The sequence below is a fragment of the Oratosquilla oratoria genome, chromosome 28 (genome assembly GCF_046742065.1).
Source record: "Oratosquilla oratoria isolate Oo_2021 chromosome 28, ASM4674206v1, whole genome shotgun sequence".
NCBI lineage: Eukaryota > Metazoa > Arthropoda > Malacostraca > Stomatopoda > Squillidae > Oratosquilla > Oratosquilla oratoria.
Window position 1 is genome coordinate 45975961 of NC_134804.1, and position 58189 is coordinate 46034149.

Genomic DNA, 58189 nt, shown 5'->3' on the forward strand with positions numbered 1-58189 from the left:
TACATGACCTCTGAGCTCTCATCCGGGAGGGTAATAGCTGTCAACCATAAGTCCAACACCATGGTGAATTACACACACACACGTACACACACACAGATACTCATCAATGTTGTTTCGTTCCTGCATAATACTTAAGTAACTATAATTATGTAAATACGCACACACACACACACACACACACACACACACACACACACACACACACATGTATACACGACTCGATGGCTCAGTTGGTAGAGTTCCTGACCGCCGCTACGGTGGTCCGGGTTCGAATCCCGCCCAGGGTTGAAATTATTTCAATATCGCTGAGCTGCGAGTCGTTACTCCAACTCTCGTGGGCAGAGAGTTGGGTGTGTGTGTGCGTGTAAGGTCACAGCGCAGCATTACCCATTGATCGGTCATATATGAGCTCTGAGCTCTCTTCCGGGAGAGTAATAACTGTCGACCACAAGTCCAACACGTGATCCAAGACCATGATGAATCACACACATACTCACACCGTCAACAAATAAGATGGACACCGTCCAGGACATCCCTCTGGCCAATTTAGTATTAAAAAAAATCACAGAACTTGCCGAAGAATCTAATCTGCCCACAAAAAGATAGACATTAACCGCAATTAAATCAAATATCCTGAATACGCAAATGAACTAAAAAAGAATTTAGGAAACTTTCATATAACCTCCACTGAATGACTCTCAAACTCTAAACTATAAATAAGAAATAAATACACTCTCAGCAATACATGAAGAAATACAGCCGAAATTTCACGCCCGAGATGACTTTCTTGATAAAAAGGAAAGAAGATTCTTCCTGGGTAAGTAAAAGGACATTTACAACTAAATAAAGACGTTACGAAACAATTACACAACGAAAGTGGTAAGTGTATCAAGTGTCTTTAAACAAATAAATAATGGAGTAAAAAAAAAAAAAAAATGTGAACCATCCAACCTGCCATAAATCATTCGGAGCTCAACTTAAAACAAACTACGATCGCCAAAAGAACAAAGCAATGTCATAAACAAAGACTTGTTTCAAACAATCTTCAAACTCGTTACTTTAGAATAACAAAATAATAACGAGAGTAATAATAAAACAGAATAGAAATAGATAGATGAATAATTAGATTAAAATAAGATAACAAAATAAGCAATTATTAATTAAATAACTAAATAAATACATGAGACAAAGAATAATGACAATAATGAAAGCCTTAATTAAGTTAGAGCTGAACAATAAAACTACAATTCTTTTTCTCGAACAAAGACCCATACACTTACATATATACATACATGTACATATACATACATACATACATATATATATATATAATATACATATGCACATATTTATACATATATGTATGTATGCATATATATATATATATATATATATATATATATATATATATATATATATATACATATGCACATCCTTATACATATGTGTATGTATGCATGCATATATATATATATGTATATATATATATATATATATATATATATATATATATATATATATATACATATGTGTTTAATTGTATATCCTTCATATGCACTCACGTCCATAATCTTGTTTGTGTGCAATTAGTAGAGGAGTATATTTCTGGGTGGGCCAGCCAGTTGTGTACATAAGGGCATAATCATTTTATTCATTAAAAGCACTCGAAAAAATGTCGGGTTATTGCAATAGTTGGTTCGTAATCCAAGCTGAATTTCCAATATATTTAAATGAAAAAGAGGATAAAAAAGGGGAATTCTAATCAACTTCTACCCAATAGGGACAGAGTAAATTAGTGTTGGAATCCCATAAACACGGTTACGCAAAGTATAGATATTTGGTTTTAGATATCGCGATGTGATTTTGTTTCTCTGAGTCGGAGATGGAATCAGAACAGAAAACGGTTTCGATCCTCCACGATCGTCTTAAGTAAATAGAATCAGTTCCCTCGGGACTATAGAGTACGAAACTGTACTGAAGAAATTAAAACATATGTATAAAAATGCCTCTGATGAAAAAAAAAATCACGTTTAACTACACTTTTACTCTTCGTTCTTTTGACCAGATGGAATGTAAAGGTTACATATGTGCACGAATTTTGCGATCAAAAACGGAACTCGCTTGATTAGGTATAATCAGATTATATGGGACACTCTCCTGAGACCCTTTTTTTTTTATCTCTTTTTCATCACACGCGATTGGTTGGTGTGTGTGGGAGGGGGTAGAGAAATGGGTTAGCTTTCACCCGAGTCTCCCCTTCCTTAACGCAATGGGTTAAGGTATGGCGTGGTCGGGAGTTCTCATGGTGCTCTCTCGTGCAACCCATACTTATGCGTTGCTGTTGGTTAACTCCATGAAGAGACCTCTCGTCAACATTGATTTATATGACTAAATGCGACTAGATACTCTTGCATGCCTAACCATACTATGCGTGTGCGTGTGTGTGTGTGCGCGTATGTATGTGTGTTTCTGTATGTTTGTGAATGAGTGACTGAGTGATTGAGTAAATAAATGAATGAATGTATGGCCCCAAGTGTGACCAATGTGTTGTGACTATATACCCACACAAGGCACACTGACAAACGAGGTCACCAAACTATGGTGTGTATTTTGTACTTTTATGTATTGGTAAATAAATATATTGTTTGTCTTTGTTTATTGCATATTTACTGCATTGTATTGAACAAAACGGTTATAAAACCCGAGCTTTTTATTCTCTTAGTTATCTGGCCAGCTGTGGGAAAAAGTTTGGTGACCCCTGGTCTGTAGGATAGGTATGTGAGATGTACTAGGTTAAGGATAAAGAACATCTAGGGTGTACTACGATGAGGATAAAGAAGATCTAGGCTAGACCACCCGCTCTCAAGGGATAGTGTTTTTGCGGGAGAGGAAGAAAAGTCTGTAAGAAAAGGATGTGATGAGATGTACTAAGATAATGATAAAGAAGATCTAGGCCAGACCACCCGCTCTCAAGGGATAGTGTTTTTACGAAAGAGGAAGAAAAGTCTGTAAGAAAAGGATTTGATGAGATGTACTAAGATAATGATAAAGAAGATCTAGGCCAGACCACCCGCTCTCGAGGGATAGTGTTTTTGCGGGAGAGGAAGAAAAGTCAGAAAGAAAAAAATGAAAAGATAGTCGTGTATGAAAGGGGCAAATGAGTACGTTTAAAGGATCTCATTAAAGAGAGAGAGAGAGAGAGAGAGAGAGAGAGAGAGAGAGAGAGAGAGAGAGAATAACTTTGACATATGCGCGCAAAGAAAACTAGGTTTTTTCGAAGTTATAATGTCAGCTTTAAAAGAATGATAATTGAATCATGTTTTTCTCAGGCCCATGTGTAAATGTGAGTTATGGACATTCCAAATTTGACAAACTGCTAACTCAATTAGTAATAAAAAAAATTGTTCACCAAATTAACCTAATTGAGGTCTGATCAAGTGAGACTAGGTAAGTAGGGTCAGCGCACTTCCCATCATACTTTTCCTGGCTTTAATAACACCCCTATGGCCCACAGTCTCGTAGTATTCTTTTATGCTCAGAAATTTATATCCACAGTTGAATAAATCGTTTGGAGGTAGACAGATTAGAATATATGAAGAAGATTTCTCATCGTAGCGAAAAAAAAAAGAAAATCAGAAAAATAAAATTAATAGAGAAAGATGAAAATATAACTGAGAAATAATGAATAAGATAAACAAAAAATAATTAAAGGAAATAATTAAATTAATTAATCAAATTAATCAGTTGATAAACTTAACGCCTTGACCGCTTTCTCTTGACACCATAGCTGTCGCCAGACGAATTTTATTCACGTCTGGCACCCTTCCTTACAGGGTGATACTTTTACCTTCATATTTCTTGGCGTCAAGTGATTATTTATTTCTTTGAGAAAAAAAATCACAATTGTCAACCTATCATCCGCTTGCCCTTTGTAATTTACAATGAAGATTATCTCTCTACCTTTCAGAATACACCTTCGGCTTTACCTAGTCTTGGCCTATATTGTAGTATCTGTGTATTCGCCTACTCAATTACAGTCTTGTGCAATGGCCTGAGCGTACCTCACCGGGATGGGACCTAAGCCCAGACAAACGACCAAGATGGCTGGGATCTTAGATATATTTGCAAATTAAATTCCTCAGTTTATCTCCCCCTCCCCCTCACTCATTAGAGAGAGAGAGAGAGAGAGAGAGAGAAAGAGAGGCCTATTATTCTTGTTAAGATTCTTTAGGCCCTGTTCACACTAGCGATTTCAACCGCCGCATTTTGAACCGCGGCGGTTCATTTACTATGTAAATTAGTGGAGGTGTTCACACACAACCGCGCAGTTGTTCCTAAAGTATGCGGTACCGCAGCGGTTTCCACGCGGTTCAAACCGCTAGTGTGAACAGGGCCTTAGCGTGCAGTCTACTTGCACCATTTAGGCAATTTCATTCATCTAGTAAATTTATACACTCTGCACTAAAAAGGTTTTTATTGTATTATGTTCAGTTGCATTGTACTGTCTTGTTTTGTTTGTAACTTTTGTTTTGTATTGTACTTTTTCATATTATATTGTACTGTAATGTTTTGTATTGTATTGTACCGTATTGCATTATATTGTATTAAGTTGAATTGTATTGTCTTGTATTGTATCTTTTGTTCTGTATTGTATTATTTTGTCCTGTGGTGCTGTATTATGTTGTATTGTACTTTTTCATATGTTCTTGTACTGTAATGTTGTGTATTGTATTGTACCGTATTGTATTATTTTGTCCTGTGTTGCTGTATTATGCTGTATTGTACTTTTTCATATGTTCTTGTACTGTAATGTTTTGTATTGTATTGTACCGTATTGCATTGTATTGTATTAAGTTGAATTGTGTTGTTTTGTATTGTAATTTCAGTTCTCTATTGTATTATTTTGTCCTGTGTTGCTGTATTATGTTGTATTGTACTTTTTCATATTTTCTTGCACTGTAATGTTTTGTATTGTATTATACCATAATGCATTGTATTATGTTAATTTGCATTGTATTGTTTTGTAAAGTAACTTTAGTTTTGTAGTGTATTATTTCCTGCTGTGTTGCTGTATTATGTTTTGTATTGTGCTTTTTCATATTTTCTTGTAATGTTTTGTGTTGTATTAAGTTGAATTGCATCGTCTTGTAACTTCAGTTCTGTATTGTATTATTTTCTCCTGTGTTGTATTGTATTATGTTGTATTACAATCTATCATACTGTTTCATATTGTCTTCTATTGCAATGTTTTGTATTGCATTGTACCGTATGACATTGTATTTCATTGTATTACATGGCACTGTATTTCATACATTCTATTGTATCATAATGTACTAAATTGCATTGTAGTACACTGTATTTTATTGTATTTTGGTGGACGAAATTTGTACAAGTAAAGTTGAGAAAGAACGAAAGAAGAGAAAAAAACAAATGTAGAAGATGAGATGGAGGAGGGTAAGGTGGAGGGAGGAGGGGAAGGATGGAGGAATGTGGAGGTTGGAGGTGTCTGCATTGGAGAAGGAGGGAGGAGAAGATAGGAGGGAGGTTGGAGAAAGGAAGAGGGAGGAAAGTGGATGGAGGAAGAAAGAGGAGGAGGAGGAGGAGGTAATAGAAGATAGGAGGGAGGTTGGAAAAAAGAAGAGAGAGGAAAGAGAATGGTGGGGGACGGAGGAGGAAAGAGGAGAGGAAGGAGGGAGGAGGAGGAGAAAAGGGAGGAAGAAGGAAGATTGAACAGAATGGAGGAGGTAGGAGGTAAGACGAGGGGGAGGAGGAGGAGAAGGTAGGAGTTAAGACGAAGAGGAAGAGGAGGAGGTAAGAGGTGGGGAAAGGGTAGAAGGGGGAGGTAAGAGGAGTGGGAGGAGGAAAGGAGGACGGAGGAAAGGGAGGAGGAAGAGGAAGGAGGAGGAGTAAGAGAAGGAAGACGGAGGAGGGGCTAGAAGTTAAGAGGAGGAGGAGGAGGGGGAAGAGGTAAGAGGAGAAGGAGGAGGAGGAGGAGGGTCACATAACTATGCTTGCAATGTGGGCGTCAGTTACGACCTCCCACTTTACGAGATCGTAAGAGCCAGCGATCGAGCGAACCCGCCACGTGCCATCGCGCGCTCCACAAATCTGCTCTTTGAGTATTTAGACTCCGAGTGTGTGTGTTTGTGTGTGTTTGTGTGTGTGAGGGATTGTGTGTGTGTGTGTGTGTGTGTGTGTGTGTGTGTGTGTGTGTGTGTGTGTGTGTGTGTGTGTGTGTGTGTGTGTGTGTGTGTGTATGTGTGTGTAAGGGATTGTGTGTAAGTGTGTGTGTATAGGGAGGGGGTTTTAAGTGGGTTGCGTGTGAGTGCGGGGGGGAGGTTTGTGTGTATGCGTGTGCGGGTGTCTGTATTTACGTGCGCGTGTTTGTGTGTGTGTGTGTGTGTGTGTGTGTGTGTGTCTGTATGTGCGTGCGTGTGTTTGTGTGTGTGTGTGTATTTGTATGAGAGTGCGCGTGTGGGTGTGATTGTTTGTCTGTTTGTGTGTGCGTGTCTATATGTGTGTGTGCGGGCGGGCGGGTATGTGTCTATATATATATATATATATATATATATATATATATATATATATATATGTGTGTGTGTGTGTGTGTGTGTGTGTGTGTGTGTGTGTGTGTGTGTGTGTGTGTGTGTATGTGTACGTACATGTGCATTTATCAGTTTGTCTAGTTATTTCTTTATTTCGTTATTTCTATTTAGTTATTCATTTATCTATATAATTTGATCTTAGGATAGTAAAAACAAATTATTAATGGTTGACAGACTGCAGGGAACGATCCATGAGAAGGGACGTCCGATGGAATCGTCTCCCCATCAACCTCCTATAAAGCCCATCAACACCCTCACTCCTTACTTCTCTTCCTCCCTCATCCTCTTCCCTCTTCCTTTTCTTTCCATTCCTCTTCCACTTTCTCCTCCTTTTCCTCTTCTGCATTCTTCCCTCCCTTTCTCCTCCTCCTCCTCTTCCTCCTTCCTTTTCTCCTATTCCTCCTCTGCCTCCCCCTCCCTTTCTCCCCCTCCCCCTCCTCCTCTATCTCCTTCCCTCCCTTTCTCCTCCTCCTCCTCTTCCTCCTTCCTTTTCTCCTATTCCTCCTCCTTCTCTTCCTTTACTGCCTTCCCTCCTCCCTTTCTCTTTCTCCTTCTCCTCCTCCTCCTCCTCTATCTCCTTCCCTCCCTCCCTTTCTCTTTCTCCTCCTCCTTCTCCTCTTCTTCTTCCTTCCTTTTCTCCTGTTCCTCCTCCTCTTCCTCTTCTGCCTTCTTTCCTCCTGCTCCTCCTCTTCCTCCCTCCTTTTCTCCTATTCCTCCCTCTCATTCTCTTCCTCTACTGCCTTCCTCCCTCCCTCTCTCTTTCTCCTCCTCTTCCTCTTCTCCCGCCTTCCCTCCTACCTTTCTTCTCCTCCTCCTCTTCCTCCTTCCTTTTCTCCTATTCCTCCTCCCTCCCTCCCATTCTCTTTCTCCTACTTTGCCTCCTCCACTCCTTCTATCTTTCCTCCTATCCTTCTTCCTCTTCCTTCTCCCAGTATCCTGTCACGAATAAACAGCTTCACGCACTCTCCCAGACAGTCGCCCAGTGTCTCTTCCCGTACAGATCCAAGGGAAGGATCTGTGGAGCGTGGGCGGCTACCAAGAGGTGGCGGGTTTTCGTTCATAGAAAACGGAGGCAACATTCGATCAGAATGTCGAAATATTTCTGAATATATCAGCTGAATGGAAGTGCGCAACAAGTCCGTAATATTATTTTATATCATATATATATATATATATATATATATATATATATATATATATATATATATATATATATATATATATATATATATATATATATATTATCACCCTTTGTGGTAAAATGAGAAACTTTTAATGGCGACTAAAAGGTATGAAAAATACACCAAACGACGTCACCTTTAACCTGCGTGTTACACATGCTGGGAAAAGGAACAGTCACTGCTGGAAATTGAAGACAAGTGCAGGACTCGAACCCGCAACACGGAGGAGGAGGAGGGACCAGCACATCACGTGTGTGTGTGTGTGTGTGTGTGTGTGTGTGTGTGTGTGTGTGTGTGTGTGTGTGTATATATATATGTACCACACACACACACACACACACACACATATATATATATATACATACATATATATACATACATATATATATATATATATATATATATATATACAGTATATATATATATACACAATATATATTATATATATATACAATATATATTATATATATACATATATATATATACATATAATGTATATATATATATATATATATATATATATATATATATATATATATATATATTGATTCTAATGTAACCTACTGCACGACGTAGGATCTTTTAGCATATAACTATGCAAACAAACAAATAAAAAAAAATTCAAAATATAAATAAACAAGTGGATGAATAAATAAACGAGTAAATGAATAAGTAAAAGTAAAAGAGGTGAGTTATTTTCACCACAAACACCCTCCCTCCTCCTCCTCCTCCTCCTCCTCTCTCTTCTTCACTCCTTGTATTTCTTTTATTCCCCTCTTCTTCTTCTTCTTCTTCTTCTTCTTCGAGTCCTAATTTATATCTTCATTTACTTTTTTTGCCTTCTTTATTTTCTTCTTCGTCTTCTTCTTTCTAATCTTTTTAACACTTTCCTAAACTCCCTCTTTAGACAATTCTCCTTTAGGACTTTGATGGCCACCCTACGGACCAGAGTCACGCAGAGTTCTTTTATGTGATGGAAGACCGAATAATGTTCACTATATACAGTATGTGTATATGTATATATATATATATATATATATATATATATATATATACACATATATATACATATATATATATATATGTATATATACATATATATATACACACACACACACATATATATATACATTTTTATCAACTACAATACAACTTAATTAAGCCATCAACATCAAGAGACTCGAGGAGGCCAACATGCAGATATTGAAACGTGGTGCAGCCAAAGACTCGAGCCTTTGCTAGTACGTGACAAGTGACCATTCAGTGTTGTACATACATACATACATACATATATATATATATATATATATATATATATATATATATATACATATATATATATACATAATTCTTTTCCCTATACTTTACCTCCTAAGGTATCTCCTTTACCATTTCTTTTATCCTACTTCGGCGCGCGATATTGTCCCCAAGGATATAAACTGTTTATTACTGATAAAATACCACATTATTTTCACGCCCAATTCTGTTCGGTCTTTTTATTTACAAATGTCGTCACGTAACCAGTGTCGTCGCACTTTCTCGCCATATATTTTATGACGTCACGGGAGAAGTTGCTAAATAATATTAAACAAATAAATCTATCGCACTTGGTGTCGAGCCATCATTCCTGAAGGTGGTCCAGATTTGTGTCTTTCAAATCACCTGTTGCCCTAAACTAAAATAATATGTATTAAACACTCCACTGTGTTATGAGTTTTAAATCGAGGAATATTAACCTCTCTCACCGTGTTTATCATTGTTACTGCTACCAACGCGCGCTGGAATTTATGCGCTCTGCAAATAAAACTTCCATCAAGAGGATATGCGACGACCGCACGTCAACACAGTCTAAGCAATACTGGTATCCTTCCGCGGTCTCCACCGAGGTCTTTCGGTCGAGATTAGAACCCAGCCCTGTAAGGTACGCGCGCCAACTCCTGCGAGATAAATCCCAACCCAACGGAGGACGGGTATCTTTTTGACATTTGTTTAAGCAAGTTTGTTTGAATGTAGTTAGTTCCCAGCCTGGCAAAGTATGATGATCATAAGTGAGATACAGCCTTGGCTAGGAAAAAGTGAATCTCAATTCCCAACCCGTGGAGGTACGAACTCGCCCTCCCTTCTTTTTTCTGACATTCTTGTCTTAATAACACTCAAGTAGGATTTGTCTGCGTGTTCCTGAACCTGCAGTGTTTTTTATCATGAAAAAGAAATATCAGTGTCCCCAGCACATTCGCCCAATAGGTATGAGCTGCCAGTTACCATTATCAAATTGGCTTCCCAAAGACTTTAAGCAACTGTGTTGGTCAAAGTTACATTTTCCAATTTCCTGCTCGCCTAAATTCAACCTATTTAGAGCAAATGGGGATCACCCTGGACTGAATAAAATCGGCTGACGACAGCCAGAATAAATACGAAAGGCAACGTCAAATGAGGCAAGCGTATTAATGGAGATGGGGTTGAAATATGTCTCATTATGCAAATAAAAGTTCCTTCGCTTAACATGTAATATATCTCTCTATAATTAGTCGTCTTCTAATAATAGGTTTTACTTTTTTTTCAAACGGAATTCCTATAATGGAACAGAATCTGCAATTTACATTAACGTAATTACATCCAAAGCTATGACAGTCTTTTTTTTCTACATTGCCATTTTCTAATTCGTTGTTTTCTTAATTTCCAAACACTACGATGAAATTTTTATAATGGACTTTTTTTAAGATATGAAAACTAAATGTCAAAGAAATAATATATTGTTTACAGATCATCAAGGATATTCTGCAAGAAATGTAGATTTGCTGAGGGAGTTATCAAATGCAGTCTGTCTACATATGTGACATGTCGTCACATCCCAAGTCACGTGACCTTGTGACCGTAAGAGGCTAATACTGTGTAGGATCTATTGTCTTTGAAAGCCGCTGAGGCCACTGTTACTGTATCATGCAGAATGATATTTCTGGTCTGAATGAGAAATGTAAACCTGTGAAAATATTCATCTACAAAGGTTTACAAAAATGCCCTTGATATTAACTAACTGTTCCCTTGACTCCAAGTAGAAAACACGCAGCTTCATAGTGGCTGACTAAGGTCCTTGGAACCTTCCTTAGATCTCTGTTATCTATGTTGTATCAGTGTGCCTTCAGGACCACCACACGTCATTGATCCTTCATCTTCAAAGATATTTGTTGACCGTTATGCTCCATGACAAGGGCGTGTCAACACTTCTTCAAATCCTCATGTTACGTCGAAGATCCGATCCAACGGACCGACGTAAGGCGATTTTCGACGCAAGTCGGAATTACCATAACCTAAATCACTTACCTAACCAAAAAACCCTAAAGTCATACGTATATATGAAGAAACAGAACTAGGACATATGAAAATGAAAGGGAGAACATAACTATGGTACAGAAAAACGACACAATCTTCGCCACCGTCGCCCTGGCGTGGGAGATCTCCGCGAGATCCGGACATCCCTTCTGGTCAAATCCAGACTTGGGAAGACTGCCACATCTCTCTTGAACTCTCGGAACGACAACAGTGTGACCCTCGGGAGCTTCTACGGCAGAATGCCGAAGTGTTCTCTGAAATGCCTGGACGCACGCCCACCAATGAACATCATGTGGAGCTACTCAACCCTGAAGAGTTCAAACTCCACCACACTTATCCCCTTCCTTTAGCCCTCGAGACACGGACTACACTTCAAGCCTTCGAAGTGTGAGTTCGGCTGCCAAGAACTCCAATACCCAGATCATATGGTAGGGAAAGGTTGGTTCCACCCACTATCGAACCGGGTTGATGCTCTTACGTGGAGTGATATGCCCAAGGACAAGACGCAAGTCCGCTATTTTATGGGCTCAATAAATTGTTATGCTCGCTTCAACCCTGCTTTTTCAGACTAGGTCCATAGCCTCCACAGTCTCCTGAAAAATAACTCCCCAGAGGTCATCCCTTGGACGGACGCCACTATAGCTGCGTTCCACCAGCTAAAGGATTCTCTGCAACTCACCCCTGGTCTCCAACTCCCTGACTCATCCATTTCCTTTGTTCTCAGAAGCTATGCTAGCAGCTTCAGACAAGGAGCTGTTCTGCAGCCTAACCTCCTGGACCCCAGATATTTCACCCCGGTCGCCTATGCATGCCGGACCCTGCGAGGAGCAGAGAGCGACTACTCTATGGTGGAATGAGATGCTCTGGCAGTCTACTGGGATCTTCAGAAGTTCGAGGTCTTCCTGTGCAAAGGGGAGTTCGAGCTACAGACGGACCACCGCCCGCTCCTGTACCTGCAATCTGCTGACAGGCTCAACACCAACCTTAAGAGGTGGGCCCTCCACATCGGCACTTTCAGGCTTCAGCCCTGTCACATCTGGGGCCAGGACAACTACCAGGCCGATTTCTTGTCAAGGCTCCTCATGATCTCACCTCCAACCACGACTTCCGTAGAGGCGTGTTAGGCAGTTGTCCTCGCTTGCAAACGCACTACAGCTCACGGCGGCTCAGAATACCAAGGCCCAGTCGGTGCGCCAACGCGAGCTCCTCTGGGATGATCTAGGAAACGGGGTACAACTCAGAGCGCACCGACGGCGGCTAGAACACGAGCGATCTTGTGTTCCGAAAGATAGCCCATCTTACAGGGACCAATCAGCGCACAGGTTGTGACTTAATGCAGCGGATATAAGGTCGACGGAAACCACCGCAGTCACTGACTACCTCACATATACTGAAGCAAACCTCTAATTCAAAGTCTCCTATCCATGCCTCCTGACCCAAGAGGGAAACTCGAATAAATGTCCCTAAAAAGCGCTGTGGCAATAGCCCCCTTTTATACACAACTATCTTTTCATTTTCCTACAGACTTCTCTTCCACTCTCACAAACACCGATCCCGCGTGAGCTGGTCCTTTCTAGGTAGTCCATAGTCCCCTACCCACCTTGGAACCCAAAGGACGAGCATCACCACCTCTCTCAGTAGCAGTCTCCTTCAAGCTGAATCATCGCCTGATCTCTGTACACCTCCCCCTGCTGCCGACGCGTGGATCCAGCCCAGCAGTCTCCAACGCTACCGAAGCTACTAGCCTCTCTCCATCCACGGACTCTTCTAAGTGCCCGTGGGCCACGTTTTTATAAAAGAGGTTCCCTTCACTTGTATGAATGAATATTTTCTTCCCCTCCAGTGTTTGTTTTCCAGCTAGGCCCTGACCCACTCGTCACCTTCCTGACAGTGTCCCTATGGCGAAACACCCCAGACCAAGGACCACATCCTCCATGGGTTCCCACAGGGTCCATATGCTCAGACCGAGGCATGAAGGAAGTAAACAACACTGCTGTTCTATGGATACAGCCATGCCATAATAAGATATGATAATGATTACATAGCGAACCTCACTCCTAGCCCACTCACAAGTAATAAGAGATGACAAAAAGAAATTCCTTCAGGCTGCATTGATTTATCATCCATTCACAACTATTCTCCACTCACACCTATCTCCTTGCCTCTCCCTTCCTTGCTCAACAGACATTCCCCTTTTACCAAAGGCCCTCTCTACCCCATCTATTTCATTCTTGGTCTTTCCCTCAAGTTCACTCCATCCACCCTTACCTTCCCCATTCGTTTTGATAGTATTTCCTCATTCTCATACAATTCATCTTTAAAACATTTAAATTTGTCCTTTCTGGTACATCCCTTACATTCAAACCTCTGCCCCATAGTGTTGTAGGCACAACCACACATTTATACGGTCTTCTCTTTGTGCTCATCCTCAGATACTTATTTCACGTGACAGTTTTCATTCCCCTAAAGACATTTACTTGGTTCCCTTACTCGAATTTACCTCCACCTTCACTCCTCCATCCCCTGCTACATGTCCCCTTAAATACAAAATATCCACTTCCTTCCTTTAAGATTTATCTCCAACTCACTACCACTTTCACCCCTTGTACATTTCAGTAACCTGTGGATGAAGGCTCCACACTGTTTGTGTAAGGGACAATGCAATAATACTCTGCAATATGGTTATAATCAAACAACAAAAGTAACAATATTTCTTTCTTTTAATAACAATTTGAGATATTTTGTGGTTTTGTAAGTACAACACAGGCTTGCATGCTGTCAAATCTGATACGACGGAACTTCTCTTTAAAGGCCACAACGCGAGGCTTTGCCTATGTAAAACAAAAATGTACACATTCATGACAAAGATTAAGCAAAGAATCTAATATACTTATTTATTGGCACATATTTTCTATGAACTACATGTCAATTTACCTCCAATAATAACTTAAATCTAACTTATGAAGTAACTTTGGTAAATATTACACATAATAATTACCTCTCCTGAAAAAAATATATATAACTGCTTTATTTAAGTTCTTATGTTTTATCAAATGTGTTGTTATTTTTAAATGTGCTTTACAATTCTTGTCATGATATAACTATCATATAAAACTGATTAAATGCTATATTATTATCCTATTTCTACAAAACTGAAAACACAAATATCCACATCACACATTCTGATAAAACTACTATTTTGTGTTTAGTTATCTTTAAAAGAGGGAAGAAGGTATTGTGGCCATATATAATATTACTAAAGTAAAATGTAATGTGATGAGGCCATCAATCATACATAACACATACGGCTTTTTCCCCGTACAAGGGAGGTAACCAAAGTCAAAAGGCATAATTCCACTCCCATGTTTCCACCATCAATCATACTTCTGATTAAATCAGCAAAATATACTGTCAGGCACCAATTTCTCTCCAAATCTCTTTGCTACCTGAAACTTTTCATGAAATTTCTGAGCAAATCCCTATACAATCACAACCAAATTATGCAAATGGGGAAGCAGCTTACCCTTTTCTTGCTGTTTGTGATTTCTGGTACGATTTGGGACACCAAAACTCATTACCGAAAATGCCGATTACAAACTGGATTACACACATTCACCCAATCTGCACGTTCCTTGAGATCAACTAGAGAACATCAACGCTATTGATGGCCAGTACCATCAACGTGTACTTTGAACCCAAGGTAAAGCAAGAGCTGATGTTATAATGTACAATAAATCCGACACACCAAAGCAATGTATTTTTTTATTTTCTTTTTTTTGAATACAACAAAACTTTCACAATATAACTTTCCAAAGATGATTATCATGAATATTTTTGTTCATATACTGCATATTTATATGAAACAAATCATACAGTATAAGGATATAGAGAATATAAGTGATTGAAAAAATATATATGACAAACTTAATAAAGGGCAGAAATTCACAACATCTAAGTTTTACTGGCATGATGGAGAGTATCCAGATTGAGGGTAGGCTGCCTTAGGTCTTTCCGTGACTTCGTGACGGATTTCTTATTGCTGCCACGAGGTTTCTCGCTCCGAAGTAGATAGGCATCATCACTCCCACGTTTTCTATTCACCTGAACATATGTATATTAGGGTTAGTTAGAAAAGGTTTTTACATTTTTCTTGAGCTTCATTCTAATCTAGATAAAACTCTACATATATTTACACATACATACATATATATATACTGTATATATACATATATATATATATATATATATATGTATGTATATATATATACATACATACATATATATATATATATATATACATATATATATTTATATATATATATATGTGTGTGTGTGTGTAATATTGAGAGAAATAATTGTAATTCATACAGGCTAAAATTACTGCAATAATTTTCATGTATGAACACTTCGACACTTACAAGGATGCTCGTAAGTGTGCACATACACATACATAAACACACACATGTATAAAATTTTATAGTAGGAAACAGGACCCAAAGAGTGGTGCTCTTTTTCCTATATACTACAAGCAGGTAAATATATACACATATATGCTTGGAATACCTTAGAAGGTGATATAACCCAAACTGGAGCAGTAAACAAGTTCAAATCTAAATATGATAATCGGAAATTAAGAATATAAAAAAATCTAAATATGATAATCGGAAATTAAGGATATAACCAAGTTGGAACCGTACATGAATCTGAGGCTAGGTATGATAAATTGGCGGGTAGGAGAAAGGACCCCATGATTATTGGTTCTTTCCTGTATACTACAATTAGGTATATATAATCAGGTAAATACACACATAAACACACACACACACATACACAAATGCTTTCAGTGAATTACTCAATGGGAAATGAATCAATTACAAAAGCAGTGGACAGTGGACAAGGTGCAGGGATGACCTGTCATCCACGAGGTGCTAAGATGGGAGGGAGGGTAGAGGGGAGTGGAGTGTATTTAGTGATGGAATGGGTGGGAGTGATTTTGTGCCTTTTCTTTTTGGCTACCTCCCTTGTAAGGGGGAAAAAGCCTTGGTATATGTATGTATGTATGTATGTACAAAAGCAAAAGAAGAAAAGGATCACAGTGTTGGTCACGTATCTTTTGTCACCAGAAACATCAGCAAACTTGTGGGAGAAACATACAAACTATTATTCAGCACAGAACTGGCTTTCCAATACAAAGATAAGACTACGAAATCAATTTGAGAATATCTGATCTGCTGTAGATTAGAATATGCAGTGGCAGTATGGTCTGCAAATGAAGAGAGATATCAACAAGTTCAAGAGAATGTGGAAAATAATTACCAAACTGCTCACCAGCCTTGTATATAAAATGTATGAAAAGCAATTAGAAGCACTAGAGCTGCCATCATTGAAAGAAAGAGGCAGAGGGAGTGACACGATCATAGTGTTCAGGTCACTAAAGAGAAAAGATAAAACTGGCAAAGAAACCTCCTGATTTGGAATGGAAAAATCATTAAGAGGTCATGGGAAACCAGTGAAGAGAGTTACATTCTATAGGATCTTGAGAAACAGTTTTCTGTACAGATGCATCAAATCCTGCAATAGCTATAACCCAAGACAATCCATAAATTAATCTAAAAATAGGTATGATGGAGAAAAAGGCAAGACCCCATGAGCACAGCTACTTTCCTCTATATTACAGTAAAGTAAAAACACACATTGTGTGTGTGTGTGTGAAAATCAAGGATATAGATCAAGTTGAAACTGTATACAAACATGAGGCTAGGTGTGATAAAACTAGAATGTAGGAGACAGGATTCAATGAGCACGGCTCCTTTCCTGTATACTACAATTAGGTAAATGTGCTTCCATGAAGACTCCCTGCCTAGACAAGCTGTTCTGTTTCTGTCTACCAATATGCTCCTACCCTTTATGATGGAAGTATGCCAACATTCCACCCATTCCTTAGAAAGACGACTGCTCTCAGTGCTATAACTATTGTTCCATAACTTTAATTTATATTTTCAAATCAATCCTTAAGATTATATAATCTCTGAGGTCACAATGTTCTCTCTGATCACAAGTATGACTTCCACATATGAGGCAGGGGCGCCCGCAGGCGGACGCACCGGACGCACCTGCGTCCAGTTTGGACATTACAAGCATACAAGGTCCCCTATTCAAACATTTTTCCCTTCTAAAACCCTCAACTTTCAATGAAAAATGTAGATGTTTTACATACATTAGAAACGTGGTAAAGCATCAGTGTTAAAATTATGTATGTACTAGAATATATGTGGATCTATGTAGTATATAAATTATAAACAGAAGAAAACGCAAATGAAAAATGTGACATTGTGTGACCTTATGCGTCCACCACAAGAAAGTCTGTGGGCGCCCCTGATATGAGGTTCACTTAGAGATCTGTGTCTGTCTGACTTGGTCATCTTTGGGAGATATTGTAGAAATCTTATGCTGCTGCATTAAACATGGCAAAAGTATTTGATAGAACCTGCACAAATCTTTTATTTCTAAGCTACCTTCATGCAGTAACTATCCCTCTATGATCACTTTTTTTTTTTTTTTTTTTTGCTCTGTTGTTCTATAGATGTAGCACACAGTTTCTGCTCTTCTCCCTTGTCTATGACCTCTGGTATCCAGCAGGGTTCTGTTCTATTACCTATTTTCCTCCAATTGAGAAATTGCATACTTGAATGCATATCTCCTATACACTCTTATATTGATAACACTACTCTATATTTTCCTTCATTACTGTTCTATAGGTTTGTATATCATAATCTGAAACATAGAGTTGGAATCTCTAGGTTATAAGTGGATGAGGAAACGCATCACAAAATTTAAAAAGGGGCTGACATAATGAACAAAGCTTCCAATTGGTATTCACCCAGGTTGGAGGTCTGAAGGCCACTCCTCAGGTCTTAGACTCAGGATGTGGCGATTGATATTCAATCTCATGCCTTCTGACATTACTGATTAGGCCTACAACCAATTATAGGCCATTTCTATTATTTTTCTTTATCTTATATATTTCTAAATTGTTATCCTTATTTCATTATCTTCTGATAGTTTTGGTTTAACCTTTTGAATATGATGACGCCTATACAGTCAAACCTCGGTTTTCGAACATAATCCGTTCTAGAAGGCTGTTCGAAAAGCGATTTGTTCGAAAACCGAAACAATTTTTCTCATTATAATCAATGTAAATAATTTTAATCCGTTCCAAGTCTAAAAAACAACTTTTTCTAATTTTTTTTTTACTATTTTACACCATAAACTGCACTGTATACTGTTTACCATAAATAAGTGTATCACAAATCTTTACTTAAACTTTTCAAACCACCCTCTGCTTGCTTATCAAACCCTTCCGGAATAATGCTAGGATCTTTTTTTATCAAATCTTCATACAATTGTCTTGCTTTGGCACAAATTGCATCTTCACTAAGAGTATCACCTGCTAACTGTTTCTCATTTACGAAAATCAGCAAAAGTTTTTCCACTTCCTCCAATACCTGTGGCCTTTGTTTGCTAAAAACACTTGATCTTTTAGCCACATCACTTGCTTTAACCTGGTCTTTATTTTTTAGGATGGTGCTTATCGTCGATTTCGCCATCCCAAACTCCTTAGCCAACGCAGACACACGAACGCCAGATTCATATTTCGCTATTAATTCTTTTTTAAATTCAATAGTTTTGCGCACTACTTTCCTCTTTTCTTCACCACTTGAACTTGCTTTCTTTGGACCCATGATTAGGGGCTAATACACGATGCAAAGATGAAAAAAAGTCAGATTTACGTAAATAAGAACGAACACGTCTGCTCGGAATGAACTTTGATCGCAAATGCGCTACGGAGGAAGCGTCCTTAGCGTTCGAGTTCTCTCGGCTCGCGAGTGAGCCGCGTTCGGGTACGCTCGGCTTCTTTCGGTTTGTTCGAGAGCCGAAATTTGGTCGAGTTCTGAGACGTAAGATTCTCGAAATTTTTGGTCGAAAACCGATTTGGTCGAGAACAGAAGCGTTCGATAACCGAGGTTTGACTGTATATGCATCATGAGCCAGAGATGATGTATATGAGAATGACGTCATCAGCTTCCTAATTATATTTATTTTGTTGTAGCCGAGTGACCCCCATATTACGTGAACAGGTTTAATCACAGTTTCTGTGACATTATATTTATTCAGGGTGAAAGAGAATGAATAAAACAGTAGCAACTTATATTTTGTAATGTACGTATTGTGATGAATCATCGTACATCAGGCAACCTGATGTGTGCATGAATATTTGACTTGTATTGAAGTGGTTAAATCTACCTGATATTTTTTGTGTTGTCACCTGAAGGTACCATTATGTCATCTCTTTTTTTTTCCACTTTTGTGATCTTTCAGTCTGTTTAGATCACTTGCTGCAATAATATATTTTGAGGTTTTGCTTCATGCATGCATTATCAAAGTACCATCAATTTTCTGTGCTTTAATTATTTGACTATAGATGACTTTGCAGTATCAGCACAGTAAGGCAGCTTCATGAATATTTGTAGCATATACAGTTGTGTAATGCAACAAAATACAAATAAATAAGTACTTGCTTGAGTATCATTTTACTACTTTCTACTCTTTAAGATGTACTCATTTTTGGTACTTCAACTTCTATATTAAATTTAGTATGGTTTTTTATTTATTTCACTTCAACACAATTGAAAAAAAGTATATTGTTATTGGTTACATTTCCGAACAATAAATTTTCATGATGTGGACAATCACAGCACATTGTTCTGTGATTTTCTGGCTTGTTTGGATCACTCACCAGCCTATATGGTGCAATAATACTTTGAGATCTTGCTGCATGCATGCATTACCATGCAGTGCTGTGTATTTTCTGTGATTAGAGCATGCAGTGTGATTGACATCTTCAAATATTTCACTGTAGTAGTGCTCAGTGTTAAAACCAATCTATCCAATAAATTCCATCACTGATTTTGCATAATCAGCGGAGTAAAACAGTTTCACGAGCATTTGTCTGCATCGTCCTTTCATCCATTCACTCTTATTCTTTGCACTCTCTCTTCCATTCCTGACAAGACATTCCTCATACATCCAAGGCCTTCCTCACATCTGCAATAAAAGGTTTTGTAAAGCAGAGTGAATGGAGTGAACTGAAGAGGAAGACTAAAAATGACAGTGTAATGGGGGGAGTGAAAGGAGGGAGATTAAGAACAGATGAAAGTATGACCACAGCCCATAGGGATGTTCCCATCTCTTTTGTAAATTATCTTAAGTGGATGGAGACAGGGTCTGGCATATGATGAAGTGGCAGGAATATACTAGCTCCAGCTGTCAGGACCTGCTGTGGAAATGCTGTGCCTTGTATCACTTTTGACTTAACCACTTCAGTACGAGTCAAATTCTTGCTCGCAGCATCAGTTGCCATATGCACGATTCATCACACTACTCGCATTATGAAATATAAAGTGTCACTGCTGTATTACTCGTTCTCTTTTACTCTGAGTTATAATAAACACAGAAAATGTGATCAAAACCAGTTCACAGAATCCAGGGGTAACTCATGTACAACTACAAAAAATATATATATAATCAAGATGCTAACGCTAGGCCGCTGGCATCCTTGTGTAGCCACTTGTGCCTCATGACGCCTATGTAGGCGTCATCGTACCGAAGCGGTTAAGCAGTGTACCTGGGAACAGACACTTCATCTCACACCAATCCCTGAGAGGAAGTGTCTGAGAGGTATGGCAGGGGTTATGAAGTTGGACTGAGTGAGAAATGAGGTGGAGGAGAGTGCCGATGGAAAGGGAGTTAGCAGATAGGGTTGATGAAGGATTATTGGGATAGTTTGGGCACATGGAAAGAATGAGCAAAGAAAAATTAACAAAAAGAATATGGAAAGCAAAGGTGGATGGAACGAACGTCAGGGGATGACCGAGGATGAGATGGATGAATGGGGTGAAAGGGGCTTTTAGTAAGAGTTGTGCTGGGAAAGAATAAGGCAAGGGATTGGAGTAAGTGGAGAATGGTTGTGTATGGATGATTATTTGATGCAGCTTGAAGGGACTTCTTGTCTTCTCTATTTTTCTCATGAGGGGACAAGGAGGGCTGGTTGCCGTGTAAATGAAGCAGCCCTGCTATGGATGTACGGTGTCTTGCTGCACTGCTTCTGATCTGGGCGAAGGGATGAAGACAAGGATGACCCTTCATCCATGAGGAGCTAAGATGAGAGGGAGGAAAGGGTGGTGGATGGGAGTGGAATGGGTGGGAGTAGGTGTGCCTTGATTGGCTACCTCCCTTATATGGTATAAAAATAGAATTATGAACCAAATTTATTTTTGAGAAACATTTCAAATAAATTGCAGATAACATGACAATTGAAGGGATAAAAACATAAATAAAAATAAATAAATAAATAAATCAACTAAATAAATAAAAATAAAATAAAATAAAATTAGCATCAACAGTTTCAGGTATTTATGGGTAACTTTGGTACTTCACCCCCATCGATAACTGGGTTGTAAAGTACTTAAGTAGCAGTACTTACTTGAGTACCATTTCACTAGTGTCTAGCTTTAAGAATGCACTAATCTTTTCCCCGCAATGCCTTTGACCTGTGCATTGTGGTAGGGGACATGGATAACAGGTGTTAAACTGGAACGGATAATGAATATTTTTTGGACAGGAGTGGGATGGGTGAAGGGTGAAGGATGTGTGTATGCTTTGACTTGGCCACTCTCTTATAAGGGGACCCCCCCCTTTTTTTTTTGTACTACTACCTTTACTTAAATATGGTTTTCTATTATTTTTACTTCACGAGAATAAGAAATTAATAAACTATTCTTCCATTTCTAAATACTGGACTCCCAAAAAGTAGACAATCACAATACATGAAAAAAGACAACACTGGATGCTAACCAATCACAGACATCTATTCATGTATAGACCAATCACATTCATCTTTTCATACCATCCGACAATACAGATTGGCAACACACAATACACATCATACTCTACTGTAATTGTCATTAGTGAAAAGTGAAATCAGCAATGATTCTAACCCATGTGGTGATACTTGGAAGGATGTTTTCAAGTATAAAAATACTGTAGGAAGATCGATGACCTTCCAATGTATGTTGTGTGCACCCAAAATCATGGAGATGTCTGCATACAGCAATCTCCATCATATCTGAGAAAACATGGAGGTTAATGTATCTAGGCAGGTTTGCAACCATGCCAACTATTGAAAATCCTGAAACTGCACTAAAAATAGGAGACATTTTGTGTTTTAGTATGAAATCTCTCCATCTCCACCTTTTACCTTTTCTTCTCTACTTGATTCACCTCCTCTTCCTCTCTTAATTTCTTTCCATAACATCTTTTTAATACTTTCAAAATTTTCTGTCACACTCTTACCCCATTTCACATCTGCTTTCCTCTTTGCCTCCTTTACCTTGTGCTTTACTTCTTTTCTCTTTTCTTTGTACCTCTCATATGACTCCCTTGTCTTATTTTGTAACAAATTTGTGAAAGCTCGCTTCTTCTCTTCTACAACCTTCTTTGTTTCCTCATCCCACCATTCACTACCCTTCCTTCTATTTCCTCCTGTCCTTCTCGTTCCACACAACATCTTTGTACACTTTGTGACTCCCTCGTTGAACCATCCCCATTCCTCCTCCACTCCTAGCTCTACTCTATCCTTCACTCCCTCCCACTCCTCTCTCATCTTCTTCTTGTACTCCTTCTCCTTTTCCTTTTCATTTAAAGAGTTCACTCTAAGCATATCCCTACCTTTTGTCCTTTTCCTCTTTCTCCATCTACCCTCCACTCTCAATTTACCTTCCACCAAAGAATTATCTGATATTCGCCCCCTCTCTCCCCATAGCACATGTACATCCTTAAATCTTCCTATTATATTATCTACCACTACATAGTCCATTAACGCTCTATCTACCACCCTTCCATCCACCACCCTCTCCCATGTGTACTTATGCTTGACTTTCTTCCGAAACACTGTATTTGCTATAATCAATTCTCTAGACACATCACCATCAACTCTCCACTACGATTCTTTCCTGGAACTCCAGATTTCCCAACACTCCGTCAATTGGTTCATTTCCTACCTTAGCATTAAGGTCTCCCAATACTACTACATTGATGTTCCTCCCTAATCCCTCTATGCACTCATTTAAATCTATCCAAAAAGCCTCCCTTTCTTCTACACTCTTCTCACTACCGGGCCCATATGCACTTACGAAAATCCACATCTTTCCCAGTTTCACCTCCATCCACATTATCCTCGAAGAAACCTCCTTCCACTCCACTACACGTTTACCTATCTCTTCACTTACTAGTATAGCCACCCCTTCTCTCCCTTGCCCTCTCTTCACACCTGCAAACCTCCCAACTACACTCCCAAACTCACACTTTACACTTAGTTTCACTCATAGCCAACACATCCATCTTTCTTCTCACAAACATACAATCTATCTCTTCCCTTTTACTCTCATCTGTACCACATCTACGCACATCAAAAGACCCAAACCTTAGGGTGCTGGTTGGAAAACTCCTAGACCCTCTTATGCCTTTACTTTTTTTTAGGAATGTCCCCTGTGGGGCTACAGGGAGAAGGATGCCTGGTCCCAATCCCCGTCCCATTTTTCTCGCCTCTTATGATCCAAGTGGGAATACTTGGTGGCAGCATTCTTTTACCCCCACCACAGGGTAGTATGAAATAAGAAATAATGTGATAAAACTTCATATTAATCATAAAATAGGACTAAATTTTAATCACAAATGCATTGCTTCTGACCCAGGCAATGGGTAGGAAATTATCTTTCATCCACAACGAGCTAAGATAAGATGGAAACAAAAGGTGGTTGATGGGAGTGGCATGGGTGGGAGTGGATACATGACTTTGACATAGCTACCTGCCTTAAAAGGGCGAAGAAGCCCTTGGTATATAGATGTTAAACATTACTGATATGATTTATAAAACACATACAATAAGGAAGACATTCAGCACATTTCACACAAAATCTCTTCACTCAATGCCTTATGGGCTGGATTGTTGGCTGCAGCCAGCTTCCTAGAAGCCACAGGCTTCCTGCAGAAGTGAACCTAAGGAATGGATTGATTGAACAACATTAGCAAATATTACTGGTTTCTAGAATAAACAAATGAACAACACTATAAACAAAGTGAACAACACTATATACTAAGCTTTGATATTTTTCTATATCAAGTAATTTTGAGTGATTAATTCCATTGTACTTATTTACTGCATTTGATGGCTCAAGACTCCTGGGTGTATAAGACCTTCCCCTCACTTCAGCAGAGAATCTATCTATATACCATGGGCCCCTTCTATGGCAGATAGCCAAGTCAAAAGCATGCAACCACTCTCACCTATTCCACTCCCATCCACCACACCTGTTTCCCTCTTATTTTAGCTCATTGTGGATGAAAGGGGAATACCGAGAAAATATTTTTTGTGCACTTAACCATTTTGTATCTATTGAAATATATAGCTACATTACAGCAGAAAACATGTACAAAATGTGTAACTCGGTCAGCAGAATTTTGTTTAATAATACAGTATAGCTTGTTCTCTTTCTTGTAATTGTAATGCTGTGTTTAGCATTTTTCTTTATATTCTGCCTCATTCTATGTTCCTCTTTTTTGGTGGGATATTATATGCCACTGAGAAGTCCCTTTTATCAATGCCTTCCATTAAATCCTCATATTCATTATATCTATTCCTTTTCTCATCACCACTTCTTCCACCTCTATGCTTTTAGCTATCATCACTCCTCTTCCTGTTTTTTTCATCTTCTATCCCTCAGCTGCATGTTATACTGTCCATCACCCACCTGAATATCCTCTGCCATATGTTCCACTGAGTTCCACCTCAACAAAACAAGTCATGTCTGATCTCATTCTTGGGACCCCTAAACGATTGCAAAATGTATCACACAGTTGATCATTTTGGGGTGAGGCATACATTCAGCACAGTTTCTAATCCAACCTAAAATTGATCACTATTGATCATGCTATTTAAGATAAGAAGGCTCTAAATGGTCAGAGAAAGATATAGAAAAAATGGACAAAGAGGATTGAAAATTTTAGTAAGTATAGCTTTCCACATAGAAGTGTAGACTTACAAAACAAGTTGGATGAAAATGTCTATATACCGAGAGCTTTTTCCCCCCTATAAGGGAGGTAGCCAAATCAAAGGCATACCTACTCCCACACTTTCCTCTCTGTCATCTCAGCTCTTCCTGGATGATGGGTTATTCCCGTATCCCGCCCAGAAGCAATGCAGCAAGACACAGCATTGCTTCCGACCCAGGGCAGTGGGCAGGATATGGGGATGAAAATGTAATCCAGACAAACAACAAAAATTATGGCAAAGTTGATAAATGGAGGCAAATAGACAGGACCTCATGAGCACAGTTCCAACCTCATATATTACAACTAGGTAAAGACTCACACGTACACACACGCACACACCAGAGCCTTGCTTGTATAGTAGTACCACCTTTGACTCCTAACTAAGTGGTCATGAACTCAGTCCCTGTCCAGGGCTTGAGAAAACATGACAAGTCATATATATATACATACATACATATACCAAGGCTTTTTCCCCCTTACAAGGGAGGTAGCCAAAAAGGAATGGATGATGGGTCATCCCTGCACCTTGTCCACTGCCCCGGGTCAGAAGCAGTGTCGCAAGTCACAGCACATCCACAGCAAGGCCGCTTCATTAAATCAGCGACCCCCCCTCTCCATCCCCCCATGCATAAAAGGAGAAGACGGGGAGAAATCCCTTCGGGCTGCATCAAAATTTGCTCACACATACTACCTCCCCCCCCCATCCCCCCACCCATTCCACCTCATTTTTGGGGGGGGGGGGGTCAGGTCACAGCATTACCCATAGATCAGGTTTTAGGAGCTATGGACCTCTCATCTGGTATGGTAATAGCTACCAATCATGAGACCAGTACATGATCTAAGACCATGGTGAATCACACACACCCAAACGTACTTCTATAACCATGCAGTGACCATTCTATTATATCCAAGGTTACTCTATACCAATTTACCACAATGCACACTTAACTGCAAAAAAATATAACTAAATATAAAATACTAAAAAAAATGTATTTTTCAACTAACTAAAATCTGAGGGTAAAATATGAAGAAGAGAAAGAAGAAAAGGAACAAGAAAAAGAGGAAGAAGATGAAGAAGAAAAAAAAATAAAAGTTTTCTAAAAAAATTTACCTGAACAAAACACTCTGATATTCTAGGAAAGAAAAAATAGAAGGTATAAAACAAATCTTGATTAGATAATGAACATATGAAACAATCTATAAAAGAAAATGTATCTTAAAATCCAGGAACATCCTGATTAATAATATTCATACAAACATCAACTGTAATTTGAATAAAAAACAACCAGTCCTTGTAATCATTCATTATTTGCTCACATCTTTTCAACTACCGTCACCCTTGCCTCTGCATTCCACCGTCTACTGCCTCTCCTGTTCCCTCCTATCCTCCTCATCCCATACATCATCTATGCACACTTTAGCACTTCCTCTTTGAAATATATTCAATCTTTCTGGAACTCCATTTCTCCTCTATCTTTCCTTATATCCCGTAACTCTCTGCTTTTCCAGGTATTCCTCCTCTTTCTCCTTCTCATTCAACTCATTCTCAGCATCTCCATTCTTTTAACTTTCACTCTCAACTTCCCTTCCACCAGATATCGATTTGACATTCTACTGACCTCTCCTCTGAAAACATTTATATCCAGAACCCATCCTGCTAAACACTGCAAAGGAAACATCTTTCCTTTGCCGTGTTTAAGCAACTTGTTCACATATTAATCTTCCCATCCTCTTAGGCATCGCTACATAACCCATCAATGCCCTCTAAACCATCCTCCTGGTCCAAAGCATACATATGTTTATCTTTCCTCTTAAACATGTGTTCACTATCCTCATTTCCCTTTCCATACACATTACCAACATCTTTCCATTACCATTCCTCACTGCCACACCATACCTCCATGATACTCCATCTGGTGGTTCATCTCCTATCTATATACCAAAAAACTTCTTCCTTCTTTTAAGGGAGATAGCCACCTCATCTGCTACTTCAGCATTAAAATCCTACATCACTACTACATTCATATCCCACCCAAAATTTCCCCATACTAGTTTAAATCATTCCAAAACACTTCCCTCCTCTCCTCACTTTTCTCACTACTAAGGTCATATGCACTCACCAATGACAAAAACTCTTATCCCAGTCTCGCCTTCACCTGCATCATCCTTGATGACACTCGCCTCTACTCCACTAAACACTCACTCACCTCATCACTTACCAACAATGCCATTCCTTCCTTTCCTCACCCCCTCACCATTCCTGACACCCTACTCATCGAAATCCTAAACTTTAACTTACCTTTCCCTTTCAGTTTTTTCTTACTCAATGCTAACATATTCATCTTTCTTCTCATAAACATAATTACCAATCTCTTCCCTTTTACTCCCACATATACCACAAGGGTGGTGGATAGGAGTGGGTGTGTGTCTTTGACTTGGCTACCTCAAGAAGCCCTTGGTATATAGATAGATGTACCACACCCATGCACATTCAGTAACACAATCACTAGGATTCTGGTTGGAGTCCTCTGACCACCTCATGTGCCTCAACTCTTTGCAATATAAAGATACACAGAGGGAGATCCCTTGTTTTCTCACTCCATTCCATCTTTACACCTTCCATGACACATATCAGAGCATGGTGGTGATAAATATGGTCCTCAGACTCTCACACAAAGCTCTGTGGAGAGAAATGTTGGGACTGTTTTCTATGTTATAGTTGTATGGTGCTGTTTCTATGTCACTGGATGAAAGTGGCATGAAAAGGGCAGCAGTCACTGGTTATTAGTTCTCCATGTACGAAAAGGTGTAGAAAAAAAAATACATTTGAAGTTGATAGATAGTGAGATCTTGGGTCCAGTCCAGAGACTCTGTTGGCCCCTCAAGGCTGTACTTCTTGACGGAGGTGAGGGGTTGACAGGCTTTGAAAATGGGCAGCTTTGCTGTCCGTCTTGCAGGTACCCGTCATTGGTCCCCATTCACATTCCATTGTAATTTTAAGGTTATTTTTTTGCTTGTTCTTGTGAAATTGTACACATATGACAATATGTCATGATTTATATCACTGCACTGCAAGCCAGCACTCCAACTCTTGTGGGGTGTGTGTGTATAAGGTCAGCATTTACCATAAATCAGACATATACGAGCTCTGAGCCTTCATCCAGGAAGGCAATAGCTGTCAATCATGAGTCCAATCTGGTGAATCACACACACACACACACAAACATATACACACATAGGCCATACTTCCCCTTATAACAGGTTAACTATATCAAAACATACTTTTTTTGTGTGCTGATTTTGCACGGGGGAAAGAATACAAAAGCATGGTAGTCCTTAATCCCTAATTTTGCACTATTTAGTCATTTTTTACAACATGGAAGATTACATAATAGCATTCCTATCCCCCATCACTGGGTGAAAATATTTCCTAAATAATTAAGGTAATGAACATAAATCATCTTTTGATCTATGTTCTTTACAACAATTATTTATGCATAAAAAAGCTTAACAATTTAAAACTGTTCTATTATCATGATAAAAGCCTTGCATACTTCTCAACACTCCTAAAAAATTATTCTGGAAAAATTCATATATCTTTTTACATTGCAATTACAAGGTATTTTTGAAAAAACAAAATAAAATTATAAAATATGTCAACACGGAGATTTTTTTCTGTGGCAAGGGAAGATAATGTGAAGGATTTGAAAACAAACTAGAACAAAAAATTTCTATGTTAAAAAAAATATATATCTAAAATAAATAATAATAATGATAATAATAATGATAATAATAATAATAAATAAATAAATGAATAAAATAGATTTATGGCTGGTGTGAAAGGGATTTGCATTCAAACACTGAACAAAATTAGTAATCTCTTCATTTACTGAAAACTTTCTTAATTGATATAAAATAAAAAAAATACTGGCGACCTTATTACTATTTTTTTCTGTTCCACTTAAATTTTGTTCTTCCACTTGCCTCTTTCTGTTGAGCAATCAGTTCTTTTTGAATTCTTTCTGCCAAAAGTCGATCCTCCTGTTCTTGCTTGAGTCTCTCTTCAATCAGCCTCTGTTCCTCCATCAAAGTCATCATCATTTCCTATTATGAAACAACATATCCCAGCTATCAGAATCTACTTGTTGTTTACTTATCAAAATAGTAAAATGAAGGGACTTGTATGGTGAGAATAGCCAGCAGAAGCATTGTCAGGAACAGTGCTATAAATACCTTCACCAAAAATAAATTATTACTTCCAACAACAAGCTGAACAGACAAGTAACACAACAGCAATATTGTTATTTCTGAGTGTCCAAATGAATGTTGTTGATGGCCTTTGTCTAAGTCATTTACGACACTTTCCAAATGTCTCTGCTGGTGTGGTCAGAAACTTGTTCAAACTCACCTAATTCCCTTCCACATGCAACTTATGCAATAAACTAATCTATCACATCAAATTGCACCATTCTTACTAATGCACGATGCAATACACACTTAACTATAATTCTCTTCAACAAGACAAAAAGGGGTTCAACAACAATACACATGCTTCCCTCCCACGTCAGTAAGCTTCACATACAACTCCCTCAAAACAAAGGCATACAGTACAAATTTAATTACAGCTAACACCAAATGGTTTTGTTTACTTTTATGAGTCCATCTTCACCTGCAAATGTTCTACTTTGAAATCCTTTCATTAATCTTCCCCTTAGCTTAATCAAATCACCTACCACTTATCATAACTGAGAAATATATGGCCTTCCTGCCCACTTATCTAAAAAGATATTTCAGAAAAATATGAACCACCTCTAATCTCCCCATGAGGGGACAAGGAAGTAGGGTCACCATGTAAGTAAAGCAGCCCTGCAATGGATGTGCTGTGTCTTACTGCATTACTTCTGACCCAGGGAGTGGGCAGGAGACAGAGATGACCCTTCATCCATGAGGAGCTAAGATGAGAGGGAAACAGAGTTGTGGATAGGAGTAGAATGGGTTGGGGGTGGATGTATGCCTTGACTGACTACCCCCCTTATAAGGGGGAAGAATCCCTTGGTATATACATAGAACATATCAATTATGCCAATCATGAGGAAATAAGGGAAGCCTGTACACTGGGATCTTCTGCGTAGAACAATAGAGAGAATCATCTTCTAAACACTCTTCTTCAAATCTAATCCATAACCCTCACCTCATCTAAAGATGCAGCCTCAAGATACCCTCAGTCCATGAACCAGACCTAATCTCTCTTTGTTTTGACTTTCTTTCCTCCACTTTTTTTACACAGAGCCAACAACTGAAGACTTCTTCCCCTCACCTCTTCCTCCCACTAGCCAGTGACACAGAAATAGATCCACTGATACAAAGCAGACAAGTGCGATGTTTCTTCTTGGAAATATAAAATCTTGGTCAATACAAAATTTCTTGTCCTAAAACCAATGATATACATTTGGCCAGCAAGTATGTATGTGTAATTCTCATGAACAAATCAAATCATGCAGAAATTAAGGATTATAGTAAGGGCAATTCCTTATACAATCTCCTCTCATTCAACTACAAGAAAGTAAATTTTGCTTACTTCCTTCATTGTCTTTACTTTAAAAATATAGTCTTTCGACCTTTCTATAACTTAAAAGTCCAGCACTAAATAAAAACTAATTTTTGTTTCCTATCACCCTGACCAGGATGCTCACTGGCTGAGCAATACTTGTGTCGAAGTCAAGGTGATGGCAGTTTGAATCCTGCCTCCAGCAAACTGGACCAAGGGAATGGTTCATTAAATTCCATGCTACAAAGTCCTCTGTAGGGGGCACCATCCTAGCCTCCTGATAGGGCGAATTCACGATGTTAAACCAAATCATCATCACCATGGCCAAGATGTGAGCAGCCTACCAATGACATGGCTCTCTAACATGGCTCCCTTTTGTCAGTATCACAAGACACCAACCACATCAATATGATAACACTGACCCACCAAGTTGTCAGACTCAATATATCAACCATTCTAACAACATCACAGGTATCTTAACAAATGTATGTGCAATCCCTGTCTACTCCAACTCCATAAACCAACATCTACTATAAAATTTCCACATGGACCAGTGAATTGATCAACTATCGTGAAGTCTTATGCTGTCAATCCCCATCTGAAGCCAAAGAGAGAGGGAGGAGGGCAAATGGGAGTGGATTATGTGGGGATGGAATGGCTGAGCGTGGATTTTATGCCTTTGTTTTTTGGCTACCTCCCTTGTAAGGAGGAAAAAGCCATTGGTATATGTATGTATGTAATTGCAGCCTAATAATACATTAGGAATGGAGATAGTTCAAGGATGCAGAGCAGCAGTAGAATTCATAGTATGGTCATGCTACATTAACTTCACAAGCTTCAAAAAGCCCTTCAGTGGGAAGTATCACTGCTTCAGCAATAACTTGGTGACTGAAAGGCACCAAATATATCACCCCATGACCCATGACAGTAAAATACCTGACCAGAACATTTACTTTCTAATCAGTGAGTGTCCCTTCTTTTTCACTCTTGTTTACCAACAGAGGAGTTTAAGAAGTTGATGAATAAATATGGTAAGGTTTGTTGGAAGAGAAAAATAGAATTGTATCAAAGAGCAAGGTAGTGATTGTATCTAAGCCTGAAGGGCATAAGACTGAAATATTGCTAATTGAGGAAAAATTTGAGCACCGAGACAATACCAACACAGAAAAGGCCTGGCCACAGACAGAAACTGCAACCATCACACAGAAGATGCAGAACACCTCACCATACATTGCCCCATCCTTGTCATACCTATACATCAACATACTATTTCTTCATTGAGCGACTTTGGGGCTAATCCAGTGGCTCTTGCCAGTTACCTGGGAGCTGTGGGTCTCCTACAAGAAAGATCTGGGGCAATGGATTGGCTGATTGTAGTGGAGGGGTCTTGGAGTGGAGGAGTCTACGAATGGAAAGATCTGGGAGTGGAGGGGTCTGGGAGTAGAGGGGTCTGGCAGTGGATGGGTCTAGGAGTGGATGGGTCTAGAAGTGGAGGGGTCCTAGACTCCTTCATTCCCAGACACCCTTCACTCCCAGACCCCTCTGCTTCCAGACCCTTCTACTCCTAGACTCCTCCATTTACAAACACTTCCACTCCTAGACTCCTCCACTCCCAGACCCTTCTACTCCTAGATTTCTCCATTTCCAGACTCCTGCACTCCCAGACCCTTCAACTCCTAGGCTCCTCCACTCCCAAGCATTTCCACTCCTAGACTTCTCTACTCCCAGACCAATCCATTCCCAGATTCCTCCACTCCCAGACCTCTCCATACCCAGACCACTCTACTCCCAGACCCTTTCACTCCTAGACTCCTCAACTCCCAGACACCTCTACTCCATGGCTAATCATCATGATAACATCCAAAATTAACTCTGGTGAGGCCTGATGAGCTACAGTGAAGCCTGGTGAGGTATTAAGGTATGCCCATAGAAAGTCCCACAGAAATACAACACCAACAACAACCCAAAATTTCTTCCCAAAGAGATCAATGGGTGGGCCCAAGGCCAATTGTTAGCAATTGTGGGCCAGGATATACAGTCAGTAAAACTCAAGGTAACAATTATCATTATCCTTTCATCTCAAAAGAATGCTAGTGGATACTGCTTCCACATCACATTCTAATATATTCTATCTTTCTATCTATCTATATACCGAAAGGCTTCTTCTCCCTTTTAAGAGAGGTAGCCAGCTAAGGCATGCACCCACCCTGTATCCATCCTACACCCATTGTTTTTTCCCTTTTATTAATACCATCACATTCACATGGACAACATTACATGCATGTTTCAAAACAGGAGTATTTATGACTGTTCCAAGAAAATTGTAGTTTATGTTGCAGGCTTTGTAGTATCTAAACTGAAAGAAGGGATAAATAATGGGTGTTTGCGATGGTCCTGTTAGATGGACCGCATTGAAATGTTTTCTTTGCTGCCCATTTTGAAAACCTGTTAAGAAACTCACCTCCATTTTGAGGTATGGGCCTGAGAGGATGACACTTCATCTACATATGAGTGTTTAAGTGTTGGAGCCTAAGTTTGGAGTGGTGATGTCATGCATGAAGAGGTTAAGCATTTATTTATTTATTTATTTATTTATTTTATTTATTTTGTTTTTTTTGAAGGAGTTAGTTCTGTGAAGCTGCATTTTCTTCCCACAAAGAAATGTTAAAGAACTTGTTTATTAATACCATAACTATTCTGTCTGGTAGTACTTCCATGGCAAAACCATTTAGTAATTGTTGTGTAGTGTTTGTGAGCAGTGAATTAGTGGTGTGGTCCTTTTAGAAGTACTGTTAATTGGGTGAGGATTACTTTCTCATCTCCAATGTAATCTTTTCTTTTCTCTTCTACACAAAACTACTTCTCAAGCAGCCCAGTGCTTCCTGTTCATCCTCAATCTACTCAAGACCATAAAGTGTATAGATATTTGTTCAGTTCACAAACACAACCTCGTGCAAAGTGGATTTTTAGTTGTCTACACAAGCAAAAATACCATTACATGCTCATGCCAAGACTCAGAACTACTAACCTCATCAGGTACTTCCTCTTGCAGGAGGGATGTAACTTCTTCTGTGCAAATTTGGAAGGTGTTCTCCGATACCGTCGAATCATTATTATTTTCATATTTTTGCTTTTTTCTTTCATTTTCCAAAACACCACTGTATCTTACATCCTCACTACTACTGTCACTTAGGGTAATGTTGCTTATTTTCCTTTTAAAAGAAGATGAAATGTCACTTTCATCCATGTCTGTATCGTCACTATCAGTGTCCAGGTTACCGTCAACTTTGCTTTTAGATTCCCTCCAGGTCTTAATTACGCTGCTAGATTTGCTCTTTAGTCGCTTTGATCTATACTCCAAGAGATTTGATCTGTTCTCTTTTTCATGGTCATTTGTACTGAGGGAAGTTCTCGGCCGAGTAGACTCAGTATCTTCCATGTCTGCAATGAGAAATTATAATCAACACTTTTGTTTTAATCAAAATCAAAATACATACATGTATTTTGATGCAACTTATGGGCTAAAATAATAATAATAATAATAATGATAATAATAATGTAACCATGTTTTGACTGACTTAAAATATTTCAGTTATTTCTTTGTCTACTGAACATGAAGTAAAATACTATAATGTAACACTGTATAGAGTTCAGAAAACCTATCATTCTGACAGATACAGTTTCCTGTAATATTGACAGTTTGCATAATATCATGTTCAACTTGAACCTTTTACTCAATAAACATTTTTGAGGCACAGGAAAGGACTCCACTATAATCAAAATTCAATGGAAGCATTTGAAAACAAACAGAATGATATTAAGGTACAGATATGATCACCAGTAAATTTGATAGTTCACATATGTTCTAATTCACCTTTTATTCAATAACTTTTTCTAAATTATAGGAAGGGACATCACTAGAATTATATATGAAAAGAGGCATTTGAATTGATCAATCTACCTTGCTTCAGGTCTCTCTTGCAAGAGACCCACAACTTACAGGTAACTGGCAACAAGCACTGGATTAGCCCATAAGTTACTTAAGGAAGAAATAGTGTTACTGTCTAGGGATGAAGTGTTCGTTGTCTTCTGTGTGATAGTTGTACATGGGACAGTGTTTCTGTGTTGGTACTGTCTTAATGCTGGATGGTGACCTATATGTGTGATTCTTCCTTCTCTCATGAGGGATTTTTCTGTGGAGCTAATGTCTGGAAGAGTTTAGTAGAGAAAGGTATTTGGTGGTCAGTCTTTGAGTGTTCACCAATGTAAGACTTGTTACAACCCTTACATGGAATTTTTTAGACAGCAGCCTTGATGTTCTTTTCATCTATTTTTCTCTATCACTTTTGTAAATTCTTTTACTATCTTGCTAATTTGGTATATTGCTTCTATGGTGTTAGCCTTGAGCACCAAAGCAAGAGTTGTGATGGTGGTGATAGTCAGTAATAAAATCTTTGTGGATGGTTCAACCCAATGATGATGGTTGTCCTTTATTTTTTCTGCCTTTCTCTTGCATGCATGATAACAAATTAAATTCTGGGAATGTCAGTTTAATTAACACTTCTTAGGTAGATTGGCATTCTTCGTCTAAATATTCTGCACTGCAAACCCAGATTACCCAGAGAAAGAATCCTACCAATATGATTCTCTTGATTTTTTTATCATGGTGGAAATATAAATGTGTAAAATCATCTTTATTGGTATATTTCTAATACACTTTGCATTCTAGCTGGTTGCCCTGTCTGATGAGAAAAGTATTTTGGAACATAAAAGAATCATCAATTTCTTTTTCCAGAGAATTGTGAAATTGTGAAATGTGAAATGTGAATTGACATTTCCACACTGCTCAGAGATTTCAGATTTGCTTGGATATGATTACAAGGATACTGTGAACAAAGTACAACCAAGTTATGGAATTCGGATATATATCCCTCTATAGCAGCATTTCTCAACCAGGGTTCCCCAGAACCCTAAGGTTCCGCAAAAGGTCCCTAAGGGTTCTGCAAGAACAAGTGAGATAAGCTAATGCACTTTTGATTTTTTATTTAATTTCATATACGTAATATAATTAAACACCCACAACATATTCTTGGTTATTGTAATAATGTAATATAGACATCACCCTATCTAACCTATTATTATGATGAAAATAAAATGAGAAAGATAAGGTGTATGTGGTTTTTTTTTTTTTGCGCTGGAGTTCCTCGAGACATGCAATTTATTTTGAAGGTTATGCAAGGATAAAAATGTTGAGAAATACCGCTCTATAGAAACATCTGCAAAAGATAAAGAATGCAAATACATACAAGAAGTGTTTAGAAACCTGAACTTCCTGGAGATTGTCATCAAACAATGCATGAAAGGGTAAGTAAAAGTAATGGATGTTGTCGTCAACACAGTGAACCAGCCTCTAGGATTATACTACCAACAAAGTGACACCACCTTGCGACAGTGTCAATCTTGCTCAGGTGAACGAGTATAAAGTGACACGGATTGTAAAGGCCATAAAAGCTGGTATAAGATTCCTTGCAAAGGATGTAACAAGTCTACATCAGTGAAATGCCACATGACCTTGAAACATGCATTTAACATTACAATACCATTATTAACACATGTGTAACACACCAGGACAGCACCAACAATCTAATGGATTGGAATAAGACTTGGACAACGGATTGATTGATTCTTTTGTTCTCTCTTCCTCAGTAACATCTCTCCTTATCCAAATATTCTTATAATTTTTGTCCGCTGGTTTCTCTTATTATCTTGTTTAGTGTAACTTGTGACCTTAACCTGACTTTCAGCAGATGTGTTTCACCCATTTTGTACTTACCAAACCTAAGCAGCTATTTCACTTTGCACATTCAAGTAATATCCCACAACTGCTTTACCAAAAGAATGACCAAGTAAGGGAATAGACTTAAAAACAATGTAGTGCACACTGAAACAAGTGGTTGTTTTAAAAGAAGATTGGATAACTTTATGGATGGGAATGACAAATGGTAAGGGACATGGAACTGCTTAGTGTTGACCTTATGTACTCTTGCAATCCCCTCCATTTTTATGTTCTTACATGATTTCTGCAGCAAAATATTTCAAAAGATTTGAACCTGAAACATCATTTCTTACCTTCATAAGCTTGATGACAAAAAATGTATGTGAAAATTATTAAGATGTTAAACTACTCCATTACCTAAAAACTAACTGGCATGAGAACACGTCCATGATGGATGGATGAAATGAAAGTATGATTAATAAAGACACTATACCATAACCATAAAATACACCAAAGACTACAATGAAATCTCACAAAGATTATTACTCTCGTATAACCTTTAAGCTCTTCACAAGCAATCTCCTTAGAGAGATAGCTCCACGAGGAGCTAAGATAAGAGGGAAACAGGATTGGTGGATGGGGGTAGAAGCCCTTGGGATATAGATAGATAGATAGACAAGCAATCTCCTAACTCTAGAACAAAAAACCAAAGCACTCACCTGTGTAGATGACCTGAATAATAACCCAACGATTAAGCAGCTAAGAATATTCAAGGTTACTCAAACAAGAACAACTGCTCGGAAATAATAGAATGGAAGCCTTACCCCAGATATTATCAGTCACATCATTCACTCCCAACATCCATAAAAAATAAATAAATAAATGATAGTATAAATACATACATACATACATACATACATATATATATATATACATACATATATACATACATACATATACCAAAGGCTTTTTCCCCCTTACATGGGGGGTAGCCAAAAAGAAAAAGGCACAGAATCCCTCCCACCCCATTTCGTTGAGAATGGTTGTATATGGATGATGTTGTGATGCATGAGGTGGAATGGGCGGGGGATGGGGGGTGAGGTAGTATGTGTGAGCAAATTTTGACACAGCCCGAAGGGATTTCTCCCCATCTTCTCCTTTTATGCATGGGGGGACGGAGGGGGGGGGGTCGCAGATTTAATGAAGTGGCCTTGCTGTGGATGTGCTGTGTCTTGCGACACTGCTTCTGACCCAGGGCAGTGGGCAAGGTGCAGGGATGACTCGTCATCCAGGAGGTGCTAAGATAAGAGGGAGGGTGGAGGGGTGTGGAGTGTATTCAGGGATAGAATGGGTGGGAATGATTTTATGCTTCTTCCTTTTTGGCTACCTCCCTGGAGGGAGGAGGGTGGAGGGGAGTGGAATATATGGGAAATGAAATGGGTGGGAGTGATTCTGTGCCTTTTTCTTTTTGGCTACCCCCCATGTAAGGGGAAAAAAGCCTTGGTATATGTATGTGTGTATATATATATATATATATATATATATATATATATATATATATATATATATATATATATATATATATGGATATACATACATATTGCTTCTGACCCAGGGCACTGGGTGGGATACAGGGATGACCCATCATCCATGAGGAACTAAGATGAAAGTGGGAAAGGATGGTGTTTGGGAATGGCATGGGTAAGAGTAGGTATGTTCCTTTGACTTGGCTACCTCCCTTGTATGGGGGAAAAAGCTCTTGGTGTGTATATGTATGTATGAGGTGCCAAGATAGGAGGGAGGGAAGAGGGTGGAGGGGAGTGGAATATATGGGAAATGAAATGGGTGGGAGTGATTTCTATGCCTTTTTCTTTTTGGCTACCCCCCATGTATGAGGGAAAAAGCCTTTGGTATATGTATGTAAATATATATATCTATATATCCATTCATTAGTGAAATTAAACAGCCAAACCTTTTCCATGGAAAAGAACCCAAAAATTCTTGACCTCACTTTTGATGCCTGCATAAAAAAAAAAAAAAAAAAAAAAAGAAAAAAAATTCTCTTCACAGAATGCCAAATGAAAATGACAGGTATACAGTTCTTTGCAAGAGCCCTCAACCCTACTCATACATCTCATTACATCACACACTCACACTCACATGCATGTGTGCAAAAACACACATGCACACACTCCCATCATTAGTCCAAGACCATGGTGAATCACATAAATCCATGTGCAAACATACACACAACTCTTCTCCTAAAGAAAACTACTGAACAAACTTGTAACTTAGTCCTTATTGGAGATTTTAATTGCAATGAGGTTAATTGGGAGGAATGTGAAGCATATAGCAAAGCAGATTGCTGGGGAAATATCATTTTAACTATAGCAATGGAGAACACAATGACCCATTGGGTAAAGGAAGTGAGTCAGGTAAGAGATGACATTCCCATATGATTAGCTCTGGTACTAAAAAAAGAGCCAGACATCATTTACTCCCTGAACTACCTTTGATCCATAGGGAAAAGTGACCATGTAACAACTGAATTTCAGCTGAAGGATGAGGAAATAGAGCCAAGAAATGAATCACACAGGCAAGGGAAACTCAATTTTGGGAAAGCAGATTACTTAGGAGTTGACAAAAATACTTTGAAGAAGCAGACTGGGAGGAATTCGTGAATACCACATGGTGATGCAAAGAGGGTTCATGGTGATCAAGATTAAAGGAGAAAATTTGTAACAGCACTGCATAAATACAATTCCTACTTATGAGTATCTACCATCCTGTGCAGTTGAAACATAATACTAAGCACTTAAATTTTGAAATATAGCATATGTACAAGAATATTTCACGCATTTTCTTTTTTATTAGAGGTATAGTCCCCAGCTTAAGATAGTTTTCATTTACAATTTTCCAACTTTACAATACTAGAAAACCAATACATTTTAAGTAATCATAACAGCTACGGACTTCAAGTCCAGTGACTGGAAACCTGTAGCCTTGCAGCAGTAGGGAGCAACCATCAGGCCTTCCCACAGATCTCTTTAGGGAGAAACACTGGACAATTGTCAGTGTTGTACTTATGTGAGTGATAATGAGACTAGGTAGATATTCAACGAAGAATTCTAAGAAGCTTTTAAGGAGAGTTTGAGGCAATTTGTGACTGAATTTGAAAAAGGGTGTGGAAGGAGAAAGTTTAGAGTAAATGTGAGCAAAGGTAATCAATCTCATGTAATGTACATGAAGTGACGATGGTGGTAGGTTGGAAGTGAACATGAAGGATGAAGCTAAAGGAAATTGCAAATTTTAAGTATTTGGGGTTGCACGTTGCAGTCAACAGGGAAAATGTACATACATACTAACAATGGGACCTTTTCTACCTTATAAGGAGAGTTGACAGGTCAAAGCATACACCCACCCCACATCCATCCAAAATTCATTTACTGACCCTGCCATCTTGGCACCTCATGGATGGTCATTCCTCCTCTGCCACATTGCTTTGGTCAAAGGTAATGCAGTGAGGCACAGCACCTCCACAGCAGGGCCCAAACACCAAAGGTAGTTTATCCTCACTATTTCACTATATACCACAACCCCCATGAAAATTTTAGAGCAAACAAAAACATCCTTTCTGGCAGTCATTTCTTCACCTTTTATCACCATTCTCCATTCATTCCTATCTTTTGCACTCTCTCTTCCTTGCTTGACAGACATTCCTCTTATATCCAGTGCCTCCTGTACCCCATCCATCTACCTAATTCCAAGTCTTCTTCTAAAGTTCACTCCATCCACGTCTACTTTCTACATTTTTTTTTTGCTAATTTTCCTCAGTCTTTGCATATGGCTAATCTACCAAAGCACTCTTTCATCTTCTGTATCAAACACCTCTCTTTCCATCTTTGTTCTCTGCCCCGTTCCCACAATTCTCACTCCGTCCATCTTCAACAGCTTTTCCCCCTTACAAGGGAGTAGCCAAAGTCAAAGGCATAAATCCACTCCATCTTCATAACTCCCATCATACTTCTCAAACACTTTCATGTCAAACACACTTAGGTTCTTCCTTTATCCCTCCTTCAAATTAAAATTCTGCTCCATACAGTGCCATGGGTGCAATCACTCCCTCATACAACCTTCTCTGTGTTCATCCCCAAATACCTACTTCTCGTAATACTTTTTATTCCCCCCAGGTACTTCTTGCTTCCGCAGTTAGTACTCCCAAACTATTAAAGCTTAACCCTTTCGCTCTGGGCCAAAATCTCGCAGGCAGCATTAGCTGCCAGACGTGCAATGTTGCATCATAATACTCGCATTATAGAAAATAAAGTTACCGCTGTATATTGCTCGTTCTCTTTCACCCGTGAATTTTGATAACCATAGAAAATATGATGAAGCCAGTTTACAGAGTATGGGGGTCACGCAGGTACAACTACAATATACATAATCAAGACGCCGACATCAGCATCCTCGCGTACCCACTTGCTCCTCATGACACCTACGTAGGCGTCATCGTATCAAAGGGGTTAAGAGACAAGTTCACACTGAAATAAAAGCCCGGTAGGCCACATACTATACCAAAGAAAAACTTCATAACCACATACTATACTGGCACCTATATTGCTTCAATAGTTTGGGAGCATTGGCTGTGGCCAAATTAGAGTGGAACACACCAAGGAATGCACCTAGGAACACATCCAGCTCTGTCAATAACTAATCAGGGTTACACCTACAAATAGAGGTGAGTGTGTTGTACCAGTCACTGCTCATTTTACTTTTTATTGCTGAAAACAGATTTACCCTACAGCTGTATAAGATAAATAAATGAGTAAATAAACAGATAAGAAAATAAAATAATAATTACATACAGCAAATTAATGTAGATACGTATGGTATATGTTCATGGCCTTCTCCCACTTGTAAGAGGGTGACCAAGTCAAAGCAAGCCTTAATTCCTCATGGGAGATAAATTGAGAGAGGGAGATGGCCTTACATTTTCAAACAATACATGAAAAATGTAGGTGCTGCTACTAGTTAGCAACAATGAAACTACTGAAGGTACTATGAGGTCCACAAACTACCTTGGTCCACATAATTAGGATACTCTCAGATGACAGGACTTAACATCTGAGGAAAGACTTTCATAAATACTGCAGCGAAAGGGTCAAGGTTTTGATCTACATATTTGGTATACAGACAGACATAACATTCTGACTGATAAGCCAAATGCTAATGTGATTAGCAGATTCTGCCAATCTTGTGAAAACGAGGTCTCTAATTCATTTGCTGATCTAACACATTTTGCTATTTGTCCTGGCTACCTTAGCGCAATGTGCGCAGATGACAGCTTCATCCGCAATTAGACTTCACTTTCCTCACTCAAGGAAAATACTGATCAAAATGTCAAGAATAGTCTAGATATTTCAACCCCTTCACTGACTTGAAAGACATGTTTATTTTCTCTGCTACCTAGCAATTTTATTCAGTTGAAAGGGAAGGGTGGGGGACAGAGTAACAAAAAGGTTAAAAAGTAGCTTAACCTTTTCGCTAACTCAACATAAATTTATTCATCTACCACCGGGAAATTTTAATTAGCCGTGGGGGAGAAGCTGAAGTAGTAGTTCCCACAATATAAATAAGAACATGCCCATGATGTAAATATTTAGCCAAAAAGGTAACAATATCTGAGGCGGGGCAAAGCATACAAGAAGGGATGGCAATGCAAGGTAGTAGGGTCCAATGTAGTGTCAATGGGCTGAGCACAATAATGAAGCAATCAAGAATACTATTACAATTATAAATGCACTTTCATTTGCGTCAACAGCAACAATGTGGCTGCATATATTTCAGTTGATTAAGTTCCCATTTTTTTTGTTTTTTTTTTCATTTCTTTTCAATTATCCTCACTGAGATAAAAAGCCTCTTTGCCAGAAAGATATACATAAGTGTGTGTGTGTGTGTGTTTATATATATATATACCAATAGTTTTTTCCCCTTTAAAAGGAAGGTAGCCATAGTCAAAGGCATAAATCCTCTCCCACCCATTTCATCCAAACATGCTCCCTCTTTTCTTGGCTCCTCTTGGATGACAGGTCATTGATGCATTCCACCCACCATCCTGGGCCAGATACAATGCAGCAAGACACTGCACATCCACAGCAATGCCACTTCATTGAATCAGTGACCCCCTCTCCGTCCCCTTATATATATATATTCATATATATATATATATATATATGCATAATTAGAATCATGCATTCAAGTGATTTCTTCTGCATATATATATAAATGGATGGGAGTGGACTTATACATAGATAAGAGGGAGGGAGGGGGGTGAGTGGGAGTGGAGTATGTGGGGATGGAAAGCACATCCACAGCAATGCCGCTTTACTGAATCAGTGACCCCCCTCTCTGTCCCCTTATATATATAAGAGGAAATGTCTTTGGTATATGTAGGCATGTATATGTGTGTGTGTGTGTGCATAAATATATATATATATATATATATATATATATATATATATATATATATATATAAATAAATATATACATATGTATAAACACACACACACGCATATATACACACACATATATATATATACATACATACACATACATACATACATACATACATACATATATATATATATATATATATATATATATATCCATAGCTAGACATAGGCTGCAAAAATAGTAAAGAAGAAAGAATGTAAGAAAACTGATCAACAGTGAGGTGAATCATAAAGAAGAAAAAAAAAATGGCAAGGCTGCAGTGGAAGGACAAGAATATGATGACGTCAACTTGTACTCATGAAAACATAAACTTGAACTTGACAAGAGTACAACAACACAATAATATACCTGATCCAGAACTCTGAGAATGCGTTATTTCTTTGAGTTGAGGTCTTGTCGCCATATGGCCAGGATTCTCCCCATCCTCAGTGGCACTGTCAAAGGCAATCTTGCGAGGTGTTGACTTGATGAACTTTGGGGCAATAGTTCTGCCATCTGAGGAGCAGTTGACAATACCATGCATGAATTAATTCATATAACAAAAAAAAAGAAAAGGAAAAAAAAAAGTACATGCACGCAGGCAAAGCTGAGCCGAGAGCTTCACGAATGGGTGATTACACGAGAACTCTCATATCGAAAGGAGGCACATCTAACAAAAAGTGAAGCGTAGGGGCAAGGATATAGAGCAGGAATATGCAGCAATGGGGTTTAACAAGGGCACATAGACTAGGAATATGGGTTACATGAACAAGGAACACAGTTTTAACTACAGAACACAGAAAGTAGGTTTTTATGACAATATATACTGCTACAAATGAATACTGTAGCAGATATTGATGCATAAATAAAAAAGGAAATTAAAAAAATTTTACGAGGACAATGAGGGACAAGAATGAAAGGGTCAGACTGCACATAATGCATTATACAGAAATATATGGTTGATGACACTATTATGTGTCCCAAGATGTCATATGAGACCTTTAAGTGACATAGGAAGACACACGTAACACCAACAAGTGACACATGGTGACACATAATACCTTTCTGTAAGACGACCCATGTAACACTACTTTCTAAAACAGGATGGTACTTATCACACCATGATGTGGTACAGGATAACATGTATGATGCCTCAATGTGGAACAGAATGGCGTGATACTATTATATGGTATATGGTAGCACAGATACACATACACACACACACACACACACACACACTACACCATTACATGGCATTCAGCTCCATTATGCAACACAAGATGGTACTCTTGATTGCAGATCTTTCAATACGTACATACTGAAGGGCTTTTCCCCCCTTTATATCCGACCCAGGGCAGTGGAAAAGATGCAGGGGTGACCCGTCATCCAGGAGGTGCCAAGATAAGAGGGTAGAAGGGAGTGGAGTTTGTAGGGGATGGAATGGGTGGGAGTGGTTTCTATGCCTTTGTTTTTTGGCTACCTCCCATGTAAGGGGGAAAAAAAGCCTTTGGTATATGCGTATGTATATATGAGATGGCCAAGTCAAAATATATACCTACCCCACATCCATTAAAATTCATTCATTGCACCTCACGTCTTACTATATTATGGATGAAGAGTCATCCCTTTTCCCTATCACACTGCTCAAAAACAATTAAGTACAACACAGTGTCTCCATAGCAGGGCCCACCAATAAGAGCTGGCTTACCCCAACTGCTTCATTTTATGGCAACCCCTCATCCACTTACAAAAAAATCTATGAATCAAACAAAAACAATCCTTCAGGATCGGTCATTCTTTTGTCCATTCACAATATCTCTCCATTCCCTCCTATATTTTGGATTTTCTCTTCCTTGCTTGACAGACATTCCTCTTGTATCCAATGTCTCCTTCACCCCATCCACTTAAAAAAACCTCTGAATCAAACAAAAACAGTCCTTCAGGGTCTGTCATTCCTTTGTCTATTCTCAATATCTCTCCATTCCCCCCTATATTTTGCATTCTTCTTTGCTTGACAGACATTCCTCTTGTATCCAATGTCTTCTCCACCCCATCCATCCACCTCATTCTTAATCTTCCTTTCAAGTTCACTTCATCTAATTTTGCTTTCCAGATTCTTTTTTAATTGTCCTTCTTCACTTGTCCTTTACTTATTCCCAAACACCTCAGCACTGTTTGATCTACCTTAGGTAACCGGTTTCCCTCCACCCATTCTCTGCCTTACCTTCCATTTCTCACTCTATCCATCTCTAACATTTACCACATTTCTCTAACACTTTCTCACAAATGCATTCAGGCCAACCCTACTCTGGAGACCAGTTACTGGCCCCTCAGATCCACTCCCACAGGTGGAGGCAGGGGAAGAGGAAGAAGGATTTATGTTCCTTGTAAAGTCCTTGGCTGTGTTCATTCTCTAGATCTTTTCACCAGCTATATCACTTGGTTGAAATTCATTCTTCCTTTCTGCTTCCCTTTAATTCCAAGTCCCAGCTCCACACAGTGCCGTGGACACAACCACTCACTCATACAGCCTTCTCTTTGCGTTCAGCCCCAGATACCCATTTCTCAAAACAAATTAGACTTCCCCCAGACATTTAATCGCTTCTTCCTGTAATTCACCTCCACTCCTCCATTCACTGCCACATGTAACCCCAAATACTAAAAACATACATCTGGCTGTAATAACATATAAGCAACAATGTAAGGAGTTTTATGGTATACATGACAATCATGTGTGGTATGATGGGACACTAGTGGACAGTATGAAGGAGCACAGATAATGTACAATGTTAGTCAATACATGTGACAGGTTACAGCACCAAAGAGCACAAATCAGTTTTGCTGATAATGGGATGTTATTATTGTAACATCCAAGAGCATCTGATAGCAAGTGTAACAATAATACAGACTGAAACTAAATATAATAAAATCAAGTTGTAAAAATTTTGGCCACAACTACTTCCTCAAAATCACAGACATACAAACCAATTCGTCTTGAATTTACATCTTCAATTTCACAATAATAAACCCTGCAACTGAGCAATAGTTTTTGACTAATTTCACAGATAGATTTCATAACAAGTTCTTCCTACACTATTTCATGTAAACTATCAGTTGCCTTGCTATAACAATTTACTGATTAAACCTGAAATGGACACTGGTATGCAATTTTTATAAAGTACTAAAAAGGTAGGTCTGATATCATGCAATCCATATTCATAAAACTTAAACATTACTAAGCTAGACTAGATCCTGAAAATAATGTACAAGTTACCAGGTGATCAAATATCAATTACCAGTCATTCTGATATTAGAACTTAAGAGTAAATAATACAATATATAGAAAAATTTAGACATCTTTTCTCTATCAATATATAAGAGCACCATCCAAGAACCTCACTCCCTACTAAGACTTAAATAAACTAGAGTTTATCAAATTTAACTTGATGGAAATCTAAAATAAATAATTACTGTACATCATGGAAGAGATTAATTAATGAAACATATCCATTACACAAGAAGGGAAGAGTATTGTAAATTCTAAAACCATAAACATAACAATATCTGAGAATAATAAACCTATTACTCAGCCTTAACAAAAGAAGAAACTCTGTTACTCCCTCAGATTACTAAGTATTTCATGTTATGTTCCCCCACATAAGCACTTAAAAAATTGCCATGTACCCTATTCCTGCAATAATCACATTAGACATACCACTAAACACTGGCCCAGCATTTTAGTGTCACTACTTAAGAAACAAGGTCAGGAGTGCCAGTGGTTTGAAACTACAAGCAGTGTCATTAATGAACAACTGGTTCCACCACCTCATCCATATACATCCTGATCAACCCTGGTACAGCATCACCTCCACCTCAAAACACTCATTCTCACTATTTCCTACTCTCACATGAGCTCTACTACTTATTTAAAACCATTTCATCATCCTCAGATTCCCCCTACCCAATACATGTGCAACACATTCCTTAATATGTCAACCCTGCCATATGCCTTCTCCAAATCCATAAAAGCCCAAAAGACATCATCACCTTTTACCTAAGTCTTGCATGTCTATGTAAATTTTATCTGCACACTCTTTTCATTTCCCAAACATACACTGCTCTTCCCCAATTATTCCCTCTGTTACCCTCTTATTCCTCACAATTAACACCCACCCAGATACACCTGACAGACTCCTCCCTCTAAGCCTACTACTCATACACTCATATTTGTCCCCTTTTCCCTTGTATTGTGGAACTGTACATGTACCCCTCCAGTCCACTGGTAGTTTCCTCTCTGAGGCCCACATTAACCAATCTCACTAGCCATTTCCAGGAGGAGCCAAGAAAAGAGAGAGGAAGGGGTGGTGAATGGGAGTGGAGTATGTGGGGATGAAATGGGTGTGAGTGGATTTATGCCTTTGACTTTAGCTACCTCCCTTTTAAGGGGAAAAGGCCCTTGGTATATGTATGTATCTACTAGCCATTCAACTAAAACCACTCTTCCCTTCATCAGACACTCCACACGACAACTATCTAACCCAGGTACCTTACCACCTTCAGTTAACATATCAGAACTCCTCCTCTCAGGGAGAGATCTATGACAGTCCCTCTTTATGAAGGGTTTTTTGAAGCATTATAATTTTATGTAGTATGCCCTTACTATCAACTCATTTGCTGCTATGCAGTCTCAAACCATCTCCACTCCTAGCCTCTCACTTAAGTAGTGATGTTCAAAGTATATCGGCCAGCTAGCACCCCAAATACTTGTGTCTGTATGTATGTATAAACATATACAAATGCATGCACACATACACACACCATCATACATAAATAAAACCCATTCTACAACCACTCCCATCTCTTCATCTTTGAGTAATACACATCCATATTCATTTACTTCATTCAGGAAAATTAAATTATGGTAATGATCCTTTAAAATAAGTATAAAAATGTATAGTATAGTCATAATTCTACATAGAAAATATAGTACAATCTTTTGGTTACAATGAGTACCATTTTTTTTTTTGCCAATTCTTCTGATGTGAGTGGTATGTATTCTTTATTAAAACCAATTATTTCCCTAGGTCACAGCTTTTAGACTAATGGGCTTCACATAAATAATTTCTTTAGCAAATGTACAACACAATCACACCACACATCCTTTTGGTGCACAGAATCATATTCATTGATACATTCTCACCAGGAATTTTCTGGAAGAGAACCTAAACTTCAAGTGGTCTTACCAGGTAATTTCTTGGGTGGTGTGCACGGTGCAGCTCGTATGGGTTTGAAATGACTGAGTTCGGGACGAATACTGTCACTGCTGGCACTTGATAAATCGCTTGCGCATCGCTGATAGTTCGTCCCACCTGTAGATGTGCAAAGAAGATGAGAACAACCACCATGATATGCCACCAAGAGTAATTCAAAACTTTGAAGATAATCACTAACTCTCAGGTTAGCTAGCCCTGTTCACAGATTCAAATTGCCCCAGATGCAATCACCACACAAAACACACAGCACCTCATACAACAATGCCCCCCCCCAAAAAAAAATAAAATAAAAAAAAATAAAAAACTCTTCTCTAAAAGACTTTAGGTCCAGCCTGAAGGCTGTTGCTGATTTTCTGGAAGCCATAGGTCTTGTGCAAGGAAGATTCAAGGCAATGGATTAATCAATCACTAATCCTCATTCTGTAGCCTTAGATTTTTTTTACCGGAAACGTGCAACAACACAGTATTCAGCAACAACCAGAGGCTGATCCCACAGATCTCTTAAAGAGGAACAGTGACAGGTGTCCTAAAGTGGGTGTTCTGTAAGTCCAATATCAAAGACAGCCATCTCCCTACTGCATGTCTTCAAAATCCATCAATACCTTCACCTCCATCATGAGATGCTTCCCTGATACTTGGTCTCCAGACTGAACCCAGGATCTCTACCAATTTTGTATTTCTTCCATCATTCTACATAATAAAAACTGATTACTCCCCACTTACTACAAACCAGTGATGTAAAGAGAGTCCCACGCTAAGGAGTGGTACAGGACAGATTTAAGAACGGCAGAAATGAAGGATAGTAATAGTTCAAAAGTAGCTATGCATTCTTCTACAGATGCCACCAAAATCCTAAGAGCATTGACTGCATAATCAACTATGCAGCCAATCACCAGGATAAGGTGACAATAGTCATTCCACTTTCATCTGTCTATTTCCCAATCTTTTGAAGCCCACCTAGTGTGGCTAGTAGAACAGCATTACCTATATGTATACATTAAGCTGTCCTATTATTCATTCCTGACCACTTACCTCCAAGCTCATTTCCTTACTCTCATCACTCCATCCAGAAAGTTATCAAACACACATGGAGATGCAATGTCACACGACCTTCAAAACTCGTTACATCATGCAAGTACCACTAGCTGAACATGCTAAAAACCACTCCAGAAGCTTACTACACAAATATGTACAACAACTTACTATATAAAAACACATTAACATCCAGATCACCAAACAAGCTCTTCAAGACAGACCATCAAACTCAATACACCAGATGTAAGCCCCACAGGAAAATCCTCTTCACCTGTCTTCCACACTCCAACACCACCTTACTTCCCCATTTCCTAATATTCATCTTTTCCTCTTTTCCATGTTCATGCTTCAACTTTTCTCTTTGCCATTTTGTTTTTTGACCATAGAAAAATATGATTCAAAATACCTCCCCCTGCCTCTCTCAACACTGTCACATCCAATGTCTCATAATTTTTCAACTGAAAATATGACCAGTTATATTTATGTCTCTACTGCCATGACAAACCATGAAAACCCATGTATCAGTTTACTGGAACACAATACACCAACAATCACAACCCTTGCAGCTTTTTCCATTCTCTTCCACCCCAGCCAGCACAAGACGGTTTGTCACTTCTTCAAAGAGTTCATCTCCCACTTTTGTATTCATATCCTCTGATAACTTAACTCTTCCCTATCTTAAATGATTCTGTACCCTTGCTTAATTCCACACCAAGGCCACTGAACACCTCATCCTACAATTAACATTATTAACATTCTACAATTAACATCCTACATCAACAATCCTGAGATAACAATACAATATTTCTTCCCTGAAAGATTGGTGGGTCTAGCACGGTGGGAGCTGTGGGTCTCCTGCAAGATACCTGCGATGACATCTCCCACCATAAATTCACTCTCTCCACTCTTGTACTTGTGATACATACACACCCACAATACATGCATACACAAGACTTTTTCGCCCCTTATATGGGAGGTAGCCAAAAATCAAAGGCATAAAAACCACTCCCACCCATTCCATCCCTAACATACTCCACTCCCCTCTACCCTCTTCCCTCCCTCTTACCTTGGCACCTCCTGGATGACGGGATTTAACACACCCACAATAACCAATTTAATTCCATCCATTCTCACCTTCACATACATCATGATCTCATTTATTTCCTCATTTTCACAAAACCACGCTCACACAATTTTACTAAACACTATAGCTCTTTCGAACCTGAATTTACACTTTCTCACTCCTTCTATTTATTAAGCTATAAAAAGAAGGCACTAAAACTGAACAAACATCTGCTTCCAAGATAAATGGGTCATAGGAAAGAGGCCAAACGCAGAGTATGGAATCCAATATATTTGACGTTCCGCCCAGCAGGGCTTCTTCAGAAATAACATAGTTAAGAGACATTTTACTCCTTATATAGCCCGAGCTTGCGGGGAGAAACAAACCTTAAAATGGTGAACACACAATTTGCGCAAATTGCTTGTTACCTGGTTATAAGGAGTCAAATGTCTCTCAACTCTGAGCGAAACGTCAAATATATTGGATCCCATACTCTGCATTTGGCCTCTTTCCTACAGTGCTGTTGCAGTCGTTGCTGCTTTTACTCATAAATGGGTTACTCTAATTAAATCAGGAAGGGACCAACAACAACATACAAGGCCTCCTTCCTGTCAACCAAAACATGCCTATATATGCGTCCATTGGTCCCCGAATAGGCGTGGAGTTTGGTCGTGGCGTTTTCGATCCCCTGTGTGGTGTGAATAGTGGGGCTGACAACCGACCCCTCGGCGATACCATAAGGGGACTTGAAAGGATTTCTTCTTCTTTAAGCGCCTGTGCAAATTCTGCATCTCGTTTTGTCTCCTCCTGTCGTTTTCTCAGCTGAACAGTTTCCTCTGCCTGATTTAGAGGACATATAATTAGTATAAACTAAGCAAAAATGTACATACATACATATACCAAACGCTTTTTTCACCCCTTATATGGGAGGTAGCCAAAAAACAAAGGCATAACCACTCCCTCCCATTCCATCCCCATCACACTCCACCCTTTTCCCTCCCTCTTATCTTGGCACCTCCTGGATGAAGGGTCATCCCTGTATCCTGTCCACTACCCTGGGTCAGAAGCAGTGTCACAAGACACAGCACATCCACCACAGCAAGGTTGCTTCATTAAAACAGTGACCCCCCCCTCTGTCCCCTCATGCAGAGAAGGAGAAGACAGGGAGAATTCCCTTCGGGCTGCATCAAATTATTTCTCATACATATTTCCTCACCCCCCATCCCCCACCCATTCCACCTTTTGTGATGGTGAAAATCATTATCTGTACCACCCTACTCACAATTTAGAATGACACATGAAAAAGGAAAAAAAATCATTCGTACCTGCTGAAATTCTTAATAAAAGTGTGTGTGGCAAAATATGCTGACATGTAACTGTGAACTCTTGGAAGTAAAATCACACTGCTAAACATATTCAATCCAAACTTTTCATACCTGGAGTTTCTGAATCAGCTGTTTGGATGCTTCTTCTTCCTTTAATCGTTCATTTTCTTGTTCACTTCGTAGTTTTTCCATTTGTTCCTCATATTCCTGCTTAATCTCACCAGGAGTGCTGAGTCTGACGTTGGGACGTCGTGGTATATACGCTGAAATTTGATTATTATCATAGAATTATATACCAGTGACATAAAATTACCCCTTATCTACTAACAAAATCACCATCATCAATGGGAAGCATACACTGCAGAGTGCATTGCTTCATTCACACAAATTAAGAAAGACCACTTGTCTAATGGATGTGAGGAAATAGTTTTCCATATAGATCCATAAATACTTGGAATAGCATAGGAAGTGATATAGCCCAAGCTCAAACAATACCCGAGTTCAAACCTCTAAATATGATAACTGGAAATCAAGGATATAGATTAAGTTGGAACTGTACATGAACTTGAGTCTAGGTATGATAAAGAGGAAAAATTAGAGAATAGGAGACAGGACCCAACAAGTGTTATTCCTTTCCATCCATGAGTGGAGATAACCCTGTGAGATTAACATACGGAAAGTGTCCCATATAGCCAAGTTAATATTCATGAAACACAATGATAACAACCCTTGATCAAGTCTTAAAAAGCAGTTATTAGTTTGATATATAGTCATACCTGTGATACCCAATAATTCTCCAAAGGCACTTTGTGCCATAAATACTGAGACAAATTTTCATGCCTACATACAATTTCCATATCTCACAGCCATAAAGCAAGGCAAAAAGTATAAGCAACTAGACTATTTGGATCTTATTCTTTTGGATGTCACATATCCAAAGAATGTCAAGAAACTCGTGGAATACCCTATATAATTACACAACCCAATCTAAAACCATAAACATTTCTAAAATATGTATGATATTTTAAGGAAAAAAAAAATATATATATATATAAGCATTGTTCCATTTCTGCTTATTACAACTAGGTAAACACATACATACATACATAGTAAATTGACAAATATACAATTTACAAATACTTACATTCTTCATCAGAATCTTCAAGACCTAGAAGTCTGGCCTCCACCTTTTCATGAAAATTTTCCTTTACCCATTGCCACAGGGGTTCGTCAACCAAGCACTTTTCTTTTGTGGCTCTCCGTACCCACACACTTATTCTGTAATCACGATATATGAATATAATACTAGGTAGCCACACAAATAACAAATCAGCTGCTGACCCTATATGAGACATTTTACCCATGTATGTAGTAAGCTACTAATGTTTGGGGTGATTCACCTCTGTCAAGGTTATAGAATGAAAATAGTTGAGCAATCTATAATCACTGTAAGCCAGTAAGGTATAAATATCATAAACCTTTCTTCACTTTTTCTTAATTGTTCTATTTCTAGAATGTCCCTCAAATCAGTTGGGAATATATCATATACCCCTGAACAGTTTTTAAGCACTTCAATTATTCTCTATCAATGAGGTTCAAATGTGATAGCTAACTGACTTGTTACTTAATTTGTTGACAAATGTATTTAAGCACTTCATTGATCTATATCAATAAATTTCAAACATGACATGAGATAGTTATCAGATCTATGTCTCATTATTATGTTTGATACCTCAAATGGTATTAATTTATCTTACAGTTTGGTTTCCTAGATCTTACTTCATAAAGCAAATATATTTAATATACATTTTCATGTAGCACAACAAAGAATGTATAATTTATGGTAGTATATACAGTAAAAACTACACGACCCATACAATGAAATTATATATGTAACAAGTCTAACTTTAAGTGGCAAAAATTTGAGTTATCAATTTAAGAGCCATTGTCATATATATATAATTCTTTTTACTAGCACAACAACTGTTATGTTAACATATATCACCTAATATTGCTGCATTATTTCTGACATATTTCCAATAAATATTTTGAAACATTCACCTGTCACATTACCAACATTAATTCTCTAAGTTTGTTGATGCAAAAGTATGACAGGTACTCCTAGAATCAATTTAAAGACATTATTTCAGAAAGACAATAGCAATTAGAACAAACCCATCAATGCTGTTATTTCTTTTGTAATTAGGGATGGAAAAATCGTTACGAAAAATTTACTCCATTTGACCATGATGATGTATCATGTACTATGTTGTTACTGAAAGTTGCATTATGATTAAAGGGTCATTCTTTTGCATCATACCACAACACCGTACGCCTAAATCCTGACATTCAACATACACTAAATGACCTTGACTTCAACAACGCTACGACCCTTATCCTGTAAAAATAATATATCAAAACTAATTCTAACAAATATGCCAAACGTACACTAACCTGGTTCGACACATAGGGCAAGAAAGATTTGCTTCGGACACATTTTTTTCAAAACAAGGCATACATAGGCAGTGCTTGCAAGGCATAGTTACTGGTTCTATCAATATGCTTATGCATATTGGGCATATCACATCACCAAGACACAAATCGTTCAAAGATCTCGATTTTCCTTTGGAAGAAGAAGCCATTGCTTATAGCTCGTTGTGATGTTTCTCGTTACTCTCGCCATGTAAACAAAACAGCTGGAAATATTCGTTTGGAACAATTATGTAAGCATAGTGTTTTTACAGTAAATCATTTGACCTTCAAATGAAACATCAGAAGGTGTCAATATTTTCCAGATAAGTCCAAAACAATGTCTAAAAATAGAACATATCTACATATACAAGTTGTACTACCTACTTAACGGAACTTGAACGTGTACACCTCATAGGTCACGTACAATACTTACGTGTATAAACTTGATTCTAAACATCAGTGTTTAGTACACATACCGTATATGTACATACGCGCGCGCGTACACAAACGCACACACACATACACACACACGCCATCAATAACAATAAAAGATAGAAAAGAAACAGGTGACATTATTATGCTGTTTACGTCATAGGTAGTGGACAAATCTGACAGATTTTTTTTGAGTGATGGGAGAATGTCACAATAATATGGCAATACCATCAAATGAAAATGGCGGCATGTCCTAGAGATGTTGAAATACAGTTTTTCATACATGTGTATTAATTCCTGAATTAGTCTAGATCAAGGGTTCCCAACCTGGGTTACATATACCCCTCGCAGTGATACATTTGCACTTCTCATGGGGGTATTTTAGGTATTTAGGGGATGGTTAGGAAGTACATGTGAACGATATATTGGCGCAGACCAAAGGGATTTTCCCCCGCCTTCTCTCTTTCTGCATGAGGGGCTGCGGGATGGGGGAGGGGGTCACCGATAAAATGAAGCGGCCTTGCTGTGGATGCGCTGCCTTGCTGCATTGCTTCTGACCCAGGGCAGTGGGCGAGATGCAGGGATGACCCGTCATCCAGGAGACAAGAAAAGAGGGAGGGAGAGTTGGTGTATGGGAGTGGAATATGTGGGGATGAAATGGGTGGGAGTGGATTTATGCCTTTTGACTTTGGCTACCTTCCTTGTAAGGGAGAAAAAGTCCTTGTATATATATATCTATCTATATATATATTATATATATATATATATACATATATATACATATATATATATATATATATATATATATATATATATATGTGTGTGTGTGTGTGTGTGTGTGTGTATATATATATATATATATATATATATATATATATATATATATGTGTGTGTGTGTGTGTGTGTGTGTGTGTGTGTGTGTGTGTATTTTAAGTCTGAGAGAATAAACGTTACTGTACATTATGTTGTAACCTCCATTCAGACTGCATAATGTTATTTTTATTTTCGTTTTCCTCATTTAGTAAGCAAAGCTTTTACAGAGTAAGGTAATAATATTTGTTTTTCACAATTATAAAACTTCCCGCGGCATTAATCTATTCCTGTACTGGACCTGAAAGCACCGAGTCTGGAATGCGCTTACCGACTGAAACAGTGACCGTTAAGGATAATTATTTTAAAAAATGTGTATGTGGTGGATCAAAATAGTTGATGAATTACCCGAGTTTAGTTCATTGATGTTATCACCATTAATATTCTTATGCAGTCTATATACACAAATTTCATAATAAAATAGCACAGAGATATAATTTCCATCACCGTTTTCCCTTAAATTTTACGGGTAGGCTACACGAAAATCTAAATAAATAACGAAAGGGGTACAGAGCAACAAAACGGTAAGGAACGCCTTGTCTAAATTATATAGATCAAGCTAAACTATGACAGGATTTAAAGTTCGGTTATATTAGATTGAGAAAAAGAGGAGAGATACAACGGTAAAAAATAATTCCCTGTCTACTACCGATTAGGTAAATACACATCCCAGGGTACGCGTTGCTTCATTCGAAAATCGTCCATTCCCCCATAGTCCAGGCAAGCTCCCAGGCAACCACCCTTCTCATTCCAAACAACTCGGGTTAGGATCAATTGACTTGATTTAGGCATGAGTTATGTGGTCCACCCCCTTTGTCATTACATTGTCTCTCGTGGAAACAACTCCGAGTGAGATCAACTTCATGGAAAGTGTCACATGCTGGAGTTGACGTTAATGGACTAAGGCGTTATCACACTGGGCTATTTTTCCTCCAACCTCCAATTCATCGGCGGTACCGCCCACCTCCAGCACTTTTTTCCGCCGTAAAATCACTATGGCAAACTATTTTGTTTTCTCAACAATTTACATAGAATATCATTTGATATGCTGGAGGAAATTTATTTTCCTCCAGCATATCAGATTCCTTCCCGAAAGCTGCGGGCTGCAAATCTGCTCCAACAGTCGGAGGAAAATTAGCCCAGTGTGATAACGCCTTTTATAGTGACAACAGGCCTAGACTAGGTCTAAGTGGTCGCTGGTTTTATACAAAAACATCCAAGCGATTTCTCGTGATTCTCCAGAGGCACTTGGTATAACAAAGAACGAGAATAAACTTTTTTTTTATCCCACCGTCGGAAAAGAAGACACTAATGTTGAAAGTTCTGTATATTTCAATCACTAACTGTGATCCTCTTCAGCAGAACTTTCGACATTAGTGTCCTCTTTTCCGACGGTGTGATAAAAGTGTATTTTACTAATTTGCTACATTACTGTAAACAACGAGAAGCTTCTTCAAGTCGACATCGAATCCTTATCCTTCACAGCAAAATGGAATGCACAAGCAACTTGAAGAATTGAGTCTAAATCCTGCATAAATATCAACAACGCCATTGACCCTAGTTTAGCAAAGAACCCGAGGAAGACAACCCCTGAAAATCTTCAACAAATGTCGACATCTTAACCTTAATCCAAACGAAAATGGAAACTGGAATCAGTGGCAGATTAAAGTTCGTCTAGCACCCGATCGGCAATGTCACCAAGGAAGATGATTGGTCCAAATTCGCAGCCAATCACAGTCTACCTTTTTACTCTTCAGCGCCTAACGAAACACCACACCATTCCTCGACCTTGGACGCTTTCCAGTTCATTCTTCGACAGCTTCCAGAGTTTCACGTTTGAAAATATCCCATAGTTCTTCGGAATCCCTAAAACCGCAGAGTACTGTGAATCAATTGGATGTTCCCAACACATATTCCTGAGCACACGTTCATCCCTGAACTTCTATAAGTGAAATTCTTTAAGGTTGTATCTAGAGACTTTGACATGTAGCCTGAGATTCTTAATCATAAGACTATGATCAGTCCTAATGAACTCAACACTCCGATAAACCTTGCAGTCCCTAAGGATCCTCCAACGAGTAGCAACAAGAATGAGGTCGATCTCCATCGTCACACTTCTAACGTTACTTCGCCAAGTCCATCGAAGTGGTTCTCGCCTCTAGAACCAAGAACCAACAGTCCCTAACCTCCTGGATTTTGCAAAATTCAGAAAAAAAGGGTTTGTTATTGTTACTGTTAGTATTCCTGGGAATAATACTTAGCCCATAGCCAATTCTGGCGGTGCCTGAAACTGCATTGAAGTCACCCAAGACGACAAATCTGTCCTGTGGTGGGCATTGGTTGACTGTAAAACCAAGATCTTTTCTCTTCGAGTTCACACGTCTCAGTTAAGGAGTTTGTTGTAACAAGATATATAAAGCCCAAAGTGAGCTTCAGTCTCATCAAAACCATACGCTCATAAACTAGAATATCCTCTATATGGTTTACAGATGACTATATATGCCCATATCAACCCCCTGAGGTAGGTCCCAGTGTTGTGACCTCAAAAGTAGGTGTAACCTTCCTTACTAATCTCACCTATTGCCGGTCTCTTCACCCCAAGAAAGACCAACTATATT

The 58189-nt window shown here is 38.6% G+C and overlaps 1 protein-coding gene across 5 annotated transcripts; it reads right to left on the reverse strand.

Moving 5' to 3' along the window:
- Nucleotides 1-13818: 13818 nt before the first annotated feature.
- On the reverse strand, nt 13819-54838 carry LOC143040386 (E3 ubiquitin-protein ligase RNF169-like). Of its 5 annotated transcripts, XR_012967712.1 has the most exons (11): nt 54703-54836; nt 54252-54493; nt 52942-53075; nt 51909-52060; nt 51099-51312; nt 48345-48470; nt 43471-43617; nt 33862-34274; nt 29270-29389; nt 22174-22301; nt 15079-15217 (listed from the first exon to the last, which is right to left on the reverse strand). XR_012967712.1 is itself a non-coding variant. In XM_076211393.1 (10 exons), the coding sequence occupies exons 2-10, from the start codon at nt 54437-54439 to the stop codon at nt 15068-15070; spliced, it is 1644 nt and encodes a 547-aa protein (XP_076067508.1). In that variant the 5' UTR covers nt 54440-54493; nt 54703-54836; the 3' UTR covers nt 13819-15067. The 5 variants fall into 5 exon arrangements, 4 of the variants coding, with proteins under 4 accessions (XP_076067508.1, XP_076067513.1, XP_076067512.1 ...); XM_076211393.1 differs by lacking the exon at nt 22174-22301 and having other exon boundaries at nt 13819-15217; XM_076211398.1 differs by lacking the exons at nt 22174-22301; nt 43471-43617 and having other exon boundaries at nt 13819-15217; nt 54703-54838.
- Nucleotides 54839-58189: the final 3351 nt, after the last annotated feature.

Coding starts and splice junctions, on each gene's coding strand:
- LOC143040386 (XM_076211393.1), bottom strand. CDS start 54,439: ATGGCTTCTTCTTCCAAAGGAAAATCGAGATCTTTGAACGATTTGTGT. Junction 43,618..48,344: donor ACCACCCAAGAAATTACCTG/GTAAGACCACTT, acceptor ACTGCTCCTCAG/ATGGCAGAACTATTGCCCCA. Junction 29,390..33,861: donor AAGAGGAAGTACCTGATGAG/GTTAGTAGTTCT, acceptor GTTTCATAATAG/GAAATGATGATGACTTTGAT.